This window comes from Scomber scombrus, chromosome 22, assembly GCF_963691925.1.
Source record: "Scomber scombrus chromosome 22, fScoSco1.1, whole genome shotgun sequence".
Classification (NCBI taxonomy): Eukaryota; Metazoa; Chordata; class Actinopteri; order Scombriformes; family Scombridae; genus Scomber; species Scomber scombrus.
Genome location: NC_084991.1, coordinates 8,742,728 through 8,814,816, shown reverse-complemented (window position 1 = coordinate 8,814,816; position 72,089 = coordinate 8,742,728).

The following is a 72,089-nucleotide window of genomic DNA, read 5'->3' as shown; positions in this document are numbered from 1 at the left end:
ATTCAATCGTCTATTTCTGTTTAAGAAACATATTCATTCATATTCAACACAGGTTTGATTGAATACACGTTGACACATCACTATGACAGAGAGATAGCAGCGCATGGCAGTGGATATTTGCGTTTTTGTGAGGGGCCCTGATGTAATCATACCAAGCCAAATTTTTGTTTCTCTCGTTCCCTATCTTTTTGCATGACAGTGCTTCCCCCCGCCTCCGCAACAATGGTAACTAGATTCGACTCTTGTCATGATTTCCGCCCCTTATTCCTCTTCCATTGCTGCTTTCTTTCCTTTTTTTTTCTTAAAAAAAAAAAAAAAAAAAAAAAAAGCCCTGATGCCTGTCTTTTTTATTTATCACAAAATTTCCTCTGGGAATAAGAAACAAAATAACAAAGGTCGGATGAAAAGAAGTGAAAGGAGACATGACGGAGGTGGAGAAGACACTGGCGGAGGGAAAAATAGTTCAAATCAATATCATGAATCTACAGGGATTTGAGATGGTGCCCAGGGGACAGTTTAGGAGCAGCACATCCGCCGCCGATTGCGTGTCTCACCCAAGGGGCAAGGCCAGTCAGGGCTGCTCGACCACAACGCTCAACAAATCAATAGTCTTACATTTTGTGACTGTCTCTCTCTCTCTCTCTCTCTCTCTCTCTCTCTCTCTCTCTCTCTCTCTCTCTCTCTCTCTCTCTCTCTCTCTCTCTCTCTCTCTCTCTCTCTCTCTCTCTCTCTCTCTCTCTCTCTCTCTCTCTCTCTCTCTCTCTCTCTCCCTCTCTCTCTCTCTCTCTCTCTCTCTCTCTCTCTCTCTCTCTCTCTGTGTGTGTACTATCTGCCCACAAGCCCAACATTCATTGACAGAGAGGGCCAGGTGAAGTGTGCAAACAAGGAGGTTGTTATGGGAGTTGGCGGTAAATAAATGCTGCAATAAATGTCTTGAAGCTGATGTGAAGTTTACATTCTTTGCCTGTTATTTTATTCTACTTTATTTTTTCCTTTCTGGAAAAACTGCTTGTTTGGAAATACTGTAGCATTCAGTTAAAAAAAAGTTAAAGGTTTTTGATTAAATCAAAATGCTGGCTGTACTATAAGGTCTGAATGTTTTACTGCAATCGCCATTCAATGTAGTTATATTAAGTAATCATCTAACTATATAGTATTTTTGTGAGTGGCTGAGTTCACCATTACCATGAACAGAACTGCCCTCACACACTAGATGTATACATGAAATCCAGAATTACTGTTTGTAATTTCATCTGATTGATAACAACCTCACTGTTTACTGTTTATTCTCTGAATGCTGGAGCAGATCTGTTTAATATTTCTGATTCTGAGGTAAGCACGAACAATAATTGTCAATCAAAAATGAGTCTACAAAATAAGAAAACTGATTTTTTTTTCTTCTTTTAAGGTCAGCAGCTAAGTTCTAAACACTGCAGGGACTAATGGAACAAGAAAAAAGGGCAACCACCCTCTTCTGTTTGATGAAAAGTGACAGGTGACAGGTCGCTCACATCTAATTCATCGGCAAGGTAACCATATCATTTACTGTGCCAGCCAGTTGAATGTAAAACACTGTGTGCAGCATGAAATCAGATAAGGTTGCTCATGGCATGATGGAAAAAGGCCAATTATTGACTGACTGACTTATTAAAGAACATGAGTTTCTTTGGCTAGGCTGTAAACAGATACACTACTTCTCTGTTGTAGCTGTTCAAGGTGTGTTTGCTGCCCACAGAAGTCTGGGACATGTAGTATAACATATTACTAACATACAGTGGAAATTGCCATGGAATTGCTAATGTTATGAGTACAATCACACAATGTAATGTCAATGAACAGCTAAATAATAAAGATATTTAAATAAAGTTTGGACATAATATATAAAAGTAGTCTCATTCGGGTTGTCCTAGTTGAAATCACAGTATCAGCTCTGATTAGTTTGCTGTTAAAGAGGTGTTGGAGCACAATTTGAGTTGTACTGGACTGGATTATATTGTGCTCATGATATGGGGCAGACTCCAGTGTCCCATTAATATTTAATGTTACATTTTTGTGGTGAGCCACAAGCGTGAGGAGCATGCAGTGTGATAAACCCCACTGTGCTGTAACTGCAGCTGGCAAACCAAATCACAAATGTGTTGTATGTTGTGAAGTGATGTTATCAAAGAAGTTACTAAATGGTGTCACAACACCATTCACAATCTAAAAGCACAGATTTAGACTTTTATTGATGGGTTTTTAACAGTGTTTTACTGTTGTCAATGATATTCATGCACAATTTGCTAACATTAAATAAAATTAAAGTGTTATATAAAAACATCATATTGATATTTAAGATAGGCAAGCTATTTCAACAGTCGATCTAAACAGGTGTAGCAAATAATACACATGATAAACTCAGCACGACTTTAAATGAAATTTAAATGTGCATTTTGTGCACACACCATAATTCACACCATGTATCGAAAGCTGAGGCAATACTGTATGTTCTTATGCATATCTATTCTTTCAGAACTCTCGCAATTAGCATACTGTACTGCAGGCAACAGCTGGTGCTCCATACTTGAGTGCATTATCTGTAAGCTAGGGAACAAACACATGTACTCTGTTGTTGTTTTGCAAGTCAGAATCATTATTATTGCAAAGCTAAAAAGGAATACAAAAAAGAGGCAAGACAGCTGAGGGCGCAACAAGAGAAACCTTCTACTTGGGAAGTTATTTCAATCAAAACGATTCTATTATTCAGTTTTGTGAGCTGGAAACAATTCATTGGCTCCAGACCATGAATAATGTGGCAAAGTTCACTTCATAATTTGGGCAATTATACTGTTATTTATCTTCAAGACACTGTGCATGTGATGGTGTTTCTTTCTGTTTGTGTGTACTGTCTTATGGTTATGTATATATATATATGGTATATTTCTTATATTCTCCCTTATTTCATTAAATAAGACTTCCTTTACATGAAGGAGGTTTAAAGTTAAAGTTTGACTTAGGTTAGAGAGTTGGTCAGGCTTGTTTTCAGACTGTCCACATAAAGTGTGAGCTCATATTTTTTGCAGTTTAAAGTATCTGCACAGTATTCCAATAAATGTGTGATTTTGAATGTACAGCAAAATTAGGATGGTGAACATTTTTGACTCATAACTGGAACTATTTACAAGAAGAGAGCTGTAACAAACTGAGTGAACAGAGGAGTGCAACAAGCTGGATTCATCTCCATTTGTGTCAAAGTCTGACGTCACCTGCTTAAAAAAGGTATTTGGAGTTGTTGTAGCAGGGGTTTTATTTGTATAATTTCTTTTCATTATTTTATTTTCCATATTACAAGTTTAATAATGTTCTTCTCTGTGTCTGCCAATATCTCAGTTTTGTCTTTACATGTCAGTTTTCATAAAAAATGATGGGATATGTGCTTAATGTCTCGAGTAAAAAGAGTATTTCAAAGTCATGATTGAGCAGCTCGTAAACCAAGCTTGAATTAGTCTGATCTGAACACTAATCTTGAGACATGGAGCAACACTAATGGCAGAAAAAAAATGACAGAAGCTAAAAGCTCAGTTACTGTAGTAGAAGAATTGCTTTTTTTAAATATCTCCAGAATTAGCCATGATGAGACAACTCTGCAGGTGACCACATTTGGGGTCTATGCACTTGTTAGCAAAGGGGAGTACAAATAACACTGTGCCGACAAGAAAGAGAAGAAACAGGAGGTTTTGTGGAATGGCAGAGAGGTGAATGTTACTTCACCTCTACTTTGGTTAAGTCTCACCTTTGTGTTTTTCTCATTTATGCTGGCAGTAATTTCAAGGCTACAAAAGGAGAGTTACCTCCTCGTTTACACAACTGGACTGCAGAATCAGTTCGGCTGACGCACTGATTTTTTTATGTGTGCTCACTTGATTTTGGTTGTTTTTTGGATATTCTATTATCTGTTGATTGATCAGACTGAACTGTTACTTATTGGCTCTCTGATGCTATGAACTTTTTGTTACTTTTCCAAACATTTTTTATTATTAACCCTGGCACTCTGTTCTGATATTTCTCTTGTCATTTTTTCATGTAATTTCTCTTACTTCATAGTGTAAGAGCTTAGTCAAATTGTGCTTGCTCATCACTCACTTAGTTTCCCACATGACTGCTTCTTAAAGGACTGCTAGTGTAACCCTGGCACCCCAAGTCAAAAAGTCCCAAAAGAGCCCTCACATTATTGCTAGTCAACTTAGCATAAGACTCAAACCAGAATAAGCTGAGTTAGAAGAGATTCGTCCAGTTTTTAACTGTCTTTCCCCAAAAACCTTCCTCACTGCCTTTATGACCTCTTAAATGGTCAGATATGGGATATCAATTCAGAGTATTATACAAAAACATTTGAATTCAGATGGCCTGTTCCTTTCTGTGAGCGAGTGTTTAGCCTTTGGTGAGTTAACATTGATATTTGTCATTCAGCCTTTGTTGACACTAGGCTTTAAAATAACTTAATGTTGATGAAATATGGTTGTCTTTTTTACATGCCTCATTAAACCTAAAAGATCCATTTCCTTTTACTGTTGGCCAATGAGCAGCGCCATTGTAGTAATGGGGGCTATGTATGTTGCTCATGGGCATCCTAAAGGTTGCAGGAAATCGTATTAGGCCCTGCTATGGAAAAACAGCGACAGCAAAGATCTTCTATTGTGCGTGGTGTAATTGCTGATAATGGTTGCTGATAGACCAATGCCAAGAGCTACGCCTCAGGGAAAGCACTCTGGATTGTGGGTTGAACAGAGACTGTCATTCACTGTTCACCGTCTGTGGCCATATAAGATACCACACACATACAAGTGTTAGTCCCTATATAAACCATTAACCCCAGCCCTTCCATATACCTCTGTATAATTACATTCTGCAGCTAATCTGGGTCTGTAAATACAGGAAATAGCCCTCAACTGCCATCATAATCACTCACTGTGCAATAACAGACAAAAAGGTCACTAAAAATGATAAGGGTCGTGGTGAAGAAATCACACACAGGTTGAGAGCATTGTCACTGCTTTGGGGCAATATGTGACAAGCAATGAGGTCTTGACCTTTTCACTACACACTGATGCTTCAATTATTATACCGTAAGGCCTCAGGGTACACATTTTGAGACAGTGTTTTTAACCCTGATTCATTCCCTTAATTCAGCTTAACATAAGTTCTATATTGATGATCCTGGGTCAATTTAATATTAAGGGTCAAACAGAGGAAACTGTTAGCAAGTAATAATAGAAAAAAATGTGCTAAATCATATATTGTGTATTGTGTGATGGCCTGAAGGCAGTTTTTAAATCTTTTCATGGTGAATAGTACTCCACCCAACTAAACCTATTGTGGATATCCTTCAATATTGGGGGTAATATGAGTCCCAGCATACAAATAAAGACGATGTAAGTATCCATAAGATCTCTTGACTTTTTATTTAGTGTTTTCACCTATCCAGTAATATATCTTCATCTACTAGATATATACAAAAATCAAATAGATATTCATGGTTTCCAAACAATCTATCCTAATGACTCTGGAATCTCCTTTAGCACGACTCACAGATTGAATAATAATCAGCATTGTTTTTGGTTCAGATTGAAGTGTCTCGACAACTACTGGATGAATTACCATCACATTTGACATTTACAATACACCCCCTTCAACTCTGAAGATCTCCTGAGAACTCATTGGATTATCTATGTTATTACAACTTAATCATCAGGACATCATTTTACCTTGACCAATAAAATGCTTGAAAAAACTAATAACATTCTAATCGTTTACTACATCTATATCTGCACATCTACTAGAACCATTACTTCTGTAAATACTTTTTTTTTTTTAAATTCCATTCATTTGACTTATTTTGTTGTATTTATTACTCTTAGCTCTTATCTGTTTTCTGCCTCACTAAACTGTTTTCTGCAATGCTGTACCATGTGAATTTCTCCTCAGAGGATCAATAAAGTCTTATCTCATCAGCCTTAGTTGTATATTATGTTTAGTTCTAATTTGTGCATGTTAGCATGCTAACACATAGTGAGAGGGCAGCCACGGTGAACATTATACCTGCTAAACATCATTATATTAACATATTCATAGTGAAGATGTTAACATGCTGATTTTAACATTTAACATTCTTTAATGCTGATTCTTTGTGATACAATTGAGAGAAATGTGGTCTTGTCGTGTTACTATAAAGCAGACTATTCAATACACCTGCCATATTTATGTCATTTTATTCACTGTGAGAGTAATGATCACTGTGGGTAGAGTGCTGAGTACAGAGAGGAGATGTGTTTGTTTTTTGCACATTATTACACAACCATTTAATGATAATGATTTAAGGCCCAGATAAGGAAAAATTATTCTAAATGATCTCCTAAAGGCATATTATATTGCAATAAGTTGTTTTAATTTCTACTGAATTTGTATAACAGTAATTTAAGCTACTGGCTGACATTCAAAGTAGACATACTGTTATTACACACAAGGTTCTTTCATTTGAGCCCTTTTGTGTTTCCCTTTGAGCTGAATTACCTGCTTTTTGAGGAAACCCTAAACTGGCAAAGAGAGTCATAACCATGGCAAAGGATAACTAGGTACAACTGAGTTCAATAGAGCTTAATCATTTTTGACATAATCTTGATTAAACAATTTCTAACATTGTTATTTTCTTTGTGTTGCTTTGTTGTCCTTTGAAATTCAGACTACTTTCACATTTATTACTGAGTAAGGAAAATGCTTTGACAGCCTTGCATAGATAAACACAGTAGGTGGAAATATCTCAGCAAAAGTTTAAAAATCATAAAAAAGAAAAGAAAAATTTCTGTCTCAAAAATGGCTCTGATTTAGAATAATGTAAATAGGAAACTTATGGGATGAGCATGGTGGCAATATAGTCAGACAACTTGGTGTTTGAAGTGAATACTTATGAAAGAACTGTTTTTTGAACTTCATATGTGGTGTTTACCGAGCAAAAATGAAAAAACAGGACTGCATCTTCTTAAACAGAGCCAAGAATGGCTAGCATTGCGAGCACAAAGCCCAAGGATATGAAGTGACGCTGGTTGGCGTGTGTTTCACTGTGTGTGCGTGAAATAAAGAGGAAGTGTGGGGGTGGGGGCTCTGTTCCGAGATTGAAATCCACTTGGAAAGTTTGACTGTTTGCCTTAGCCTGCCTTACTTGCCAGATGGCCGTGGTTTGTGGTCTGGGACTGCTGTGGCACAGTCCATAAGGCAGCCGTCTCTCAAACCCATGTATGAATCCCCGTGTGTGGAGTTGTTTTTTGTCTTCTGCAAATTCTCATTGTCTGTAACAGGCTCTGTTGTTTCACTGCTTGAATAATAGAGAAGATACACAATGAGGGCAGAATGTTGGTGGTGGGGTTGGGGTAATTGATTCTAGTACAGTTGTTAATATAAACTCTTAGATCTCTACAGGGTCCCTGGCAGGTGGACGAGTGGAACAAGGTCATGTTGAATCGACTGAACCAAAGCCCCGTCTCTTTCCCTTAATGTTCCAATCACAGTTAAACAAGAATTAAGACCATGTTGGATAATCTGCCTGGATTATGTACAATTATAGGGTGACTCAATTGGCTGGGCTTTTAATACAAAGATAAGAAAGCCATTGAAGATACAGTAGTTGAAGATGTAACTGGTGGACCGTAGATCAATATGAAATCAACAAAAAGGTTCAAGTTAATAAGGTATTATCATCTAAACATCTCTTCTTTACATTAAGGAGATAGCACAAGCAATCTATTACAATAGCAATCATTTCAAATTCCATGCCCACTGTCAACTTGCAGTTATCTAAAGTGTGTTTTAGAAAGCCATACAGTGCTTGCTTGACAAGGAACAAGCTAACAATGCATATAATTGTTTAGCCTAATCCACCACGCATCCTAACTTTGGCAAATTCTTGTAGAGAGTAAATACCATTAATTATCAGATTTGATCACATAGTATTCAGTGAACTTCTTAACACAGAAGTATTACATTTTAAAACCTTTTCTTTTCATTGGAAAACTTTTCTTCAGCCTAGCTCACAGACAAAATAAGAACATCAATCAATGTTGATCTTAACTGCTGAGTACATTAACACATAACCTTCATGACAAAATACAATAAAAAAAAAAAGGAATGCTGTTTTAAAAAAATATTCTCCACCAATTGATGCAAACTTGCACAGAAAGTTGTGAAAGGGAGAAAACGTCAGATTCCGTTTCACCTCATGGAGCAGGGAAATAATTGTTATTAGACTTCCAGGTTTGTTGTTTAGCTTGTATTTTACCTCTTTTGCCTGCCTCTTTCCCTCTCCTACCCTTACTTTACCTTTTTATTTTTCATCATTTCCTCTCTGTCTATGCACATTATCTCCTCCCCCCACCTACAATCCATCTCTTCCCTTATCATATTCACCCATCCTTTCTCTATCCATCCAACCCTTACTACCTCCCATGTGGGCAGGACGCTCTGACCTGTATTTGTCTGGCATGGATGAGTCCCAGGTTTTGGTTTAAATGCCCCAATTATTCTTGTGAATTATGATGTCCTGCTCTGGGCTATGTTGCTTCGGCTCTGTGCCTCTCATATGAAAGCTGGCACGGCACAACGGAGCCATTTACAAAGGCTAGATTAAGGGCATGTTCACATGAGCAGTTCTCCCCATGCACCAGGCCATGGAAAGCTGACGGTTGGTATGGAAAACTGGCCACATGAAAACACTATGATCTGCTCTGATATTTCCCTGTATTACCTCCTGTCTCATACGACACCCTTCTTTTGGTTTTTTTTGTGGATATCAAAATCAAAATCAACCCTTTTGTTTTGGCACCAGGTGGGTTACAATGAACCAATGAATGATGTCTCAAAACTGAATAACTATCTAATGCAACATGTTTTTCACTACATTTTAATTTATTTTTATTTGCTGTGTTTGAGGCACTAAACTCCACACAAAAGAGTGGAGATAAGTTCAATCAGTTACTGGGGAAAGGCCATTTAACGAAAAGTACTGCCCAGTTAGTGTAGCCGTTGCAATTTCCTGTCTTTCAGACACTTTTTAAAAATCTGCTTACAAAATAATCTTAAATCTGGACTCAAAGCCAGTGTGTAAAATTTTAATATTTTACTGCAGGTGGTGGTATTACATGCTGTAATCACATTTAAAAAACAATCTCAACATGTCGCCTAAAACTTGGAGAGGAATTAATACACCAAAAGCTCTAATCATTTGTCTTCATTTGATTAATCAAAGTGAAGCCCGTCTGCAAATATTGGGAGAGAGTGAGATGAACAATAAATTGCTTTTATATTAAAATTGCAATTTGAAAAAATAGCCACAACTTGAACTATAATTTACATTACTGACAGTATCTCAACAAGTTGTAATAAGTGAGTTAAAGTCGTTGACTGTTGATTTAATAGGCCATAGTGATAACTGCTATTAAAGAAGAAGAAGCTGCTGTGTCTTATGCTGTTAAAAAAGGGCCAACAGCATGGTTACACCCTTTTACACAATATAGGTGACTGCCTTATATCAATCTCAGACAGATAGCTAGAAGCTACCTCAGCAACACAAGTGTAAATGACAGACAGCTGGGGAAATTGCTTGAATCTCTAAGTCAAAATTTTAATCACATTATGTAATTATTTTTATGCTTATCACTGTTAAGGTTCTTCATAGGGAACTCTGGCATTCAGTGCTGTGTAAAAATCCAGCCTGATCTCACAGAAATACGTGAAATGACCACAACGTCTTGACACCACATTAGGTGGTTTTGGCACATAATGTGTTAATATTTGTGCCAGTACCATGGAAACAATGCCAATGGAAAGTAATTAGGAACCTTTGTCATAGTAGACACACAAATATGACCCTGCCAAGTGACTACTTTAGTAGGAAGTAGTAACTTTAACTTCTTGATCTCACAGAAATCCTTGAAATGACCACAACCTCTTAACACACGTAATTTTATGACATCATATCACACAGTGTGGTGTTAACAGGTCGTGGTCATTTCACTTACTTCTAGGAGATCAGGTTCTGTCAAGCTATCAAGGTAACACTATGTTAGGCATCATCAATCTGATGTCAACATCAGTTTGTAATTTTTAAATGATCACCACATGCAGTCTTTTATGCAGCTGATATCAATAAAATAGTATTCATTAATTTTAAGTATACACCTAATTAGATCTGATTATATATGAGCTCATTTGTGCAATTTTCTTTAGAAAAATGCATTCATGCAACTGCATTATTTTACCAGTTTCAACTGAGATAGAAACAATTAAAGTTTGTGATTATGCTTATCAAACCAGTAGTGATCCAAACAGGAATGCAAATTCATGGTATGTGACTTCGACCCAACTATTATTACCAACAACTGTATTTAGTCCTATCCGTCTGAAAGTGTAGCAAAATCTAACAGCCCTACTTTGTCACTTAATTCAATGACTAAAAGCGTGAAACATTTGGTATTGTGATAAAAAACAGTCCAATACCCAAGATGTGCTTACATGTGGAGCCCTCGTACTGCTCTCCCAGTTGGAAAGTACAGAACACATTCAGGTCACACTTGGATGAGCTCTAACCCTCCCATCTTTTTGAAGCAACTGTGTAATCCAGCCTCCATGGTTATGCTCCTCATTTTTACCACCAGTGTAATCCTACATTACAACTGAACCCACTAAACCTCGGGTGACATACAGTATGTTCCACACTCTGAAAGGTAGTCTAATCATCCAGCTCTTTTTCTTCACCCTATAATTGATCATATCGCATGTGGCCTTGATTAAACACCCACTCACACTTCAGAATTAATCATGCATTGCATGAACTTAGCATTAATCACGGTATAACCCTCGCTCCATCTCCATTCCTCAGTTGGACTGTAATGGGATATTCATCTCTTCAACAATTAATAACATCGGCATGGGGGCTCCTACACACTAGCCCTATTCTCTCTGTTCCCACAGTGTTATTTTAAGCTGGTCATGGGCGATGATTGAGGAGTCGCAACAAGAGCTTAAATGGGATTTATTAACGTAGATGCCAGAGGTGAAGAGAGGAAAGAAGCAGTGAAAAAGCAGTGGGGTGACTGTGTGATTAGAAGAAGTAGAGAGAAGGAAATAAGAGAGTGGGGAGACCAAGACAGAGAGAGGACAGAAAGGTGATAAAGTCATTGGCATGTTTTCACACGTGTGCCTGCTGGAGAGGCATCAATCTTCTTTATCTCTTTTAGATTTTTTATATCTCGGTGTTTTTCTCTCTGTAATAACCCACTGCCACCTACCAGGTGATTCATCTGAAACGCTCCTCTGGGGTTCATAGAATACCTGCCACTACGATCTATAGTACATAACAACACGTACGCACAAAGGAATGAGAGAGCTGGAAAATAGATTATTATGCTCTTCTGAAAGCTTCACTTGACCGGAACAAAATGAGAGTAGCCTATCATACACAGAAGCTGCTGTAGAGCATAAAAAGCAACAAAGAGATGATTGACAAATCATCTTATCATCATATAGCAGTTGCCAGCTAAAGCTTTTCTACAGCGTTGAGGTCACATAGGTCACATGCATCTGATGAGGCAATGATAGCTAGCCCTGTAGCTTTTCAATTTCTCATTTTCACACATTCTGAGCAATAAGAGACAATGAAAAACATATATTTACTTAACCTGCGGTCAAACAGAGTTTCTGGTATATAAAAATAATAGTAGTTCAAAAATAACAAAAACAAGCAATAACAGGTCAGGAATTAACTTAAATTGCAGTCTAGGACGAAGTTAAAAGTGACTTAAGTGTCATTTAGGTCAAAGAAGAATCTGTGAATGTTGAATTCATAACCAATAAAATGCATACATCCTCAGTTTTGACCAATCTGACCAATAGGCTACTTTGTTATTGGGAAACACACTAAATTGAAGAATTGGTTTGTTGTTGTTGGGTTTTTTTTTCACCTTTAACTAAGAAAGTTCACTGATTTAGGAGTCTACTTGTGCTACTGTTTTACCACATTTAAGCACACCCCAGATTAACATTTCAATGGTTTTATCTCAGGAAGAAATAAGAAAACACACTGTACCTCAGTAGAAGGCATCGGTTTGGTCAGGCTCCAGTTGCCCTCAGTCAGGTGTGTTTCCTCTTCTTTCTCCAGTGTTGCAGAGTGTTAACCGTTTCTTCAATGCTACACTGTGGATCAAACACTGGGCCACAAAAATAAAAAAAAGAATTATCTGAAATAAGCACATACAAATAAAAAAAATAAATATAAGGTTTACCTAGTTTATTTCAATCATGCTTTCTGAATCTTTGAAGGGACTGTGTGCATTGAATCTTGGGAAATGTAGGCAAAATTAAATGTACTCACATCCTGGATATATATATATATATATATATATATATATATATATATATATATATATATATATATGTATTTTTTTTAATTGTATTGTTCGTTTAACAGGGATGATGAACAATACATTTTATTGCACTAAATGAAATTAAAAGCTCATTAACATCTCTAATTCACAGGTGAATGCTAACAGCGCAGATTGATGTTATAAAAGATTTTGTAGCATTTCATTGTGGTGAATTACAACATTACACCTTGAAAACAAACATGATAACATGAGTATTGCAATCAGAACAAAACAGATACACAACTACCAGTAATCTAAACATAATTAAACAATTTTCCAAAGAGACACGTGGCATTAAAGCTTGCTAACATAATCAGTATAGCTCAGCTCAGTCACTGCACTGCTGAGTATCCTCCAGTTATTCTTTCACATTTACAGTTGATCTGGTGACAGCAGGGGCAACAAAAAATGTTTTATATGTGTTCCATAAACTAAGTGACACATATTTTAATTGGGCTTCCCATCCATTTACAAATGTGTGGTAAATGTCATTTATCTAAAAACACACATCTTTCATTCTGAGGATCGCCATGCAGTAATGACGTGAGACAAACTTAAAACAATAATTCACTGAAAACCAAATGCAACTAGGTCAGTATAACAAATGTCACATATCCCAGTTTTAAAATAGTTTCAAAGGAGTGTAACGAATGCTATGAAATTTTTAGCACCAAAAGCAAGAAGATTTTCTTTCACCTTCAACATCTTTAGTCAGAAATATGGATATATCTAATAATTTCAGCTAATAAGCACAATGGCATCCCCCTTCTTACTTTTGGGAGCACTTCACACCTGCTCCCAGCTGTGGATGAATACTCTGGCGTGTCCGGTGTAGCACCTGATGCCAAAAACAGGATGTTTCTTGGCGAGTACAGACAATGTGATAGAACATCAAAGGATGCCAGGTTCTTTGAAGCTCCTTGGCAACGGTCAAGCGCTCCAGATGTGCTGCGTAGCGCCCCCAGTGGACATGTAACATGTAGCAAAACCATAGGGACAGATGTTTTGCCTGCTGCTGATGGTTAGAGGAGCAGATCCAGGACAATTGAGTACATGTGGTTTCATTTTACTGAAATATGCAATGACTAGTAACCAACTGAAATAATACAACCCATACTGTAAATGTGTTTCCACCCACAGGTTTTTATGTGCTTTTTAATGTGTGCATGATAACACCTGACTGGAAATGCATCAACTAGAAAACAGTTTTTTATGCTTGGCTGAGGTTGAAAAGTTAGTGTAGTTGGTGTTTAAAGCATGCAACAAAGAACAAACACTCCACTGAAGATACAACGAAAAAATCAGATGTGTACAGATGTGAGATGGACTGATGAGGAAGCTGTAACATTCCTCAAATGAATACATGAAACATCTTGTTTTCCCAAGCTATTTCCATCATTTAAGGTTTGACTGGTGCACTTTTAATTATGTCATCTCGGTGCAGCCTTTTCTTCTGTAGCGGCTGAATAAGCACCATCAACTGCTTATCTTGAGCCCAACTAATATTCACATAACAGTAGAGGACAGAAATCCAAGTTAATTCACATTTTCTTTTGCTGATTTTCTGGAAATATTTCAAATTTGCTCTACTTGGCTCGATGGAAAACTTGGCTTGTGATAATGTGTTTTTTTCTCTTTTATTGATCCCTATAATGTGAGGACAAAAACACTCTTGGGACTTGTGAGGATTCAGCATTTTGTTCAAGGACAGTTCAGTAAGGTGAATAATCTGATTGCTCCCTTGTGTCTCTCCTTCAATCTTTCCAGCAATATCTACAATGGTGAACATGTGAGCTTTGATTGGACCCTTTTCTTTACCAAAAGAAACTGCCACGACACATGTACGCGACAGCATAAAAGGTCCAATCCTGGATTGAACAAGCCTGAGAGTGAATAGAGGCAGAAATATACAGTTATGTAGTTACAGGCTAAGAAAGAGATGAATTAGTGTACACTTGAGAATGACATTGAGGGAAACTGAGCAGTTGTACGCAGTAAATTGAACAAATCTACTCTGTCTTCCCATCAGGCAGGGACAATGAGAGAAACACCTACCTGTTGAAATTATTGAACTTCTTTTTTGTTAAAGTTTGCAACAGTCAATACCACTTCACATCACCACTTCTAAACACAGTAGTGTTCTGCCATTCATCCTTTCACACAATGAAAAACTACTTCCTCAGCCTTAAAAGATGTGTGAGCTCAATAATACCTGACATCAAATATAAACTTGCAACTCAGCTGTATTACAGTTTGTGGATACTTGTGTTTTCTTAGGGTAACACAGTGCTCTCATGTCATTGCATACATTATTTTACACTCTGCTTACTGCCAGAAATTTGAATCTCCCAGTAAGAAACCTAATTTTGACATAGAAAAATAGCTCATAACATGTTAAAATGGAAAGGATGTCTAATTGTCTATAATCTATATGCGGCCAATGTACTCTTCTTTTACCCAAATTTTGAAAAACACGCCCTGTGAAACTATTGTCGCCATCATAAACCAATGCACCCAGGCAATGGGGCCATTACTGTCAACTTATAAGAAACATTATACTGCCGCCTGAGTTTAAATACCTGATAAATATGTTTAGAAAGCTAGATATGAACTCCACTGGCTTTGTTGTGAGAAGCCCTAGCATGTTGTTCATCACAGGGTGTTACCAATTAACCTGGTACACTACTTGCTAGTTAGATCAGAACCCATATTGTAAACTTCCACTTTATCATCCCCACAGGCAAAACAGTGCACAAAGGCTTGAACATAAGATACATAAAAATGTCTTCAATATATACATATCCAATAGCCCACCACACAACCACACAAAATATAATGTATGTCATGTATATTGAGTATAAAACATGAAATATGGAGTACAGCTGTATTGCTGTGTATGTAACAATAAAAGCTCTTTTTCTCTCTACTAGAGAGTAAAAAATACTTTGGTTTTTATTCTTAATCTTCTTTTACACAGAATTTGGATCAGATTTGTGGTTCTGTATAAATGTAACATAATCTCTATTATATTTGGGTTTTTAAATACATATACTGTACATTAATGCAACCACAGATTTCTGTTGGTGCCTCCTCCAAGCAGCTCTACTACCACCATATTTCCCATCAGTTCTGGCTAAAGTGCCATTCCTGGTGTCAGCTCTGTTGTCAGCCAGCTCTCAGTAAGTAAGTCTGATGATGTCTACAGCAGATAACAAGAGAAGCAGTGTTAGAGTAGCAGAGGCCCAAATTCATAAAAAGCTATTTTAGTAGATAATTAAATAAATATATACACAGAATGAGAACTTTTGTGACACTGTCAAAGGGATATTAAAATGGATGTATTTAAAATAAACCCATGAATAACGGTGTGCTCAAACACTGCCATATGACATAAATGAGTTAATGATACACGCAAAGAAATTAAGTGTATAAATAAAAAAAAGTGTGTAAATGAAGTGTAAGGCATAATTAATTTAAGTAATAACAGACAGTAACAAGACGCTGTATGGCTAAGATATTTTTACTATGTGCCAACAAATTAGTTTAACACTTGTGCAGTGCCAGTTCAAAACATGCCTGCTTGGAATCCTTGGCCTCCAGGTGCTACTTCAACACATAGAGAATTTTTTCGGTTGATGTAAGGTGTGAATGACTATATACACCAACAACATGAAAGAAACTAACACCATTATATACAGATGATATAAATACAGATGATATAAATAATAGGCTAAGTACTCTAATAGTAAATAAATGATATTTCCTCATTTCAAGTAAAATAAGGGTTGTATTTTTTTTGTTTAATGTGAATCCTTGGGTATCCCTGCATCCTAGCCTTGTTAGATCTTTCCCATTTAATGTGCCTTCAGTTTGGATTTCAGTGGGCATGTTTGCTGCAAAGATTTGTGCTTTGTCTGTAGTGATGTTTCATAATCAAGTCTCAGAACATATGAGACAAACTGGTTTTGAACTGCTAGGGGAATGTATATCCCCTTTTTTTACAGGCTTAACTACAGTCATTGTGTATTGGGCTCTGAACGATTCCAAAATGCTGCTGCTGTCATTCTCGAGTCACTCAGCAGAGTCCTGAAGCTCCACCCTGCCCCTGCACAGAGTCGAGTATCTTGTTATTAAACATATTGCGTGTTCAAATTACACCAAATTCAACACTGCGCTCCCTTGGATCCCTAGCCACACACCCACCAAGTGTGGAGTTGATCAAATGGATGGTTCAAGAGATATGTGAAAGACATACATACAGACAGAGAGTCCTTCCTTTAGTAGAGAGATAATTAACACCCCAGTGGCTGCTTGTTATAGAACGGGGGAAAACGTCCTTAATTTTGTCGTTCCATTCTTTAGTGTATCATAACGTTCTTATGTAGTTTGTGGGGGATACAGATGCTTTTTCACAACTTTATAACTAACTTTAAAAACTTGGAGAAATGTGTTATGTTACAGTATCCAGACCCTCTTTGCATGGGATGTGCGATGACAAATATTAGTCCCCCCAAAATGTAGTTTCACGCTACTCAGTTCCATCAACTAGTCACTTGCAATAAATTATTAACACTAACATATACTACTAAAAATTCTTAGCTAAACCCAGGTACTGAGTATATTGTTGTGTCATGTAGGTAAAGCAGGAATAACAGGGATTTATGTATTTATTTAGGAAAAAAAACACCCACAAAAAGGGGCACTTTCTCTCTAGAAGGCCAAACATGCGGGTGCTCAAGCCCCCTTTGAGGTCTATCTATGCACAAGCCTAAACAAGGGGTCTCCCTGAGCTTGTGTCTCTCATGTCTTCCCAGTCCATTAGCCAGCCATACTGCCTGTGTGGCTGACAAATGACTGAATTAGATCTGAGTGTCATCCGATGGGGAAGAAAAAAATGTTCCTCTCTCTCTTCCTCACTCTCTCTAGATCCTTGACACATGCTCTCTTCCTCTGTTGTGTCTGAGTTGCACGCCTGTGATGTTCCTCTGTCTGTGAAGTATATTTCTTTTTACATCTCTTGCTATCGCTCATCCAAGTATTTGCTCATTCTGCTTTTCCTCCATGACACCAGACCATTCACTCCACTTTTCTTTTCCTTTTGGGAGTGTATCTCCTATTATTCTTGTCTTGCTTAAGTGCATGCCAGTGTTTTATTTAGTTATTCCATTTTGTAAAACTTGTGTGAGGTTGGGCTCATGGTAAAACTTTACCCCAGCCTATTTTGTAATCGCATTTTTGAAGATGTTTGAATTATTTTTCCCGTGCCTACAGTTTCCTAAAGTGTCCGGGATTTTTACAAGCCTCATCTTAAATATGAACCACTTACCATATGAAAATGTAGTTAGAGACATTGGCTGCTGATGCAGGCTTAATACATGATTATTGTATGAGGTTTTTTAAATTTTTAAGCCACACAAGGTTTTTATCTATTTGCCCGATATGAAGTTTAAATGCACAATCTTTGACTTACTTCCACTTGCTAATTAAAGCTTGTTAAATATACGGACTGTTTTACCAAATTATATTAGATTGAAGATGAAAAAAAATCTGAATCACAGATACTTCACTTCACTCCACATGCACATGATGACTTGATGACTAAGAAAATACATTCATTTAAATTAATGACTTAAGTTGGTCATGACAGCTGCTTTCTATACTTCTTTTGACAGCGATAAGATAGTATAAACCACACGTAATGACAGTTTCTTCCATCTTGCACATATTTCTTGACAGTCAGAGACAGGCACAAATTGAACGGCTGAGTAAATAAGGAGACAACACACTGGGTGATAGGGCGGCTGTGATTACAGTCGTGTTGCTGGGCAACCACCAAAATCCCACGAGAACACAAAGTCTAACTGGACATTCATTAAGAAAGAGTTTGCTTTGCTAATTAATAATATAATCCATGGGGAAAAGAGAAAGAAATGAAGGAGATAATAAAAATGATAAATTCAATGAAAAAATGAATAGAAGGATGAGTGCAGAAAGGACTGTGAACTTTACAGAGAGAACTGGAGCCACCAACTGCTACATACTTGTGTCAATGTTATCATAATCAAGTAACATTTAAACTTACCTAAATATTGCGTGACCACATCCTGTGAGGGTCTTGCTAATTTAACTCCTTGACCAGAAACATAACTGCCTGTCTGGAGAAAAAACACTCTTTATTCTTCAAACAGAGGGTCTGAAAGTCAGAGGAGCCAAGACCATGATGACAAAATTATTGACTTAGTATTTCTCGAGGGAGTTGACCCTTTTTGAATGGGAGTCAATTGGAGCCAGCATAGCAGCCATCAGTAGCACTGCACTTTAAGGTAGCTACTTCCACACTGCTAGTAGCTGCTTGGCTTGCATGCTGTTTTCAGACACTGTTGTTTTTAATACTATTTCTCCTTATCTCACACAATTTTTCAATTCCAGTGATAAATGTCAACTATACTTCACACACATTGAAAATAACCTTCATACAGTTGTTGATGGAGATGGTTCAGGTGTCATCATTTGACATTAAGTATGGAATTTCCATCACAAGAGAGCAGCTGGTTGTGTAAACCTTTGTAAAATGATGTGCTAATAATTTTTTTTGTCACACTGCCACTTCCACAGTCAATAATGACACTGAAAGCTCAATGTAAAATAATCTTATGAAATAATAACAGGTAAAGACCTTCAAGTCAACCTTGTAAATACCAACTGACTCAGTCTGGAGCACACTCATCAATAACTGACGTCACAAAAATAGCATTTTCATAATCGGCTTAACTGTCAGTCCCTGCCTCGTCTTAAAAGTCTTTTACAAACTCCCTTTTTACGTAAGACAAAGCCACCTCTCCTGCCTAAACAATGGTGCCACTCTGTATCCCAACTTTTAATTATATTTGATGAGCTGCCATAAAAATCAAATTTCCCCTAGTGTCTGCAGGCCTTTTTATTATTGCTTTGTTGCAGGAGACCTTACTCTGAATGTAGACTACAAACTCACTGAGAAGCACGGACTCTCTCAACATCCCTCCATCATTGTATCTTTCTTCCTGCTCTTCCCTCAAGTTCTTTTTCCTCTCCCCACATTTCTGTCATGTCCACTTATCTTTTGTATCTTTCTGTACATCTCCCTCTCTCTCTCCACAATCCTTCACTCTGGTCTATCTCTCTTCTGGCCCAGAGGCAAATATGGTTCATTACATTTTTAATGTTGTTTGTAATTGCTTGGCACTCTCAACATGTCAAGAGCAAATCATTTTTCCAGAGAGTTCGTTTATGTTTGGTGTACAGGGATCTCAATCAGTCCTTTGCGAGTATTGTACTGCTGACTCTAAGTATCTCGTATCACTTGAGTTGGGGAACTCTTAATATACGATGTTGAAACTAAAGCTGGAGATTACTCCATTCTGAGGAAAAGAATATATTCTATTCATCGGTCATATCCATTCATATACTTGTATACATATTTAAAGGAAATTTTCAACATTTTTTGAAATACGCTTTCTTCAGAGACTTGAGAAGATCGACACCCCTCTCATTTGGGTACAGTGAATATGAAGATACAGCCAGCAACCAGTTAGCTTAGCTTAGCATGATGGAGGAAACAGCTAGCCGGGTTGGCTTTGTCCAAAAGTAACAAAATATGCCTACTACTAGCACCTCTAAAACTCAGAAATTAACAGAACACAGTTTGGTCGTCCATAAAAAAATCAGTGTTGTATAATCTGAATAATATACAGTAAATGTTATATGTTCAATTGTGAGCTCTAGCAGCACTGACAGATGGATTTAGTTAGTTTATATAGTTAGTTGGACATAGCCAGGCTGGCTGTTTGTCCATGCTACTGTTTATGCTATGCAAAGCTAACTGTTTCCTGGCTCTAGTTTCATATTGAACCAACAGGCATAAAAGTGGTATTAATCTTGCTAGTTAACTTTCAGCAAGAAAGCAAATATGTGTATTTCTCAAAATATCAAACCATTTTTTCAACAAGGCCTCAAGTTTTTCTGATTATAATCCAAAACTAATGTCCTTTCTTTTGCTAACATTCTGGAAGAGAATAGTTACATTTTAAATATTAGCTTTCCAAAAAGACCCCTGCATGCAACTAATGTCAAAACAAAAGAAACTGTTCCCCGTGTCCTTCCTATCTACCAACCTGCCCAGACCGAGCGCCTCAGCAAGGCACAGCTTCTACTACCTGTCAAAAGACAAAGCTGCTCAGTAACCCCACAAGATTTCATACAGGAGGGCTCTCGCTGCTCTGTAGTGGGCAAAAATCTTCTCACTTCAACGAGAGCTTTGAAAATACCCAGCCCCAAAACAAACAGATGGGACCCAAAAAGAGGAGAAAGAACACTGAAGCAAAGTGCAAGAGGGACAGAAAGAAAGACAGGGCAAAAATGTATTTGAAAAATAAATATGAAAATGCAAATGGAAATGAAAGATGCAACAGAAATTGAAAGAGAAAATCCCTGGAAGACTGAGCTTACCTCCAGCATATAACAGCTGGCATGTCACACTCTTCAAACACACACACATTTGTATATTTATATGTCTGAGGATCATCACTCGCATACTGTGATACATTCCCTAATTCTTGACAATAACCATCACAAATAAATTGACCCCTTAATTTTACCTACCCTCAAACCATCCAAAATGTCCCGACTTTCTAAAAACTGTCCTTACACGCAAGATCTGAAACTGTAATTTGTCCTCACAGGGATAGAAATACAACACACACCTTGCCTCAACACTGACTGAATTATGTAACAGCTGACCAATTAAATATTGAAATGAGAAAACGGGGATGAAGATATTCAAGAGGAAAAAAGGAAGGGAAAAAATTAAGATAAAAAAATGGAGAAGGAAGGGAGAAATAGAAAAATAAGGAAAGAATGTGTTGTACATTACTGCAAATGATTTGGAGCTTCTACGTATGATGTAATTACACAAGCAGTTTTTCTTCACACTCCCTCCATGCATATTTAAAGTGCAAACACTCAGAGTCAACACAGAGCTTTTTGCATTGATAATTGTCAAACCTACATTTAACATCACGTCTGCTCAGTGACGGAAATGTCTCTGTCGGTTTAAGTCTTCAAGCCTCACAAAGAGATCACACAGTCTTTGCTTTTGCTCAATTAGGTCTGGAAAGTGTCGATATTATATGATATAATTTTCTTGGGATGGGTGACACTAAGAATGATGTAGAATAGTGATGTGAGACATCGGATTGAAACATAACATCATCCTTTCATACATCTGACTCGATGAATGTGGCACTCACAAAGCTGTCACTGGTGTTTGGTTGCAACCAGAGCTGAAATTATCCACCAAAGTCTCAATAAAAACTGACTGCTAGAGTCAGTTTTCAAGGCACAAATCTTGTGCTGCAAATTTGGAATAGGGATTTGTAGGATTTAGGTTGACTTTGCAAGCGCTTAACTCTTTTTTTATTTTTATGAAGTGGTCACTCAAACCTGGAGCTCCTAGATGTTTACTCTCTATGAATACATCTCACCACAACTCAATCTGAACTGCTCACATGCACACCCCACAGGCACCAGACATGTGGAAGAAGAGCTCAAAGATATTCTTGTCGTGTGGATTTTTCTTATCAATATTAGTGTCATGAAATTAGGTCTCGTGTGGAGCCAAGCAGTTCATCCTGATCTCATGTGCTCCTGGCACTCACTTTGATCAAAGTAAATGTCAAGATTTTTTTTTGTGATATGGAAGAAAAGAAGTCAAGAATGTAGTGATGTTTTTAACATTAAGCAAAATTATGACCAAAACCTGACATTGGCCAGAATAACCATAACTCCAAAGATCAAAGATAAAATGAGTCAAACATTAGTTACAGTATTTTTACACCAATCTGTATGCATACTGGAATAAATGGCTATTCGGGTATATCGAGCTAGGAAATTTGCTGCTGGGAGTACCCGTGCAATTTAAAGCGGTCAGATTCGATAAAAAATAGATTCAGATGTCCCTGGCCCCTTCTGAACTCTTCCTATCTCAAGTATACAACCCCAGGTCATGTCCCTTCCACTGCATTACACATGCACACGTCCTCAACATTACACTGAAACACACGGCCCAAAGGGAGTGTGGACGGAAGTGCAGGGAATAAACTTCAAGTCCAGGAACATGATTCGCACTCATGTTGGTGTAAGTCAATGAGTTTTACATTGCGTTTCTGTCTATTCGCTAGTTGTTGCAATGCTTTCTGCTGGAGATCCACAGATTTTATCACATATCGTGTGTTTTAAAAGCTTTCTTGTTCCGTCGCACTGCAGTAATATTTAGCAATCTTGCGTGTGTCTGTTTCTGTCTGTCACCTTGGCGAGATGACAGCTTTTGACCCACTCTAGCGTTGCAGCTCATGTAACCAGCTTACTAACAGGGAGATAATAACAGTGAAGCACAAAGCCTATCTTCTGCTGTATGTGTTAGTGCGCCTTTATGAGTGAGCGGCTGAGAGACAAAGAAAGAAGAGAGGGATTGGAAGGTAGGGTCACAAGGCCCCGAATATCCACTTAAGTCTCACGAAAATGAAAATTGTTCAAAGCACTCAAAGAGCCCACCTCATGCATCCTTCTTTGCTCTGTTTTTTCGGCGCTCGCAGTGACTCAGACGTGGATTGGCTGTCATTTTTTCTTCCCTCCGCCGAATAGAATTCCAGACTTCAGAGGCAGTCGCTTGATGATCACTGACATTGAGCGAGCCCTGCTCAGTGACCCCTGTGACCCAGAGCCTTAAATCTCCAAATGAGAAAAAGGTGGGAGAAAAAAAAGGAGAGAAGAGGAGGAGCAGTTTATGATATCGCACTTCAGTGAACACCGGAGAAGAGAAAAATAAGTATCAATTTTACGAGGTGCTCTAAATCAGGATGGGTTTGCAGAGACGACTTTATCGTTCAATCTGGCCGCCTGCTCTGGAGGTGTTAGCGAGGTTAGACAGCGATCGACGAGCAGGCTCGCTTCACCATAACAATAATCATCGAGCTAAGCCCGCAGCTCACGACCTGTAAATTGATTAAGGAGAGGATGGTGACAGAAAGATTCTCTGCAAGGTTCTCCGAGGCGTTGTGCAATGAATTTGCAGGCCTTCATTAGATGGACTGTCTGTCCGAGCGTGATGAATCCAGAGTGGAGATGATGAGAGGGTGTGAGGGGGTAATGAGAAAACTCCAAACTCATTGGCAGTGTTTATACGAGCTGTCTACCATGAAAAGAGGGGCCACAGCCTGCTTTGTCCCGAGATGAATAAAAAAATCATCTTCTCTGTCTGTTTCATTACGGGGAATCATTTCTCCCAAATCAGAGCAGATAAATCATTTAGAGAAAAATGAGGGAGGGGTGTGTGTGTAAGATAGAGACTCGCAGCACCCTTTCGTGAATGTGTTACGAGGCCTGTGCGTATGTTTGCCTTTGTGTCGGCTCGTGCGTATTTTGTGTGTAGGTGTGTTACAACACCCATGCTTGTGCATGTGTCTGTTTGTGTGCCTGTCAACTTGAGAGTCAACAGAAGGCATGAAGAAGCGGATGGTTATTTCTGAATCGGCTCTCGCCCGAGGAAACATGATTAAGACGCTGAATCAGACTCCCTGTTTAAACATCACAGCAGAATCATGCAACTTTAACTTCTTCCGACCCGTTGACACAAACAAGTTAGACATGACTCCATCCAACATTAACCAGCCCCCCAGGAATCTCCAGGATGGTGCAACGGAGGACGTTTTTTATGCGAGATAAACAGTTTCCATGCAAATATTGCAAGGTCTTGCAGTCCTGGCCAATATGAGTCATCATTTCAAAAAGGACGAAGGCTGGAAAAAATGTTGTTTAGGTCTACAATATTTAACTCATGGAATCCTCACAATAGAAAGCATCAAATTGTCTTGTAATTTTCATTGCAAACATGAAATTGTACTTGTATAGTATTTATTTTCACCAAACTGTCCTTCCAGGAAAAATGACAGAATCACTTGTTTCACAAAAAGCCTCAAAATGTTTCGCTTCAAGTGACAGTGTCCAGTAGCACCCACAGTAATTATGATGGGCACAAATAAGGAAATTAGGTGAAATTAAATTAAGACTGAGGTGGATGGGAGGACAAACATCAAACATTGACGTAACACACACTGTTCATTTCACATTTCATTCAGCATTGGTTTTCCTTTTTTCAGTTGTTCCTTAACTTTAAACATGTGAATATCAATGTAACCATGACAACGAAGGTCCCCTCACCTTAACAAAGTTACCCTAAGTAGGTTGTTTTTGTGTCTAAGAGAGACTCCACATCAAAAGCGAGACAAAAGCTGCGTCCAAGTGCTATCGTGGTGCTCTATTCGTTCTATATGTCTTGATTCCATCCTGTGTTCAGCTGTTACTGTGTCCACAGGACCAGCTGTCTGTCAGCAGCCACTCCTGAGGGGGCAATGAGGACAATGGCCGGCTAAACTGACCAGGCTGACTGACAGCAGAAATTTACTGGACCAAAATACTTTTCATGTAGGCTCCAGGGGAAGAAGTCAACTATATTTGTATTTGAAATCCCTGTCAACACAAGCAGGTGAGGGGAACCTGCCTAAAGTGAAATCGGCAAGTTCATAGCCACACGGGGAGCTGTGATCCATCAATATAGACACTATTAATAAGTCGGAACATATATTTATACAACAGGAGCCTTGTATGATTTTGACAGGCTGTCTGTCTATGGAGATTATACTTCAATAAACACGCCAGAAAATAGATTATTTAACTCTGATCGTATGGAAGCATACCTCTTCCATGAGATATGTGAGTGGCAGATGTAATAAATGCCCTAAAAACAATTTCTATGTGGATTGGTCGAACCTTGACAATCCTTAACCCAAGCTGTGTCAGATCAGAATGTATTATAGTTTTCGGGACCTGAATGCACTGTTAACCTCCACAAGCCTAGTAAATACTGCATAAGCATCTCAAAATCAATGTATCATGTACAGGCTGTCACAAAAAATCATATCACTCTCCTCCAGTGGGGAAATAAACAGACTGATGTTGAGTCCACCCTATGTCCAAGCTAGAGATGGGGTTGCCTTGGTGACAAATTAGAGATTGGTGAGTTTTCAGTTAAAAACACTATCGTGTCATTTTCCTCTAAAAACCTACTACCGTTATTCATTGGATTTTTCTTTTTTTCCTATCCGTTTGAAGTCTATTATGTTCACTCCATCTCGAGAAACACCTTTTACTGCACACATGGTATAGATAGTCACTAATTAGTAGCTTGATTAGCTGCACTGCCCCCTGCTACTGGCAATGAAGCCAACATTCAGGTCATTACGTAGACACACATCATTTTATTCTTTAAAGCTACGTTTGTGAGCAAAGATGTTGAGATCAGCACTAAGATCATTAAATACTCACATTCCACTGTATTAAGAATTCTCTTTTCCTCTTTCATTAAGAGTTCTCATTGCATAAATATTAACTACTCCCATTCCACTTATATTAATTACTCTCCTTCAATGTGCAGCTTTTCAAAGCCTGTGCTAACTGAGGCCATGGACGAAATTTCAAACAAAAGTCGTCACAGTTTTTTTTTTAAGCCATCTCCAGAGGCTACAGTACCCTCCAGCAGTAAACTGAAAAACCCTAATTTAATCTTTTACCTGCAGACATGTTTCCTTTGGTTCCCTGTCCTCCCTGCACACCAAAAAACACAGATTTTTTTTGTTTGAAAAGAAACAGAAACAACAGGCATGGCTCCGTTTCTACAGGTTTTCTTTTTTTTTAAAAGAATCCCTGGGGAAGTAGCGGTGCGCTGTTACAGTTGATTCCTAGTGACACTGAGCCACAGGAGCAAAAGAAGCAAGAAGGGTGGTTGAACAGGGGCACGATATCACAAATAAATAAAAATAAATACCCTTTCAAAAAAACAGGTAACGTCCAGGACAATTTCTAAGACTGTCATCAAACACAACAACTTAGCCCCAGTAGTCCAATGTAAGGCAGGGGACTCGCAGTCCACATATTTTAATATATTGCCAATGGCTACGTTGAAATAAATGTCAGCATTCTGTAAACAGTTTGTGTGGAATAATCCAAGTGTCTCCACAATGCAGTGGTCTGACTTTTTAGACTTTAAAAACTGGTTTGAAAAGTAAGTGGCTTTTAAAGGTATACTATACAGGATACATCAGTTGGTGTTTTTAAGGACACAGGGTGGCACACTTCTGCACAACCCTACAGGAAGGTGTCACATAGCCAGATTTTGTGTGAATGCAGAGTTGTGGCCTCTCTGCTGTGTGTGTGTGTGTGTGTGTGTGTGTGTGTGTGTGTGTGTGTGTGTGTGTGTGTGTGTGTGTGTGTGTGTGTGTGTGTGTGTGTGTGTGTGTGTGTGTGTGTGTAGCTCAGTCACGCCCTCGATCAAGCAGACACACAGACCTGCTGCTCTTTAAACATCTATGACACAGAGACAGAGAGCAGAGCAGAGCAGAGGAGAGAGATGGAGACAGACAGGCATGTAACCTGGTCCCAACACTTTGAGTTTTGGCAACACACCCTGCATGCTGGTATTGGCTGGGGGGTATACACCCATTGTCCAAAGGTTGATGCCCCAAACACAGCAAAATAAAAGAAATACACCTCAAAAGACATCTATTGGGTCATAAGTCATGATTGAGAGGGTTTCATTTTGTATGAGTCTATACATTGTTTTAATGGAAAATCCTGCAAACTTTAATGCAGTTTAAAAAAAAGGTCCCCGATGACTTAATTATCTTGGAAATGGCTGTGTTGAAACTACAAGCAATAATTCATTTAGTGGTTTACATACTGTATAATCAGTTACAATACTATAATGTAAAATTATTCCATTAAAAGTCATGTATTCATAATTCTATCTAAGTAAAAATACAAGTAGAAGTATGACAAGTACAGGTATTCATTATGCAGAATAGCTCCTGTCAGAGTGGGTTATTACTACAGATGCATTACTATGAAAGCAGCATGTTGCATTCAAAGGCTGGTTGAGGTAGAGCGAATGTTATAAGCGGATAATGTAGTAAGTATTTAAAATCTTGGTTTTCAAAGAAATGGAATATGTTTCCTTGGGACTAAGTACAACATTTGCCTTTGAAAGAACAAGTTCTCCAAATATAATGCACACAGACATATTTCTCTGCTGTCTGTAAGCAGTGTCATTAGGTATGTTTCATCCTGAGCACTGAGAAGAACTGTCAGAAAAGTTTATGTACTGCTGAGGTGAACTGACAGGAATGCAGCATACATCAATTTGTGACCAAAGCATTTGCCCTTTATCAGTGCACTGAACTTCAAGGTCTGAATTTAAGAGGGATTGAAGAGCATGGAGGGTTAAAACTGTTATTATTATGATTGTAAACAACAATACATCCATTTTCTCTTCATCTGCATTACATCCACAGAAACTCTTACGTTAATGTTATTCAATCTCTTTTGCACTTTATTTTTTCTTAACTTCTTACTTGTTGACACCCTATTCTTCCTTAGCGATCTTAGAATGTTTTCCAATTAAGCTGCACTACGATATAGCTTGTCATCTATTTTTGGCATCTTTCTTCCTTTGTTTTTTTTCAGTCTCACCTACTTAATTAGAATTATTTTTCCTCATCCTTTATCATTTTTACATGTGGTAAAAAAACAACAACTCTGCAGCGGAAAGCACAACAAGGCACAGAGTATGTACAAACACACACATGCCCCTCTTTCTACCCTTCACACCACATGGACCAGTGAAAATGGAGAAAACCAAAGTGATCCAGAGCAGCTGGGCACCTCCTCCACTTAAGGACTATATTAACCTTTCCACAGATGTCAATATATAATAGGTGGTACTGTGGGCCGCACACTGGCATTTGTCTTGGATAAGGTGCTGGAGCTCTCCGCTAAATGCCACCAGTAATGAAGCAGCACTCTGTCTGTGCCTGTGCTTCCTCTAATCTGCAGTTAATGTCCCTCTTGAGTATATGTATGAAAACGTGTGCGTGCGCATCTGTGTTAAGACAGTAGAAAGGTGTGTTCATCCTGAGGAAGAGGGGGATGTGTGCCTGTGAAGGGAATGGGATGTATGCACGAAAGTGGGTCATCAAAGTGTGTGTACGTGCTATAAATGTCTTCTGAAATCTTTGAAATATAATATTTAAAACTAGTGTAAGGATTTGTGTAACACTCACAGAGCACTCTTTATTACCTTTTTTGAGACACAGGTAACCTCAATTAAGGTAACCAGTTATTAGCTATTTCTCAAACTTAAAGATCCCCTCCAAATATATTTTAAAACTTATAAGACATATAAATATACTCTGCTTTGAATAATAATTTGTGTCTGACATTGTTTTTCCGCAAAAAAGGTTAATTACCTCGTTAAGAATTCTTGAAATTACACAAACTTGTTCTCCCTCATTAAAAAAATCCTGAATTTATGAATATGCAAATATGTTCCAAAAGTTACATTGTGCGATGCAAAATGTCTTCTACTTCACTGAAAAGTCCATTCTCGGTGTTTGTGCACTGGAGGCTTCAAGTGTCAACATCACACTTGTGTAAGATGTTCAGCAGGTGAATGTGGAAACAATTACAAGCAAAGAAAATTGCATGGGCAACGCACGTTTTTTCGGTTATGATGGAAGCAGCTAATAATTCCTATTCAGAAGGTTTGTTATACTTGTTATATTTTTTATCTGCTTACAGCAAAAATCTAGTCAAAATGACTTTAAACAAAAATCTCCCACAGTGTTTACAGTCAGTCAATTACTCATCTTTTTGTTGAGCTCACAACATCAGTCTAATATCTCCATGCAATCTTCCTCTTCTGGGATAAATGCATGCTCTCAATTCCAAAAGTAATTTCTCTTTCTCCATTATACCAAAATCCAATACTGAATATTTAAAAGTCTGATATTTAAAAACCTAGTTTCTATTTGTACTTCATGTCCTCCACATTCCATCTATTTTAAAAGATTCCCTTAAAGAAAATATATGAAACTTGTATTAATATTTTTATATATATGTATATATGCTATGGTTTTTCATGTTGATTTTTATGATTGTGTTAGGGAGTAACTTGAAAGCACTCTTGCAAACATATGGAAATAACTACTACTGGAGAAAACAAAATAATTGACTATGAATTCGAGAGACTAATTGAGTCTTTGTATACACTTTAATACAGTCACTGGAGCCAGTGTGTAGTGGCCATTAGACTAACTGCATCTTAAGGCAGCCCTGCTTTGCCTTCACTGCTCAGCTGTGGTGGTTACAGCTTTGGATGAACATACACTGAATGCATTTTTTATGATTCCAGCTGTGTCTAGCATGCAGAGCACCCCCGGAGACTGGAAGGTTTGAGAGCAAAATCAAAGGAGTGTGATTCTGGGGTAATACTGTTTACACAAAAAACTGAAAATACAAAACAAAAATCATCATAAGTTAGCCAGATTAACCTCCCTTTCTTTAAACATTTTAAAATGACTAAGGTTTATAGTAAAATGAAGACATTGGTTACACAGTGACTATGTATCTACAGCAGTTAGTGTGTCTTCCAATACATTTATGGGACTGCATCTGTGGACAGATCTTGAAATCTGTGTATTTAGCACATGGACCCACATGTTTGTGACCGGTGCTCTGGGGAACATCAAGAGATCAGTGAGAATATCTGGTGAAGGTCTTTTCATTATCAAACAGCTCTCTTCTCTCGCTGTCCTTCTCCCTGGTTGCTATCTCTATCGACCAGCCAGAGCAGAAGAGAGGACCCTGCGGGCCAGACCAAGCACTGCATAGACACTAAACAGACCAATGTTGCTTCATACAGACCAGATGCTGCCCCAGAAATGCTGAATGAAAAAAAAAGATATAGTTACTTTATTACAGTATGGTGTCTTGAGATTTCAGGTTCAAAAGACAATTCACAAGCTAAAATTATACTTGTGGTATAGTAAAGAACCTTGAATTACAGCATGTCCTAAGAAGCATGTACAGTGACACACAGAACATCTACAAAATTAAGTAAATATATAAAATATATAATATGTGCCCTATATTATACTATACATATTAAATATATAATATATGAGGTAAGAAGCATGTTCAGTGACACACACAGCATAATCAAAATTAAATAAATATATAAAATATGCTCTATATTATACTGTATATATCAAATATTTAATATATGCCCTAAGACACGGTGTTGAGTCACACATAGAACATCATCAAAAATGAATATAAAAAGCATATATAAACACATCAATGAAACTAACCTAATTTGAGGTATTCAGGCATTTCTCTAAAAACAAGCAAAGCAAGCAAATGAGCAAGGATGTGCTTTGCTATATGTTTTAGGCTTTTAACATTTGACTGAAATTAAAAACCACAAGCTGCTGCTTTTGCATGATGATTAGTTTCAAAAAACTATGTTAATACATTTAAATGGATCAGCATTAAAGACTCTGGACATTTACGTTGATTTGTGTTCGGGACTTTGTGCATGAAAGGGGACACATCATGTTAAACACAGTCAAAGTTGCAAAATGTAAGGTGAACACATGTAAAATAGCCCATAGTATAGCAGCCTGAGATGACTAGCTTTATTTGGTGACAGCTCTATTGTTTTACTTTATATATCGCTGTACTGTGTCTATGTATTCTTTGCACTTTTGCAACAAGTTTCCTCTTATGGATAGCAGTCCAATTTAATTTGATTTAGCTGTTACAGGAATGGCAATGCATCCAATGGTTGTCAAGATACAGTATGTCATCAAAAAATAAAAACGTCAGTCCCAAGAATGTCCAGTCCATCCATCACCCACCAGTTGTTGAGATAGTTCAGTTTGGACTGACAAAAGCAGAAATAATACAATTTGAGTGACAACAACTCCTGTATGATTGCCCAACGGGGCATGAAAAAGATAAGAAACGAAGGGAACAGCAGTTAGTGATTGCACTTCCAACATCATCTGATACCAATATACAACAGCTTGAGAAAGCGAGAAAGAAAGAAAGAGAAAGAATAAATGAGACACACCGAGAAGAGGATGAGAGAACATGCTGCTTCAGTCTCTCTAACATACAATTAAAGCCTGGAGAATCATGTTATACTATAGTACATTCACAGGAGCTAAGCACAGAAATACAGCAGATCCAAGAGTTCAGTGCCAGGGCAGCAGAAACTGTCAGTTCAGGAACAAAGGAGGCATGAAGAGGCCATTGTGTAGTTCTACATGCCAAACCAGGCTCTGATGTCCGTATGGACTCGAACCTTTTCCTCCTGGCTTCTTGGAGGTGAAAGCTTCTCAGTTCAGTCGGTCAGAGCAGCATCGTCAATTCTAATCTGCCTTTGTTAAGAGAAAAAAGAAAAAAAATCCAAGTGTAGCATACTTCCCATAATACCCCAAACTGCTCTTTCATATTTTATATTGCTTAGGATTTGCTTTATTTTCTAAACACGTTTCCTTTTCTCAATGCAAGTGTTTGCAATTAAATAAATAAATCCAACCGTCAATGAATAGACCAAAACAAGACAAGATTTACAAATGACTAAAAATATCGGATTTTCAATTAGATTCAATTAAAATATAGAATAAATAATACATTTTAAGGGAATAGATTGACATTTGGGTAAAATTCATTTATTCACTTTCTTGCCGACAGTTAGAAAAGAAGATCAATACCAATCTCATGTCACGGACTGCTGCATTGACATCTTCAATGAAATCATCAATGGATGCCTCAATTTTAGCTTAATGTCATGCCATTGTTAAAAGGAGTAATTCGACATTTTAGAAAAAAAAACCTTTATATTTGTAGTTTTAATTGAGAAATACAACAACAATGGCGCCATAGAGCCAGGAGACAGTTAGCTTATTTTAGCATAAAGATTAGAAGTAGGGGCAAACAGCTAGTCTGCTTTTTGTAAGTAAAGAAATATATAAAATGGTAATTAATAAGCTTTAGAAGGGGGATTTTTAGGCATGTGAACAGTATGGCTTCGGGGAGGCAATGTCGGTATGAAATATCTACTATTAGATGGCTTTCCATGAAATTTTCTCTGAGGCCTCTCGAGGATGAATTATATCGACTTTAGTGGTCCCCTCACTTCTCCTTTAGTGCCATCATGAGCCTGACATATGCAGTTTTCAGTGAAATGCCCCAAAATCTATTGGATAGATTGGTGCATACATTCATGTTACCCTGAGGATTAATTTCAAATAATTTTGGTGGTCCAAAGCTACCGCCATCAACAAGATGAAATATTTTTGTAACATGAATTTGCTCAGTGTTTTGTTTTATGACCAAATACTCCCAAAACAAATACATGACACATTTTATACCTCTTATTCTATTCTTCTGCACTAGAAAAAACAGCCTTGGTGATCAGAGCACAAGCTGTTGCTGAGAGGCATCTGACTCTCCAGATAGCGAATGATCTCTCTGATCATTATGTAGCCCATCAAACACCAAAGTTGCCCTTTAGTATGGTACATGTTATGGGGATGAGAACATCCCAATGTTATGGGAGGAAAAGACTCACCAGCTTGAATGCAGTGAAGTCTTGGCAGGGAAAGACATGAATAGCATTCTCCCTCCAGTCTCTCAGCAGCTTCTGTCAAGGTGAGAAAGGCAACAAACTCCCTCAGCAGCATCAGTGGAGCAGCACTCTGGCCAGCAGCACAAGACTGCGGTCACACGGGGCAACTCACAGCTGTGAATGTGTGTAACACCATTTAGCACGGTGTTGCTGAAGAAGAGAAATTGTGCTCAAGCAAAGCAATATTAGAGGAAAAAAGCACACGAAAAAGTAGCTGATTTTTACCCCAACTGCTAGTCTGTCCATTATTCCTGTCCTGTGGCAATGAAGGGGAAGCCAGCTGGCTAGAGACCTCAACAATAAACAAACACAACATTGTCTGGCTTGAGCAAACAACCTGCAGTTTCCCCAGAGCCAACCTTTCCTCCCCAGCGATGATGAATATTCTATGTCTCCTGCAGTCATATTTTTCTGTTGGCTGTGGTGAGTTTTTTGGCCGCGGGGCCGGATATTGATAAAGCTGGAACTGGATTTTCTACACTGTATAATGTGGCTATCGCTCAGTGGTGTGTGAGGAATGCTCTACGCTGCTGTGGATATAGATATCCAACCTCAGGCTTTGACACATAGGGTGACTGAGGTTTATGTGTAAACAGTGAAGCGGGGAGCAGTGCGCGTGTGTGTGCATGTGCGTGTGTGTGTGTGTGACATTAATCACTAACCTGATGCTGTCTCTGACCTCTGAGCTGCCCTGTAAAGACACACGTGGTGTATGGGTACAACCACAAACACCACACACGCAGAACAATGAAAAATACCAGCTCACACTGTTTCATTTGAACTATTTACCCATTTAATCCCAGTATGTATATGCTGTGCTCTGTTTCAACTGGCAGTAATGAGCTGTGGCAGGACCCTGCTGTGTGTGTGCGCGCCTAAATGCATCCCGCTGCGAGGTCTATAGTGTAAACCATGTTGCGTCACCCAGCTCAGCCCAGCATAGTGGCACCTCACTGTGGTATAAAGTAAGAGGCCCACTTTGCAGCACTCCTCCTGTGCCTCATTGACTCCATTAAAAGCATCTAAAAACACACATTCACAAATATACACATACACTGCATGCACACAATGTTCTGTCTTTATTATTTCAGGAGCACCACGTTACCTTTAATGCAAAAAGAACATTGCTTCTACTGCTGGAGGTTATGTAGCAGTAAATAAATATAATTACCATATCAGGCTACATATTCACCCAAAACACAAGCACAAGCACTGTAGGGCTAATGTACTGTATTATTGCTTCTTTGTTAAGTCACCAAATATAAATGCTGCAGTCAACAGGTTGAAAACTGAAAAGTGAAGCAAAATGAGACCCAAACTTTAAGTTTTATGCCAAACGTATTATCCCAAATCACAACTGTAACGAAATGTACTGGAGAAATGGTGCTGAGCTTTGGAAGAACGCCCTTTATAGATTTGAATAGAGATGTATAATAGGTGCAGCTTATCCAAGGAAGGTTGAATCGAGGGAAACTGGACTTGGTTAGGCAGCTTAAACAGCTCAGAAAATCATGCAGAGGGCCAGCCTTGAAGACAAAGGAGCACATCCAGTACTTTGACCCTCTCATTATCTACTTCTGACAACACTGTATTCAGACATGTGTTGTAGCGCTGCTGTAGTAAAGGGTGCAATGCAGAAAACCTTATAAATGAAGTGCTCTGAAATGTAAGAATAGGCTGCCAACTTCTAGAAAGAGTCTTTAGGGAGGAAATGTTTGGACTTCATCAGGTAATATTAATCCTTTGTCAGGAGACAATGAGTCTGGTTTCATAAATTCTCAGTGTGGCCGTTCTAAAGGCAGAAAAATAGAGCTGTGAAATTGGCTCCACAAAGTACCTCTGTTAAGGACAGATCATTGTGAATCCCAGGAGCTCTTTCCTGAGCCAAAGCAGGATGAAAGCAGGTTCACTTTTAGTCTAAATGCTAGCAAGCCAAGATGTGAGCCAACACACACCTATCCAGCCCAAACACCTCACCACAAGTATAATCCCAATTACAATCACAAAGGCTTTGCTTAATATTCAGCCTACTAACTTTTCCAGTCTTGCGTAAACACATGGATACAGTATACTGACCAATCAAGATCAATGTTACTGCCACAGCTGCCTTGTTGGGTGGCAGGGTTGCTATGAGTGGTTCATTCCAATAGATAGAAGTGGAGGTTATAGAAATAAGATTGAAACAGATGTCTCTATGAGGCTGTACTCTTGTGCATGCTAACAAGTTGAATGAGAATTTCATTAGTTTTTACAGGTATTTGGTCAAATTCATTTTTGGTCTGATCATTGTGCTACAGGAAATGTCAGGGTATCACCTGACAGCAAAGTCAGTAAAGTTCATTCTCCAGGAAATGTGAATGTCCATGCCAAATTTAATGGCAATATATCTGATAGACTTTGAGATATTTAGGTCTTGACCGAAGTGTTGGACCCAATTGACTGACTGACAATGCCATCCTTAAGCCATGGCTTAAAAACGACAGTATGACATATAACACCAAGAAACAAGCATGTCTCAGATCAGCACCTTTTACACAGGATTTCCAGTAATGAATACTAACAAAAACTGTAATATAAGGAACCCCACTAGCCATCTCTAGCAACACTAATGTCCGTGATTGTGAGTGAAGCAGCAGGTGTTTGAGTTAGGCTGCCCTGTCTAACCTCAACTCTTTCTTGCCCTCATGTGCTTCACATTCTGCATTCATAATGCAGCTGATGTCCTCTAATGATGAACATGTAGATCTAATGTAGCACAGCAGTGGCCTTGGACCAAATAAATATTTAATAACATATTACACTTAATGGCTGACTGGCTGCTCACTGATGAGCTACTGGAACGCGTGGCGTAACGAGCTGTTAGCCCAGATCTCCCAGCTCACTTCTCCTCTGCTCTGATCACCCAGACTAAAATCATTACATTATGCATGAAAGGGTGCAATGAGAAGCAGCAAATTGCTCCAAAACAGACATGTTTCTTTACTAATGGTTGGATTTATGACACTTAATGGTGCCCGTGCTATCAGCGGTCACTCTTTGAATGGGTAAAGTGTAAAAATAGAATAGTAGAAGTAATGCAAAGATGTATAGTTACATAAAACCATCTTTATTTTAATTGTGTGTAAAGTATGAGTATCATAAAAATACTGCTCAAACTGAAGACATTAAATAAATGATTGATTAGGTGAAAGCATGACCAATCACTGTTTTGTTTTCCTTAATTATATTTACAACTAGATCATTCATTATATTTACAACACTTATTTAAAAAAATAAAATGAAGATTAGGTTTCATCCTATAAATGGTTACAATAAACTGATGGATGATAGTTGGCTGGTGAGGAAAACACAGAAATTACAGACAATGGGAGATGTTGGGACATCTCCTCTGTCTTATCTTGGCTCTTGCGCATGTCCCTTAAGGGGCACATTGTTGCAAACAGAATATGTGAATAGCACTGAATTCAAAATGTAACTTTATAGTTTAATATTTGAATTTTGATCCAACTTTAGAAATGTGATGGCTACCTTTCTATGCGTTAACTTTAACAATCCACAAGGAAACTGTCATGGTTTCTCTTTGTTAACTAAAAATGAATTGTGGCATGAACATGTTTGGAGACACTAAGATAATAGCTTCACCCAGATATCCTATTTCATTTATGAGACTCTAATCACAAGTTGAATATTCTTCATGCACTATAATTAAAACCAAAGAAAGAAAGAAAGAAAGAAAGAAAGAAAGAAAGAAAGAAAGAAAGAAAGAAAGAAAGAAATCCACAGTTTGAAGAGATGACATTAAAATAAATTTCTCAAAAGTCAATTAGTATAATATATCTACAGTTATTGAGTCACCAAACCTGAAGCTGTGTTGTAGTTTCCACTGTAATATGCTGAAGGTGCTCTCAGAGTGGAGGTGGTTTTACCATTTGGAGAACAGAGAATGGATCAGATGTGTCATGCAGGTCACATGCTCTCCAGTACTCTTAATTATACAATAGGGAGAAGTGGTAAACTGTGGTCCTAGACCCTGGGCCTTCAAAAGGACCATGTGACAGTAAAAAATCAAACATAGCAATGAAAATAATAGCCACAGCCCTGTCACATGGAAGGTGAGAAAATAAATAAAACAAGCAAATCGTATATTTGTTTAGCTGGGAAAGAAATAATATGTAGAATAATCATTAGCTACTGTTTAACAACTAAAGATGGATCCAATGCTAATCCAATGTTTTTGTGTTTGTTTGAGTTTAGACATATTTTAATTGCAATGTAGATTCTATGTCTCTGCAAGAAGTAAAGGCAGCAATGCCATTAAAACATGTTGCATGTAGATATCAAATATCTCATACTGACCAGCCAACACTTCCTGAGGTGAAAAGGGAAAAGGCCTTGTGCCTCTGTGCAGGCTATGCTCAGCCATTTTTCGAGAGGGGCCAGGATCTCCCTAGTGGCACTGGCAGGTAGTGGCACCACAGTGGCAGCCTGTTTAATATTAAAATATTAGATTAAAAAAAAATAAGGCACGCTCCAGTAGCCTATAATAAAAGGCATACATTCATGTTTCTCATTCAGCAAAGAAATGGAGCTGGAAGTTACTGAGTTACCATTCGTTGTCTTCCTGTCATTTCTTTTTTAACTCACTCAATCGCTGACTACTTTCGTGGGTTGCCTATCCAGTGGGTATATTTGCATATGCACGGAAGATGATGGGATATTGTCCTGCATACAACTCAACAAAATATGATTGGCTAAGACAATTATCAAAATCAAATTCACGCCCACATTTACTTGAATTGCACAAGCATTCATTTCAGCTACTAAAGGTCTTGGCAGGGAGGAGTACCTGATTTACCCGGATGCCTTCAAAACAAAAATTGTGATAGTCCATTTCCATTATAGTACACAACTGCTTGCCAAGACATGATAGTCCCAGTTTATAACAAACTAGATTATTAATTATTTCAGCAAATAAAATAAAATTAAAAAAATTGTATTAGGAGTACAAAAACATTAACCCTAACCCTAACCCTTTCAATATTTTTTCTCGGGCCATCACTGAAAACCTTGAAGGCTCAGACGGTTCCCCTCTGGTAGGGAGATAGGATAGCTATGTTGTTTCTGTTAGTTATACTGTACCAAACCTTTCAGCTTTCTAGCTCGTGCTGAATGGGCTAGAGTGCAGAAGCTTCTTTCTGGGGCACTTAATCCCGGTAGTGCTTCTTATTGCACAAATTTCTCATTCAGCAAAAGATTACATCCACTTGGAATGAAGAAGTTGACCAAATAACATGAAAAACCTAAATCAAACTATCTAATGGTGGAAAGTGCAAGGATTCATTCATCAAGAAACTAAAAGGCTTGAAATGGACCCTCCATGAGCCACTGAGGTGAAATTTAAAAAGCAATCTTTCAATGCTACAGCAACTGTGGAAAAGTTACTTTGAATTTTATGCTATAAACTGGGATAAAATGGGTATCAAAAACAAAAAAATAAACAAAAATTCTGATCATTTCCTGATTGTGTCATCACACTACAGCATTTTGCTGTGTCATCTGATAGTCATTTCAAACAAAAACAAAAAATGTAATATCACGGTCTCATCTGAATTATGTTCATAAGGAAGAAGTGTAACATTTATGTAGTAATGCAAAAAGTAAAGGTGTGGTGGATGAGATGGTGTGCTTTTAAAATAAATGCCTGCCTTCATCACTGATGGCACTGGGATTGTGCCCCATCTCATACTATTAGACATCATTGAATTTTTTATCATGTGACCATGACAATAATTCCAATCAGCCCTACTGCAACTTCGCATATTTTAGATTATTTCAGGTAAACACTTGAGATGAGGCTAAATAATGAACGGTAGTTTACAGGTATGTGCCTGATATGTTTGACCCATCAGTGGTTCTCTCTCTCTCTTTGTGACTGTAACGATGTGACTGAAAAAACTGATGGTTACACTTTCAAAAACTAGTGAGAATCCCATAGTATCATACCGAAGGTCTGTATTACACTTCAAAACGTCACAAATCTTTGATGTCTCTGATAGCTACCAGATATCGTTAAGCATAAATGAACCAAGCAGTATTACAGATGGATTGAAATCCACCTCAGGAGGTGGTCTGAGAGACATTCTAGCTCTCTTTACCCCTTCAAAGTACAATTACAATAGTAAGCACACTGCCAAAGGAAGTAGCCTCTACAGGCACTGTCCTCTGTGATTATGGCAGCAGAAGTCACACTGTCATTACTGAAAATAGCCTGGGTAAAAAATTGCTTCCTGTCACTTTAATGTGTCAGGAAGAAAGATACATAATCAAGTAATCACAACACTTGCGGTTATTCCATAGATATATTACTTTGTGTAGGATATGACGCTGCCAGTCAATCTTTCTGCCAATTTTCCCCAGTGGCCAACAGCTGTACTGTAACAAAAATCCCCTGTGGCCCAAAAAGAAGAGACCGAAGACACATCTGTAAAGCTGTTAACAAGATACCGCCTACTGCAAACAAGGTTCATTATTATTCTCTGTATTATCATTTTCAAACCACAACAATTTGGTATTCATAAAAGTTTGTGATGTGAGTTCGTATTTTTGTCAGTTACCAAACAGCTTCAGTGTAATACTGCCTCCCTTTGGACTGGAGAGGGGATTACTTGATTTGAATATAGGCCAGTCAAGCAAGACAGATGCAATCAGATTTGTGATCTGGCTAATGAAGACTCATATATAGCTAAGTGTAAATGAAAGTGCATTTAATCTTGATTTGATCCGGAAATGAGACACTTGAAAGGGAAAGATGGGGCCTATTATTCTCCTACTGCTATTAAGAAGTATAATAAAGTGAACAATTACATAATGGGAGTGCAGCCCCTCATTTCTTTCTTCTTGTATTACCTTACCCTATTCTTGATCAAGTCATTTTGGTTGCCATGCATTCCATACAGCATCTCTTCTATAGGAAATATGTCCAGTAGAAAGAACATTTATCAAACACCACTGATCCATGTTAAAGGAATACTAGAGAGATTGTAAAATAATGTCTCTGCTGGCAGGGAACAAACATCAATGTCTGCAAATGGCTTTAATCAATCCCTGAAGTATGCACATGATTGTGTGGTTGATGAAGTTGGTTGCATGTCTGAGAATGTGTGTCTTGTCTGGCTTGCACACACATTTACACTGTCATTGGCGCAAAGGTATATACTTCCAGCCAGGAGGAGATTATAACCTGCTCACCTGTAAAGAAACTGAGCAACAACACAGCAAGCATCAAAGTTTTACCCACCAACTGACACTGTGCCCGGTCATAGAGATAGAGAGATGGAGTCTCCATGGTTACTACAGCTGCTGTCATCTTCAATCCTGTGACCTTTTTACACACTGCAGATCAATAATAGCGAGGTATATTTTCCAAGGTAAATAAGGGAAAAGGAAGACGGCTGACAGGAGTAATTGCTGACATTTCTCAGGCAGATTTCTTAGGCAGTCAGTAAAGCTCTTAGCTTCAGAATACAGTAGAGACTTGCATAAGAAACGTAGAGCACATCTTTTTCTCTCTGTCTACTCAAAAATCTCACCACACTAGACCAGTCAGCAAACTTTCTTTTGCTCATTTGACGGAGGTGTGATAAAGTCACAAACCTTTAATCTGCTGTCAATTCGGGCACACCATTTTTTCGACTTAGCACAGAATTAACAATATTTTTCGAGGAACGAAGTGCACAGTGTCTCAGCAGGCAACAAATCCATAGTCAAATGAAAGGGAGATTATAAATGCTATCCTTCTTTATTACACCAAAGGACTTCAGATGGAGCTTGTGCTTATTAAAACTCTTCTCACGGGCTGTCTTGGAGCAAGCGAGGCAAAACCTTGGCAGAAGAGTAGGGGTTGCCTTGGTGAGGCTCTGTTTGAAGTTTTGAACTCCTAATTTGTTTTCCGTCCTAGCCTGCCAAGCCAAGCCTTTTCAAGATGCCTTTTCAAGCTCTTCATGGATGAAGTTGCTTTGGTGCAGATGCTAGGCAGAGAAGAGGGCAGAGCGGTGAGAGATGGAAGGTGAGAAGGATGGAATGAGTAAAGGGAAGGGGTGATGGTCAGAGAGACAGACAGATGGAAACAGAAATTGTGAAATGAGATGTAGTTGGCGGAGAGATGGTTGATGGGATTGAGAGAGGAGGAGTAGTGGAATACCTGAATCCAAAGAAGCTTTTTCTTCTCTTTTTTTTCAGCATCTCTTTCTTGCCACTCACTGTTAAAGAAAGCTCCGTTGACATCACTGAAGGGTATTTCATTTCCTAAAGGTACACAGATTAAAAAAAGAAAGTTAAGCCATGGCTTGTGCTCTCTAAAGCTGTTGTGCATTACTATTAGATGTCCTAGAGCATACACTGTATATTTGACGATGACAATTCAAACATATAACGAATGCATTGCAATATACCAGCAGCACCCCAATAAATGAAAGTTGCCTTTTCAAAGAGACACCTTTCGGGTTCTATATTGATTTTTTCTTGTCTATTTCTTCGCCCTTTCTTAGAATAATATTGTTTTTTTCTCATTTTCACGCTTTTTATTCCTTACTTCTCCTTACAGTACTCATTATCCCTTTTTTCTTGTTGGAGGAATTGCATTTGCGCTGAAGTGTGTTTTATTCACCCCCTCAGGATAGCTCCCTTTCTGGGTTTTTTGTGAAATAATTGTGTCTCTGTGCACCTGATGTCTTGACTTCTTTGTTTACTATCAAAAATAATTCATGCCTCAATGACGATATTGATTTCGCTCCATTTATATGCTCATTTTTGTGTTGTCTAGATATTTGTATTTCATTCAAAAGCAGTACACTTAAGCCCTTTTCACACATATACTGGTACCCTGAAGTTATCTGGACATTACCCGAAGGAACCGGAGAATGCAAATTTCCGAATCAGTAGGAGAGGACATCAAACTGACTCTTTAGAACAACGTCTGTGTAATGTCCAATTGAGGCTATTTGTGAATACAATTTCCAGAGAATTCACAACAAGTGAGTGGATGTGTTGATGATGCTTCTATCATCACTGGCCTGTGCGTTGGGTGAGTCATTTCTATTCAAAAGAAGGTCTTCACAATGTGCAGTTCTAAAAATATATGCATGAGTCCTACAGAAGGTCGAGGTTCATCATCAGTGCAGTTACTGAATAATCTGTGTGGACTGGCACGAAACTGGAAGAATACAAATATCCAAGGGTGAAGAAAAAGGTTGTTTATGACCTAATTACGAACCACCTTGGTGACCACACCTTTTTTTCATCACGTCTTTCCTCCTGCACCCTCTACACAGATGCCACCCCTCAACTAAACCAAATGGAGTATTTCCAGTAGGTGAGAACACATGTGACACTAACAGTCTTCTGTTGTGTGCTACAGGTGTGAAAGGGCAAATATGCAAATGTCCCTACCTAATTCTCTGGAAAATGTCCTGAGTTCATATAAGAAAAGGGCTTTAGTTTCATTGATTCCATAGTTGTATTTTGTTGGCACATTACATGAATAAGTAGCTGTATTTGAATCACAAAAGGTTCCACAAGGATGAAATATCAAAACAGACATAGCAGGCAGAAATACACAGCCACCTGGTAGATTCATGCACCCTTCAAACACTCTTGCTACACACAGAAACAAGGGGAGAGCGCTAGTATTTTTAGACAGAACCTGTGTCCAGTAGACAGCAACCCTGTGACAGAAACAAGGCTTCAGCAAACACCAGGCTAATACTTCTACATGACACCTTTTCTCCGTTCTGACATTTCCACTTCTAACACTATATTACTGCAACTCAAAATAATAATGGACTCAAAAATTAAGTGCTAGACTCTATTGCCATGGCAACTGGTATTACATCTCAGAGATGCCTTCACTTCTTCAATTATCTTTTTCCTTCTCTAAGCTTTTTCCATACATTGCTTTGGAAGTTTCTGGTATACAGTGAATTATACAAACAGGCACGCATTAGTATATGCAAGCAAGTGGTGCAGCATGAGTCTGACCAGTTAGTAACATAAATGCAGCAGAAAGAAAAGAGAAAAAGAGCATGAAAGGTGGGCTTATTTTAGAAAGCGAGGTTTGAGGTCGGAATAGAGTTTAATACCTATTTTCAATTTCAGCTGTGAGACGGGGAGTCGGCAGGGAGCCGGAAACCTGGCAGATAAAAAAGGAGCCACAAGAGAAGCCGAGCGCTGCGCTGTGGAAAGAGGGTCAAGCTGCTGTTATGTTCGACTCCTAAGCTCTTCTCAGCAAGGGGGAAGAATGGCTGCAGTCGCTGTGAAGCTGGGCCAAAGAAACACACACAATTAGTGCTGGAGTTTGGAGAAAGGTCAAGTGACTAAAGGGATGCTTTGATGAAAGTAACTTGAGCAATAGTAAATGTCATACTTCTTAACCAAGTATTCTGCAGTGGGAAAATAAATGGAAATACCTTGTAGGTTTCAGATTCATAGGGCTCCAATCACTGTACATTTAAATATTTCCTAAAAGGGAGATTCTGTCTGTAAATTGTTCTTCTCATTGTATTGAAGCGCTAGTTTTTCTTAGAAAGTATGCCTTCGCTGTATTAACTTTATACTTAACTTGTATTGAATGAATTAAAAGTTAAACTTGGAATATGATTTCCAATATTGATATTTAGCCTTTTATGTACTTTTAGTCCTTTTTGTGTACACTTTTACTAAGCATAAAGCATTTTCTTATAAATGTACTCACATTACATTGCAAAACATACAGTACAATACTGTAGGTACCATAAAAAATGGACTATTTTGGTTTAAAAAGAACCAAAAAAAACACGATTTAACACATAAATATCACTGTTTTTCTTAAATAAATAAAAAACATACCTGTTAATATAGAACAACTGGTAACCTAAAACATTAAATATACTTTTTTTAACATTCTAAACATTTTTAAATGCACTTCATAATATAATGTAGATGTAAACCTGGAAAATGATATATGGAAGATTATTTTAAAAATCATTTGGGATGTGACTTTTAATTATTCTTCAGTATTTCAAAAAATGAATGTCAGGACTCCTTAAGAGGTTGTAAGATATAAATGTAAAATTAAAATTATATTTATTTTTTTCACATGGATTACTAGATTTTTATCTCTAAAATACTCATCTGTAATTTCTATCTGACAGACAACTTCCATTTAAATAAAACCATCACAATTGTTGTCTCCTTAGGTAAAAATATTGCGTAATGCTTCTTTAAACATTCTTTAACATTCTTTTATGATCAGTCAAACAGATAGTTGCCCTTCTCATACATGCGCTTCATTACACCGCACAAAAGTGTGAAGTCAAGTACTGTATGCCTGGCTCATGTTTTTTGTGGCTGAGCTCCATATAAACATTTCTCCAACACACACTTATTGGACCACTGGACCAAAAAATGATCCTGCACTCACCCGCACCTGCACCTGCACTCAGTTAGTGTAAGACCGTGATGAAAAAAAGGTCATGATTGAAAACAGAGAAATGATTGCTTAATTTGAAGGAGTAGTGAGTGAGTGAAAGGAATGTGAAGCGGTGGATGAAGCCACAATTTTAAGTACTGTATGTTGAAATGGATTGCCCGAACCCTTGTGTAACCTAGCATGGTGCCTGAACAAATCGGCCTCTGAAGTGTGGAAATCTACAGTACAAATGAATAGTGTTAATCTGGTGGGTTGAGTGCTGCACACTTGCGGAGAGAACGCACTGTGAAATCTTGTTTGTTACCCTATGCTCCCTCTGACTCTCCAACCGCCTCTCTCTAACACCCCTCCCTCCCCGTGTCCTCACTCAACGTTATCTTCTTTTTCAGTCTTTCCTCCTCCGCCCTCCGTCTTTACTTCTCCCGCTCCCTCAGTCTTGCTTCTTCTGTCCTGTCTCTCTCTCTCTCTCTCTCTTTCCCACTCCGGCTCAAGTGTTTAGAGCCTGAAACGAAACAGGCAGCGGCTCGGCAGGAGGCTGCCGGTAGTGTTGAAATCTGCCCAGCTTCCTCCCACTATCTCCTCCCTACCTCCAACCTTCTCCTCCCTACAGTCATCCACAATTTACACAGCCCACTGAAATGTTAATTCACAGATGCGATTCCGCATGCAACATTCATGGGACCCCCTACCAAGAACAGAGGAGGTGTCGCACACTTCCACATGACTTCAGTGTATATACGATGAACTCTTTTGTTGGATGTTGCATGTAGTCTTTGTGGAGCAGTGTAGCTTCCTCTAATCTCAATGCGTGTCTTTGTCTTCATCCATATGTCATCATTTGTAGCCATTTATATTACATAAAGTCTGCTAGTTTTTAACATAACTCGCTAACTTCATGAATATCTCACAATTTAACAACTCCCAATGATTTTTTCCCCTGAATTTCCTATTCTATTCCATGAGAAATAACTCAGGGTGTGAAAAACTGGTGTCGACACATGGTGGGATGATAGATTACCCGGTGTCAAACAAGCTCTGGGTTCGATCAAACGCTGCGTGCTAGTGGTGGAGTTACTCTCCATTAACAGCAGGTTACATTCCTGCAAGGAGTGTTGGAGTCACACTTAAGGCAAAATCCTGTCATGTTCTCAGAGGAAGTGGCAAACAAAAAGGTTTTTGAGAAGACACTGGGAGACTTGATGTAGCAGTTTAAAGCTATGCAAAGGAATATGTGTTGCACACCTATTTCCAATGTGTTGGGGAGAGTATTTTGGAAGACGAACCCCCTTACAAATATCAAAATAAAGATGAGGTTTGTTACAGCAGTTTTAAGAAACACTCCCTCCTCACCCAAACAAAAGGCCTAAGAGAAAGCTGATTCTCTTTTGTATATTTAAAACTCCACAATAGGAAACAGTAAGCATTATTTGTCATACAACACCAAAGAGTAGATTGGGTGTAAATAGCCTCAGTTTGTGTCTCTCATGTATTACATACTGTATGAGACAAAGAGGTAAACATAAATGCTATGATGTTTGAAAAACCCAGGAGGAGGTATAAGTGAGAAAGAGATGCGACTTGGGAAGAAGGTTGCTTTTTGTGTGTGCAGTAGACCGAATATAAATATATATACCTTCAAAACAGCAAAAAGTGTAGTTATGTGACACTCTGGCTTTTTCAAATATGGCAGATTATCTGTAAGGCGCAGCTTGTGGCACCTGTAACCACACCCAACAATAATGTCACAGCGTATCAATACACTCTAGAGTACACTTCTACATCACATCAGCAAGGTCTGATGTAAAACTAAACCTCAGTTATATTACAAAAACATAGCATGCCCTTACAATTGGAGAAAGCAAATATTTCAAATGGGGTGCAACATGTTCTGGATTTGTCCTGTAATATTAACATTACACTGCACACTAAATAAAGAGTAACTTTGTGTCCCTACCTCAACTCCAACTCTAACTTTGGGTGTAATCTTTTATTCAAGCAAGACTAGGGGTATATTGCACTGACAAAGCAGATTAAAAGAAAAAAAAAGAAGCTTACTTAAATTTCAGACACAATGACTTCATTCCCTCTGCTGTTTGTCTATTCATTACTCACAATAGGCCTTTCTAACAGCAGGCATTTTCACTTGTCTAAGGTGTCACTCATAACATTTACTAGAATCAGTTTTAATAGCCAAGTATGCAGCATACAAAGAATGTGTCCTGGAATTTGGTCCCACAAACACAACATAGAAGAATAAAAATAGAACAAAAGTAAGGGAATAACAGATAATGAAATATTAAAATTAAATTTAAAATCTATTCACAGAAAGTGAAAGTGACAAGTGCAAGGATTAAATGAGATGTGAAATGTAAAATCACCGTTCCATTTTATTCAAGTGTCCCAGTAAGTCATGATGGTGTGACAGTGAGCCAAGCCTTTACAATACCAGGACCCTGAAACTGAAGCATCTTAATGGAATTTAACCATCATTAACGTATACATTTACACCTGTGCTTTTCCTGCCAAAACATGAACTGTCAAAACACCCCTTATGAATTATGCATCCAATCAAAAACCAGGAATTCCACAAATATGCTCCAAACAGTAACAGAGAGGCATTTTACAATATTTGAATTAAGCTGGTGATGTCACTACAAACAACAATATCATGTAAACAGGTTTGTTGTGAGTGTTGACATTAATGCTTATAGCCTGTCCTCTTGAACTGCCACTGAAACTATTCATGAGAGAATTATAGTTACCTGGAGAAAATGCAGTTTAGCTGTCTAATAGATTTCACTCCTGCTTCAGTACTACAGGAAAACTACCTGAAAAATATGGCCTCAGACATTTCTTGTGAGATGATTCCTCAACAGACAAATCTGCATGTGCATCTCTTCAAGTGTCGACTCAGTCACAGTGTATCCTCTTATGTATTTGCGTATTCAAGTCCTATTATTATTTCCCCCCCGTTCTGTGCCCTGATGTGAAGGACCCCTTGTGCGGATTACCCAGCAGGTCTCATCAAAGCCAGACAGCAAACCAGACTGCTGACTGTCAGACATCTATTAGGTAAAGGGGGACAAAAGCCTCATGCAGGGTTTCATCAGTGCATTAGTTATATTAAAAGATGAGCTGAGAAAATTAATTGCAGTTAAGGTAGAGACCAAATAGGCCTTTGTGCAGGAATCAGAATCTAGTGTGTGTATAGTAATTGTCTCTGCACAGCATTGACCTGTGTTGTACTATAAATAACAAAAATGTTAAAGACTGTTTTTAAGGATAAACATTTGAATGCTTAAAAGGAATAAGGAAGCGTCACTCTTGAGGTCATGCAAATCCTTTTCACATGCATAAACTTGTATTTATAAAAAAGAAACGCGGTGAGAAGGTGTGAGCACCTCACAGCTATTTGTGATCAAGGGCACCTATATATAGCTGTAAAGGTGGGTAAATCTGCTGCCCCCGTAGTGCCAAAAATTGCGTACTAAGCTAAAATGAGAAAGTAAGCTATGAAGCTAGCAATCATTTTTAGTTTTGGCATTCATTTCTTTCAGCGACTGAGAAATGTTTAGCATGGGTAAGATGGTGCCACAGATGGCAGCCATGGTATTGTGCTCCCATGTTTTTGTTCTCTTTTTGCTTTTTTTCTAGTGTATATTGCATTCCCAGTAGGATCACTTTTGAGATGAACTCATAAACATTGCTCTTTCTATTTCTTCACATGTCAAAACTGATTTTTCTTTTTCCCTGGACTATTTGAACAGTGTTGTCACTGGCAGAGCCGCAATCCTGGGCACAAGACGCACAAGAACCTGGGAAAGGCGCTCCGGAGTGCTTGTGCGCTTTTGGCAATAGGGATTACGCGTGTCTCTCTGAGGCATATTGCTTGTAAATCTGCGTTCTCTCAACAAAAAAGTTGACAAACTAAGACTTCTCTGCAAATCCAGAAATAACTTTTCCTTCTCTTCTGATTTCTGTTTCACTGAGACCTGGCTGTGTGAGTCTGTCTTGGACAACATGCTGCAGCTGGATGGATTCCGACTCAGAGGCAACCAGGAAGTCCAAAGGAGGAATACATTTTTGCATCAACAAAGGATGATGCACGATGTCCCAGTTCTGTTAAAATACTGCTCTCCTGACTTACAATAATTTTTCATAAACTGTAAACTGTTTCACTCCCTGAGGGAATTTAGTTCATTCATTCTTGTGGGAATGTATATCCCAACACAGGTGTGCCCAGCACAACAATTTGTCGAACAAATACTTACACTAGAAAAAATCCCAGAAACTTTCCAAACTCCATCGTTGTTTTAGGAGACTTTACCAAGGCCAACCTCAGCCGTTAGCATGTTTCCTGCCCCACCAGATAAAAGAGTACATTCAACCACTGCTGCACAACTTATAAGAACTCATATCGTTCTGTTCCCTGCGCAGCCTCTGGTCTTTCTGATCACTGTTTAATACACCTAATCCTGACCCACAGGCATAAGCTTAAAGCCACATTAACAAAAGAAAACGATCTCCATCCACACAAGCATTTTAGAAGAGTTTCAGAATTAATCTCCGTCCAAACTAACACGCCTGAAACGTTGGTTGCTTAGTTGCAGAAAATACTAAAGAGGAAGGTCAACAATGGCGAAAAGTAAGACCAGAGATTTCTTTGCCAGGTAAGGAGGAGATACAGAAGTGTCCCTCTCTTCTCTCTCCCCTTCTCCATCTCTGTGTGACATGGTGTGTGTCACTGTATCTGTGTGTGGTTGTCTTTGTCATCATATTCAAAAGTCTCTATTTACGTCTTCCCGCACTAAGACACAATCCCAAAGATTTCAAATTAAAATAGGATCAACAGGATTTTCAAAATTCTCAATTTTATAGATTTGAAAACAAAAAAAGTAAAAAAAAGTGTTGATGCAGCCTAAATGTGCCAAGACTGAGGTGAGGAACGTTAAAAGGTTGACAAGGGAGAGCATTGAAAATCTACAGTCCTGCCTGGACTGCAGTGACTATGACATTTTCAGAGAGACATCAACAGATGTGGATGAGCATGCAGACATTGTCTTGACATCTCGTTTTTTGTGAGGAATACTGCATATCCACCAGGACCCAGGTCAAATACAGCAATGACAAGCCATGGTTTTCTGTAGAACTAAGTCAGCTCTGTCAAGCCAAGGATGAAGCCTACAGGAGTGAAGATGAGGACCTTTATAGGCATGAAAAGTGAAACTGAAGAAAGGAACCATGGAGAGGCACGCCGAGAATCAGAAAGACAGGTTCTCAGCCATCGACTCATCTTCAGTTCGGAAAGGCCTGCCAGAAATCACCTACTACAAATGTAACTCCCCCCACTCCTTTGACAACCATCAGCTGGCAGACAACCCGAACAACGAGTTCTACTGCAGGTTCGATGGATAAAGGTTTAGCCCCCTGGCCAAGTTGCTTTTGGCTGAGTGGCTGCCTGTGGGAGCTTGATGCTGGAGGATTTGGCGTCACCTTTGACCTTTTTAAGATTTAGTTAAAAAGGGCAGATCAGCTGCACTCCTCCAGGGCCAGGCATTGTGCAAGCAAAATCATCTCCATCCCGTCCCACCTTGGACACAGACTCTTTGAAGTTCTTCCCTCCAAAAAAAAGACTCAGATCCATAAAAACCTCCACCAGCAGACATAGGAACCGATTCTTTCCAGAAAGTGTTGCCCTACTAAACAGCTGAACTGAGCTGTAGTCAGACAGGCCTTAACATTTCACATCCTTCTTTCAATCCCTGCACTGTCACTTTCATATATTCCATCAAACTGTTATGAACATTGTACAATGCATTCAACCTCAATTGTTATATAGTTTAATTATTTATTTCACATGTCATATTAAATCTCTGCACTTGTTATTATTTCATGCTTTGTAGAAGAGTCTATATTTCCCTTGAACAGTCAGTATTTCATTTCAAGTTTTATATCCCATTTCTTAACTATTATTGTTCTGTTCTAAAAAAAAATCAATTATTATTACCTTCTCTTGTTATATTTTTTTGTTCTATATTGTATTTGTGGGAGCAAATGCCAATACACCTTCTTTAATAAACAGATTCTGATTGCTATTAATGGGCATGCTAGCAGAATAATTGTAAAGGGGGTTAGCACTGTTGTTGTTTACATTTGTTTTTTGTAATGGAGCAACAACCAATCAAAATGTCAACCGTGAACAGTGTGAAATGTACATAATATAACGGCCAGAAAACTCTTACTGATAAGTGTAAGCGAGTGAAGTTTTAAATTTAAATGTGTTGATTTATTTCTATTCCAGCAAAAAAAGACATTTCTTCTCATAAACAAAATAATCCTAAACTGCTCCTGTCATACTTTAGAAACTACTTTTAAAGCCTGTATCATTACAATTCAGCACCACATAAATTAGAGCCTACTACTGACATCAGACAGATAATTAGATAAGCATAGAGTTATACTTGCTATCCATCTCCCACACAACTAAGAGTTCAATTTGTTATCACAGTGAAAATGAATGTATTCTGGCCTTTGAAGAGGAATACAACATAATAAAGATGTCTTTTCTGCCTTTAAATTAGTTGGAGTAAAGTGTTCAGAAACTGCTGTTTTTTTTTTACAAGCGTTTTTCTTGGTTTCTTGGTTCAATGTGGGTTTGTTATTTTTAATATTGACATAATTACTTTCCTTAGTTTTAATTATTTTTAAATATAATATATAATAATACAATCGGAAATGTTAAGCCTTTATTTAGCTTCAGTTATATTAAATATTCACATTTTGTTTGTTTTTTTCATTCAAATTGCAGATGATTGAAATGGGTATCTAAACATTCTCTTATTTATTCTCAAGGCAGTTCTTGTACTGAGGATTTATGCTTCAGTCTTAAGAAATCCAATCAAAGTGATCTTTGTTGAAGTCTAGACAGCACCACTTTTCTCAATAAAAGAGAGAAGAATTGACCAGAATGTGGTGCTTAGGAATGAAAGGTTTTCTGTGTGCACATAAGAGTGCATTACTAATGATTTATGACTAGGTTTTAAGATTCAAAATATTTTAACCATCACTTAATGTTTGCAGTGGTTTGGACAGCACCACTCATAACCAAAAAAAAAGGGTAACAGAACAGAAAGTGGTGCTGAAAACCAAAGAAAGTCTATGTTTCTGTGAATATAGTAAGAACCTGAGCCCACCATCCCAGGATCAAACAAGTTGTTACAGAAGGTCACAGAGGGCAAAGCCTAGACAGGGAGGAGACCAACATAGGCAGGTTCTCAAATTGAAACACACACACACACACACACACACACACACACACACACACACACACACACACACACACACACACACACACACACACACACACACACACTTTGAAGTCCCCCTCTACTCAAAAATGTGTTTTTATTCTTCCTTACTGTTGGATGTTTGAGACATCACAAGTAGTTTGGATCCAATCTTGGTCCAAATTTCAACTTGCACAAGTGTGAAGTGGAAGCCTCAAGAGCACAGACACTGAGAATGGGCTTTACAGTGAAGTAGGAGATATCTTGTATCCAGCAGTTAAACTCATGAGATAAAATATAAGCCCCTTTCTAACATGCGCTTTATCCCTGAAATGTTCAGGAGCATTCCTGCATGGGATCATGTGTGAGCGGGAACATGGATGGATATTCGGAGAAATCTATACTGCCTATTTCGAAACTCAAGATCTAGTAACATTTCTGGGAAAATGCCAGTACAGCTGTGTTGTAAGATTGTAGAGACAGGCACATAAAGGGTTATGTCCATCTGACTAAAGACACTTTCATGTGGAACAAGCAAACCAATCACCAAAGACTTGACATGTAGGTGATGTATTGCGAGTTGGGCGGTGCTTGGTTTTGGCTCCTATGTCTTCAACATGGCAGCATCACAAACTTTCTCATATTACAGCCAAACGGTATACTGTGAAGTATGCTCGTGAAAACATTTGAGGTGAGAAATGGGCAATGCAGTAAAAGAATCTTGCCTAAATTTTGTCCTTTTCTCCCGTTAAATTTTACAGCGGTTGGCATCTGTAAATGTTGCATTACCGCCATCTGCTGGATTGTCTCTTGCTCCCTGTATTCTGGCATTGCCATGTTATGTGTGAAAAGATGCAAGACAGATATGTATCCCAATGTAGCTGCATGTGTGAATAGCGAAATTCAATAGCGGTGCTGGAAAGGTTATCCCAATAAATTACCAGGAACTGTGTGAAAGAGACTGAATTTGCATATCTGGAAGGGAGAAGGAGTAGATACCATTTTAAGGATTTTAATATGGTAATTTGAACTTTTTTGTGGGAAAATAATCATATCAGATACACATTATTGTTCTAAACAGATTATTATTGTATGCCTTAATTCATGGCTGGAGGGGATCTTTAGATTAAATCAGCTCTCCGTAAATACGTCTTAATTGTGAGAGTTTCAATTTAGGCCTTACGTCTTGACTTGTGTAATATGGATGGATGTGCTTTATACATTTTTTTAATACCTACATTTTACTGGCAAGTTTCAAGAGATTCATGCAGAAATCAAGAACCATAAAACCTTCCTTTAACGTTCCCACAGAACCACAAAGCCCTTATTTGAATACAGAACCGCTGCCCAGCCATGTGTTCAGGGACATATTACGTATTAGCTATAGTGGTTTAAGTGGCCACCACAACAATCTTTCTTTTTACCTCTCATGGCCATTTTCATGCTTAGATATTCTATAATTAGTAGGGGTTATTTATTTTACACACAGATTAACCTAATATGAATTACGTTAGGTGGTGATATCTTTAAACATAAACTTACCTCTTTAGCCTGGCTTTTGATGAAGAAATTGGCTTGTCAGGCATTTGTGAAGCACTTTGAAGAACTGCACTAACCTGTGTGAAAGGTTATATACAGATAAATGGGATGGACTGATTGAAAACAGTGCAAAGGTCAGAAACAAAACATGCATTGTGTGTGGTCGGATTACAACAGTGGCCTATTTTTAAAAATTAAAAGATGTACTATGCTGTTAAAAGGGTTGTGATATGAGTGGCCTCCATGGCAACAGGTGAGAAAAAATGTAGTGTGTGTACTTACCAGAAAGGTTCATATAGAGAGGTTTGTACAGCACTGTACTGCCCTACAAAGCCAAACCACAGTAACTACAGTTCTGGCCAAAACTGAGTTATGACTGAAACTGAACTCTTAAATGTCGGTTTTATCTTGTGATAAATTGTCTAAGCTCTGTCTGGCTCTGTCTTAGAGAAAACACAGTGTAAAAATAGCAGTAAGTACAAAATACAACCAATAACCAAGGCAAACTACAGTGTCTGTGGTTACTGCCTTGCAATACAGAGATCTTATTTCATATTCTCCCCAATATTGCGAATATATCCAGAAAATGGTAAGGAAGACATCAAACAAAATATGAGACACTAGTGTTATAATTACATTATATAACTAGTCATGCTTGCCTACCTGCTCCCTGAAGGCTTCAGTGCTTGTACACCGTAGATTCTATCACCTCATGATAATCCAAATGTCAAGAAAAGATCTTAATTTTCATTTTGATTGTCCTCACTGAGAATCCCTCTATAGTTATTCAATCCAATCATGGTGAAAATACATTAAAAAAAACAAATCTGCCATAGGAACATGGCTAGCTAATCCCTGGGAGCATATATCTCATTGTAAAAATAGGTTCACATAAATTTTACAATTAAAATAAAAATTTTGTTGCAGTAGCCTGTACTCCTGCAAAGAAATACCCTGTTTTTTTTTTTGTTTTTTTAAAGATTTTCTCTGGCATAGACGCCTTTATTTGAAAGTAGAGAGACAGGAAATTACAGGAGAGAGAGGGGGGTGTGACATGCAGAAAGGTCCGCCGGCCGGGAATCGAACCGGGGTCCGCTGCGTACATGGCATGCGCTCTAAACCACTCGACCACCTGCGCGCCAGAAATACCCTGTTTTACCATCTCAGATGACCCTGGATTAGTTATTTGCATCAATGCAGGCAGAATTTGAGAATGATGATGATGATGATCAGATTAACAAATCTGATGATGTGGACAAGGACAAGGTGCCTGATTATAGGGTAAATAATGACACTGAAGATGAAGCCGACACAAAACGCCACACTTCAGCTGTTCCCAGCAGATGAAAAAAAACCCTTGTGTACCATTACAGTGAGGACCTTGGCCAAGCACAAGATGATTGAAAAACTCTCTTTTTGACCACCAGACAGACTGATCAGTACTGTGATAAGAAAGACCACCTCATCAGGTCTGACACCAAACCAAGAAAGGGGAGGAAAACATGCACAACAAACTCAATCTGGCCCCAACACATGAACACATTGAATCTTTCAACCCTACTGTCAGCCATTACCGAAAAGAGCATGCACCAAATCATAGGTACCTGCCTAGTGACATCACTGTTCAAAAGATGTACAGGTATTGGAAAGAGGAAAAGGACTTTCACGAATGCTCCTTTGAGACACATCTAGAAGCAGTCAAAAAGCTGGATGAGGAGCATTGTGATCAATGTCTGCAGCACAACATACATTTGAAGGTATATCAGATCACAAGAAAAGAAGACAAGACCACTCAAAACCATGCTGTGTGCAAAAAGTGGGAGGATCAAAAGAGTAGAAGAGATAGGGTAAGGTATCACTACAGGGATGATGCAGACAGAGAGGAAACAGCCGACCTCAGCATCAGCAGTCCACCTTCGCAAGGTCTTAATGCTGCCTTGCTGCTGCCAGAGTTCACAAAACCCATTGATGCCTCTTACAAAACCTTCTCCACTGTTAGTAAAAAGTCAGCAACCTAAAAAAGAAGAGAGTCTTTGTCATCTTGCAGGAGGGTGTCACAGGGAGAAAGTCAGAGGAGGTGGCATCGGCTTATGCCACCTCTCTTCAGAGAGAAAGGGATGTGACACAAGTCATTTAAAGGCTAAAGAACTACACTGACCAGAGTAAGGACTGGTGCCAGATGACAACTCTGGTCAGTGTAGTAAATGACCTGACTGTAGCTCTGACGGAGCTGACCCTCAAATCCAGTGAGTCAGGGAACACATTCATGTAAGTTTCTATCATGGTGTGGAATTATAGATGAAGATGTGAGGGCATGGCAGAGATCCAGTTTAACAGGTTCCAGAAATAGAAATGCTTGAGGTTTTGTTTTTACTGTTGTATAAATTGAGACTCTTTAAAATGCTTTCATTCAAAATCAATGTTTTTAATATGCTATGTTCAAGTATGTTCTCTAATGTCTAATGTCTTTCTGAAAAGATGATCATATCTGTAAATAAATACTTCCATAAATTAAGATTTTAAAAAAAAATCTAGTGCACCTGCTCATTAATTCATTGTGAGAATGATGATCAAAGCAACACCTGTGATGAAAACATGATGATGACGCTGACAACAAAGACATGAAGCCATCTTAATAGGTTAAGCCTCACAAAATAATACTTCTACACGCAACCAATAAGACAATTAAATACAGATATAATTTAGTAAGAAATTACATAAATGTAATGTAAAATGCAAAAGAATACAAAGGCAGAATGTATTTTTTGGGGTCAGAGGTAAATAAAATTGGTCATAATTTTTAGCCATGAAGCACATTACAATTTGGCTGGACAGTAAAAAAACTAACGTTTCATTGCCAGTATAATTACTGCAGTTTGTCTTTGAAGGGCAGTCGAGTGTGTAGGAGTTATATGTTACGTAATATGCGTGCTATTATGACACATACCACTTGTGGGAGTACATAGAGTACTATGAAGACAGAGTGGTACATGTGCAGTCATCATGTGTTTGTGCATGTGTCTGCTTTGATTTCCTCCTGTCTCTACTATCAGATGTGCTCTTACAGGTTCATCTTACGTAACTGCTAGCTGCTGCCCACCATCTCCATCGGCAGCCAGGTGGGAGAAAGATATCACCGATCAAAACTCCATTTAGGTTTCATTTAGAAGTGGTGCTCTGAGCAGAGAAGCTTCAGAAGAAAAAACATGAAAACACATTAGCCCTCTTTAATTAGCCAGGCATGATGGTATTCAAACACAAGGCTTTTACGCTTGAGAAACAAATCAATTTGGCTGATAAAATTCTTACCCCATTTCATTTACAAAACGGCATACATCATTATTGAAACATAAAAGCTCTCATTTGAATTAGTGCTTCTTTATAACCACTAACTAAGCTCTTTATTTCAAAACAATATGTGCACAGTTAACTTAAGCAGCTGCTTGTTAATTGTTTAGTGCGAGCTTTACCTGAAAAAACTTAATGCATGTAGAAGAGTGAGGGTCTTTCTGGTCCACCAGGTCTAGTTCTGATGGATGTCTGATGTGTATTAAAGGTTAAAGGTTTCCTATTATTTATATTTTGTTTTGATGTCGCATATTTATGTGAAACATGGTCAAAATGACAAAACTCTCCAAAAGTCAAAAGCCCAGGCTTTATCCTGGCTGTTCATTTTGTTGCCTTTGTTGTGAAGGCTGTTATAAAGATTTACTGCAAAACATCTTTTAGATAACACTAAGCAACACTTTCTGTACTCCATTACAACAAACTCCTACTGACGTTCCTTTCTCCAACTCTGTCATGGCTGAATATTTAGCTGATTTGAACTACAACTCGACTCTGGACGTACATTGAAGGGTTGCAATTGTTCCCATTTAGCGGCTACCTGTTTAAGTGCTCTTGCTCAGGACTGGACCAATGTTGTCCCCATAAGTCACTTCAAATAAGGAGTTTTTTTTAACTTCAAAGCATTCAAAGATATTCCAATAGAGCCCCAGATTAAAAACATAGACCAGTAAATGTATATAATATGTTCCCTTTAAGGCAAAGGACAGAAGAAATAGTAAGAAAGGTATAAGTAAGTAATATGACCTAGAAATGTAAACTAATAGAATGCCCCAGCACAACTCATAGGAAGATTAGCATTGGAAAGTGTATGCAAGCTGTTGAGAAATCAAGTGTCAAGGTAGATGCATAACTTCATTAGCTGAACAAAAAGATTGCTATACACTGCAGCCAAGTAACTGCCTCACTCTCACCACGGATCTTGAGGTTTGATGCCAGATTTTTCTGAGTGAAGCTCTTTCCATTGTAATTAAGTGCTAGAGACGTACTGTACCAACAAGGTATCACAAGGGATTTATTTTGACATTGCAGCCTTCATCTCAATCCAAATTAGTGTGTGGTTGTACTTTGAAATGAAGGCTCCCGCTTTCAGTCCTAGTTTATATTTATAGGGATACATCTGTCAACACGCTGAAGGTCAGATTTCCTTTTGCTTCAATCCAAATTTGAGGGTTAAAATAATTGCACATTTCTTCTCTGATATTCAGTAATGTTCCTTTCTGAGTCAAACAGTAATATATTTTTGAAATGAGAACTATAATTTTACAGGTTCAATTCAAGTGAGCCAGCGCTGCAGAACATTCATATGTACTAAAGAAATAACTGAGGTGGAACAAATTCAACAATCAAACAGAACTCGGGCAACAGCAAATATGGCTGGAGTGGCGTGGGCGCTGAAGGCAATTACAGACTGACTTCTCTGACATTTCCACCGAGCTTGGTTCCAGACCTCTGTGTTGCCAACTTTGACCAATTGTGTCAGTTTGGACTGTTGCTGCAATGTCAGCAGAATGGGAAATACAGGAAAAACTCCACTGAGCCCTTAAAGTGTGTCAAAAACCAAGATTAAATTCCTTCTCTATAGACAGCCACCATCTAGAATTAAACTGAAAGGAGGGTTATCAATACTACAGCAGGTGCAACAAGCATTAAACTACAGAGTAGTAGTAGTTAAATAGCCTGCCACTTTTTAAGGAGGATGAACAGAATAAAGCATCTTCAAACCAGACAACTGAGAGATGTACTAACTATATAAAATATAATGCACAAACACACACCAACCATCAGAGAGCTTGTTGTGCTCAACTGTCTGAACAGCTTTCTTTGCGCCTGCAACACAATGTCCTTAACAACTTGCCGTACAGCTACAACATTTTGAGCTAAACCAGCACTTGACAGTTACAATTTTGGCTGGGATTGTCAAAAACAGCAGAGAGGTGCTGCACGCCTTACTGAAGGTAGATGTTCCTCAATGAACATAGAAGTCACTGGTGGAGGAACCACCATGTGCAAGACCCAGCATGCACCTGTTATTGGTAATTAATTAAAGTATAAAGTCATTCTTAATTCTATTAATTAACATTGTTGTGGATTTTTTTCCACTGTTCACAAACTGCTAGGCCTCGGTGTGACTGACTAATAATGTTTGCCATGAGGTAGCGTGTGCCCACAGTATACTGGGACTGAAAGGGAGAAGTTTCGCCACTGTCAAAGAAATCATAGGAGGCTTTGGACACACTGGCTAAAGAGGACTACAGGAAATGTTTTGAGGTATGGGAGAAGCGTGGGAACAAATTTTGGGTCCCCTCCCGTATCTTTTACACATTGTGAGCTGAGTGTATCTGACTGGGAATGGAGCCCTGCCTTCTTGTAGCTGCAGCCACACCAGCAGCCTCGTCTGTGTTGCAGATTTGGCACTTTTCTTTTCTCACTCTGTTCTTTTGGGACTTTTTCTTGTGACTTTTATTTTAATTAATGTGACTTGCAATATAGAAAATAACACTTGAAATAATTCAACTTAAAAATACTGTTACAAAAAGCAACCTCATATCAGAGAAGCAGGGACTAAAGACCTTTGAATGAAGTGTCTGAATCTGAAGTGAAGAAGTATACAGTCTAAAGCAGGACCTGCTGTTTTAGAAGTCTTCAGGGAAGAGAATCAGAAACATCAAACATTTTACTCTCTATTTTTTTTCTTTTTGGAGTGAATAAAACACTTTGTTGTCAGTGCCTTTTCAAGGTGAGCCTTCTTTATGTTTTTTTTTTCTTCAAAGGAGACGGACAAAAGGAAAATGGTCAGTGACCTTGCGCTCTAAACAGGGTTCAGTGTTGTCAACTAGACAGAAGAGGAGGCAGGAACTTAAAATAGCTGACTCCAGCACAAGGACAAAAACTGCATGAACCTGGGCCACTAGGCTAATCTGTGTTAGGCCACACAGACCACATGTCTGGGCACTTTTACTCATTCTACTGTATTTTACCTGATTTTTTATTGTGTGATGTGGCTGTACAGCTTAACCAAATGTAACATCATTTAGTAAAGTCATTTATGTAATTAACACTTTTATAAGCTAACCCTAACCCTAACATTTTGATGAGCAATTTATTACAATCTACTGTGAAATACTGTCTACAACTAACTAGCATGTAAGTATGTATAGTTTAAGTTAGTTAGTGGTACTACTTCTCCCCTTTACTCCATACATCGCCCATGTCAGGCTGACCAATCCCTGGAACCACCACCTCCATGTGGTTTAACCCTCCTCTGAAATTCAAATGGAGATTAATCACAACTGCTGATGTTGTAATGAGATGTTGTTGCGCTATGTTATGAATAGGGTATTGTACATTCTGTTTGTTAGCATGGGGCATTTAGTGACTTGACTTATGATGTTATACAGGCACTGAGAGCATTTATGCAAGAGAAACCCTTTGACTGTTTTCTTTCTTCACAGTTACAGTTGCTGTTGCTTGGAAAAATGAATTGGTTGCACTTTATTTTACAGTACACTAATACGACGTAATAAGTACTTTTTTAAATCAAATTAGACAAAAACTAGAAATAATGTGTTTTGTATTAGATAGTAAATGAACACAGTTATACCCTAATTAGACACCTTACACCTGAATTATGCTGTAATTAGAAATTGCATATAATGCTGTAATAAACCCAAAGTATATGATACTTAGACACTAATGTACCAAATTATACACTGATTAGAAACCAAATAGGAGACACTAATACACTTAGACACCATTCTACATAATCAAAGAACAATGCCATATCAGATCCAATCTATGCTATAGTAAGATTCTATTCTGCCCTTACTACCACATTATGCTGTAATTAGACGCCACATTTAATGCTACCAACATGGGTCTATGATAGCTTAATTAGACAACACAGGCTGAAATAAGACACATTTAATGCCATATTACATCAGGTATAGCCCCCAATAGTCTGAAAAAACACACTGAGAGGCCAGAGGACAATAAGTTATTTGGCTTTGATTTAAACATAGTTTTACTTTCTTTGTTTTATTTATTTTTTGTTGCTCATTAGAGGGAAACTGTACCGTAAAATAAAGTCAAACCACATCAGGTCACATCTGGTCGCTACTTCACACATCCCTTGTGTCCTGGATGTTCTACGGAGGTCAGTGGAGTTTGTAGGAAGAAACACAGCTTTATGCACTACTGTCAGCCAATTTAACACTGTGGTAACAGATTATGGAAGCTGCCAAGACATTGTATCTTTATTTCCCACCGGTAGACCCTTTCTTACAGGATCATTTGCAACATATTACAACAGAAATGTATCATGAACTAAAGTGAAATCACATATCTGCTGGGTGACATTTTCTCTCCACACAGTCTCATATGTATTTTTTGTGATAATATGGGAGAGACATTCTTCTTATGTTTTACAGTTGTCTGTTATATTGGTTGCACATCACTGGTACTGTGTGTTTCACAGCCTTGAAATGTGTATATGGCAGATTTTCCTGTAGTTGAGTGTGTGACTATCACATTTATCCTGATCCTTAGCTGGATAGTTTTTCATAACTGGTTGAGCTGATTGAGTTTGCAGAAAGGGGATTATATAGGTCTACCTGTAGACACTGTATGTGCTCTACGCTTCAGTGACGTGAGTAATGTGAGTCATGTTCATCATATTGCACCAAACAGTGGGGGTAAATGCAGTAGTGGGATGTTGCATTATATGAAGAACAGGGCATTGTACCCTTTGGCTTTCTATATGGATTGAAGCTAAAACTTTTATTTCGAAGTATGTGGTTTAGCATTTCTGCTGTCATGTTTCCTATGTTTCTTGAGTGTTGTTGGTATGCCGTCAGTATGTTCTTACAAAATTGTGTAAATAAGAATTTGGGGTTTTATTTTTTCCATAAAGGTAAATGTTGGGGGGTTATCGGTGGAAGTTTTTGTTGTAAATGTTAAGTTACTTAAAACACATGTAAAGTCAGTGTATTGACATTTTTATGTCTTAGAGTTGCAATTATATTTCTTTTCATGCATATATGTGCTAATTAGGAAAGAAGTGTGTCATGGCCTGTGTGTGTCGCAGGGCTGGTGTGTAGCTTGTCACGCTACTGTTAAGACTGTGTTTACTAGCATGGAGCATTAAGTGACTTTACTCATGATGTTACACAGGCACTGAAAGCATTTAAGCAAGAAGAACGTTGCAAATTGCTGGTTGGAAAATAAATTGCCCTGAGACAGTCCCGGGTAGTGTATCCTTGCCTTCTATGCAACACGACACAGAGTCAGACCCACTACACTAACAAGGCAGCAAGCCCTCTGAAGACTGTGTTTCACTGCTCATAGAAGAGAGAGAGAGAGGAGGAAGAAAAGACGGGTGGAACGCAGCCAAGGTGAGAAAAGAGCAGAGATAGATGCAGAGGAGATACTGAGGCTCATAAGTGTCATTGCAAGTCTAAGGTCAGGTCACTGTGTGTGCGTATTATGTATCTCCAGTACAATGGGACAATTGTTGAGTGTGTAATTGCGGCCCAGCAACGTCACTGCAGGTCTAACAGGTCGAGGCTTTTTGTGTCGTTATTAGTCGAGGAGGATATTTGAGTGTCTATTTGATATACAGCTGGGTTTTTTTCTGGCCTCTGATTGTTCATGAAGACGTCCCTGAACCTGTTTATTCAACTAAAGCACTGGTTTTTATATAATGTGTGCTCAGATGTCAATAGTTTATCTACTCTGACTAAAAGAGCATCTTTTCCCCCCGCTCTTCCTAATCAGAGTCTTGCAGCAGACGTCAAATTTTTAATTTGAATGAATTAAAAAAATACACAAGACAAATTTAAATAATGTCTGGTTTGCAGTTGTTGTGGCAATTTTGCAATTCCACTCTGACAAAGAAGAATGTGACAAGAATCTCCCGCAGCATCGTCACACTTCATTAATGTTCAGAGCACACAGTACACAATAAAGTTAGTCTGTAGTATGCACACAGATGGAAAACTGTCCACACCTTTTATACCATGTAAATCTTCCCTATTATATTCTTCTAGTTAACATTCTTCTCTGGTTTTGTTCCTGGCTAAAGTACTGTGTCAATCTGCCTCCCCCCAATGCACCATTTTAGCCTTTTTAAACACTTAACAGCAAATTCTCTGCTCACATTCCCAAAGACCAAGATACATATTCAGTGAACCCTTCCGCTACATTGATTTCTCTTTGTATGTAATCAGGCTAAAACTCTCTCAGTTAAAAGTTACATGGTAAGATTCAGAAATATCAAATATAGAGGCAATTAAACATAATTACAGTGTAGTAACGTGCAGTAACTGTATTTAAACGTGCGATAAAGATATTTTAAACTTGACTTAACCCTCACTTTCCATCTTTACAGTACCTGTGTCATTTTAATCCAATCTTAAAGTCACAGAGTACAGCTGCTTACATCTCAGGATTTTCAGATTAACTTCAATAAAATAAAAAAAAATAAAAAGTCAGCTACTACACGAAACAATTTCACAGTTTTGGAATTTGGAAAACAGCTCAGTAGCATGTCTATGAGCACAGAACATCAATAACCATTAAATTCAGATTTAAATAATATGGTACTTACCTACACTGTATGAGTTGTGTGTTAATTCGGGACATTCTTGGTGTGTGCCTCTCTCTGACCAGAAATTATAGAACATAATCCATCAAAACCACTGCTGCGCGCATCGCTGTCATATTTTAGAAAAGCTTATTTGCCATTGTCTGCCTCTTCAGTAGGCCTGGTATCATTAGAGTTTTCTGTGCTGAGTACGCCAGCAGCCAGCTCTGAACTTATTTAACTGTGGTCCCGGGTCAAGTTGGATATGAAAATACCTTCCAGATAATTGAGAGAAGTGAATCGATTCCAGCACTGAGCTTTAAGGGGGAAAGTGGGTTTGCAAAATGAGACCGGTGTAAGACACCAGATTTGAGGGGACAAGTTTAAATGATGCTCCTGGCTTTAAGGTTTGTATTCTGTCTAGCATAGTTGAAGAAACATCTGAGTGGTATTGCCTTTTCCAACACTCGCTTGCTGTTTTCTTTCTTGCGCATATTACGGAAAGATGGTGTTGAGCAGGTGCACACTCAGACTGCCTGTAGTGCTGTGTGGTGATTCATGGTCAGTGTATTCAAGCCAAAGTCCTCCCACTGTATCAAACCATCTGATTTTTTCTTGCAGAGGCTGCCATAGACACTTTAGAGTGCTAAAGTGGGAGTGCAGAAGGTGAAGGGTCAAGGTGGCGGTAGACTGTTTATTTGTTAACCACAAAGTATTCCTCCCCTCTTATGGCTCTACTAGCCTGGTAGACAAGTAAACTGGCTGTTAAAACATGGCAGTGAGACACAAACACAGAGTCAAACATTACTTTGTTCATATTTTCTCAACAGGATGTGTATTTCTGATTGCACGTTTGTGTCCGTGCACACATTCCTGGACTGAACCTCTGCGGGAGAACTGAACCAGCCAAACATCTAACGCAGCAGATCAAATAAACACGTGTACAGGTCCACTAACATGCTGGCTCTTCTGGTCTTTGCTCGCCTGTCTAATTCGTTGGCAGAGTGAAAACAGATTGCGATCTGAACAACCGAGGGGAAAGAATATTTCACCACCATGGTGAACATTTGAATTCTTAAGCAGAAGAAAGCCATTTGCAAAGAGGATGATGCCAACGTAACATTTTACCAGAGCTTTACTGGAAATATCATTATCAAGAAGCCTAATTTACCACTGATTGCACAAGAGTGTAGTTTTAGTCTTTGCTGCATTATTGTGCATGCATATGAAAAGTGATGAAAATAAAATGTATTTATCTTGGGAGCTATTTATAATTACTCATGCTTTTGAAATGGTGTCCAATTTATCTGCACATCTTTCTCAGTTTTTAGTCATTAGGAGGGCAGAGGAAAAAAGATGCTTTCCTAGTTAGAGTAAATAATTTGTTGACATCTGAGCACACATAATATAAAACCCAGTGCTTTACTGAATAAACAAGCTCAGAGATGTCTTCAAGTCAAATGAGTTTTTGACTTTAGCAGTAAGGACATATCTGACCCTCACTCTTTACTGGTTACATTGATCATTAAAAGTTAGAATTACCTTAAGGTTAATGTTATTAATAATCCACATAGCAGTACAGTGTAGCAATACAAATGTGTGTGTTGGCACTGAGTATTTAGGTATGTGTGGTGTGTTCTTGTTTGTACTGTACCTGTGTTCTCTTGTACTTCTGAAACATCAGTCACAGCCTAAACACCACATTCATTTCACATTAATAGGCAGCAACTGCAGGGAATTTGAGCTAGGCTTATATTTTTCTTTCTACAACTGTTATTGTGTCACACTTTTTTTAAAATATTTATTTCAGGCAAACTAAACTGTTTAGATTTTGAGTATGTGGTTGTTTTATGCCTGTTTGAAAATGTACTCAGGCTTTTTCAGAGATGGGAGCTTTCAAATAGCTCTCAACAACTAGCAGGCCAACTCAAACAGTCTTATATGGTTTTAGAAGTTTACTTTTGGGAGGTAAAAACAATAGAATGTATGTAAATGAAATCAAACACAGGTAGTGGAGTAAATTAAATTTAAATTCTCTGTTGTTTGTTTCAATATAAAGTTAAGTAACCAGTATCTGTTGACTGCATCATCTCACAGTCACTGTGGTTGAAAGCTAGAAAACAATATAAAAATATATAGAACTTCATGCCTGTTTCTTTTACAGGAGTCCAAACTTGGTGTGCTCTGAATTACTCTCTCCAAGTAGTGTCTCTAGAAAGTTTGTATGCGGAATTTAAAAAGGCAAGCTGAAACTAGGTGATTTAAGCTGTTTTTAAAATCTGACATGGCAAAGTCACGAATTGCAATGATGCAACAAACATGCAAGAGGACCGTGCTCAACTTCAGAAACACGCTTGTGAAGGTGCCCGCACATGATCAGTGGTAAACCGCCCTGCGCTGCCTGTGCCATTGTTTTCTTGTGGGGAGAGTGGTGACACCAAACTAGCAGGGAGCGCTACCCTTGATGTGACACACAGCTCAAAATTGCTTCGCGCTGTGCTCAAAGTTCAAATTATTTCAACTTTGACTTTGGTTGCCGGCCGCTGACCTTTCAAATGTGGTGTCTAATATACTGTGGACATCAGTCTTACATATGTATTTTAAAAAATGTAACCTAATGTTGAACAGAATGACAGAATACACAAATTCTTGGCAAATGAAAAGACAGTACAATATGCCTTGAGCTTAAACCTTCACAGTCTCTTCTTCTTTTTTATGTAACAGGCACACACACAGTGGCAACGTGCCAGGTGGCACACTGTCACAGCATGTGGTTTTAAAGGCGATGCAGCATGGCACTCTGTAAACTGTCATTTGGCAGCAGAAATAAGACTGGATCAAACTTTCTCTCTCTCACATAGACACATACAGGCACAGATGCATATAGTCAAACAGTTAAACACATAGAGACACCAACAGAGATAAATGTAAAGATGCATGTACAGTACACTGGTGTGCGTGCGCACACACACACACACACACACGTGTTACATCTACTGTATTATCTTGAGTGCAGAGCCACAGTGTTAGGTTAAAATAATACGTTCTAATACATCTATTTAACCTACAGCTAATTCAGAAAGGGCTGTAGAGAGTATTTGCCATTGGTGTGTGTGAAAGAACCTACTGTCCAGTTGGCAGGGTTGAATTGGTTAAGCTGCCAAATGAAAGGCGAGAGTAACAGTAGTGCACACACACACATTCACGTACACACCAGTTAATTACATATCCTGTGTGTGTCATTGCTAACCATTCTGTCTTTATCACTACAGAGTCACTTAGGCTTAGGCCAGCGGGGTCGGCTGCTATTTTAGCTAACGCAGCAGCTTGGTGGCCTAACTCAGATAGAGGATGTGCACACATTCACCAAAACGCACACATGAAACACACATATATACACTCACACCCCAATGTATGAGGGTTAAGACATTTGTATTGCAGTTTATATATTGATGTGGGTCTAAATTGCTGCGTTTTTCCACTTAAAGCCGCTATTAGCCAATCATCTAGAAAAAACAGCCACGGCAGCATTGAGGGGATGAGAGCAACTTTGACTGTAGGTGCTGCAAATGTACTGTACAGTAGGTAGCTTATCTGTTTCAAGGGCTTCATTTCAAAAAGCTGTACTTCTGTACTGCTGTGCTCTTTTGGGGAGTATTGCAATGCTGTACTTTTAAAAATGTTTTGAAACCCTGTAGAGCAGTTAATTACAAACCATTCAGACAGTGTTCAGACCCCTTCACTTTCACCTTTTGTCATGTTCAGACCTGCAGACTGAGTGCCGAAAAACATGACAAAATGTAAAACTAAAATCAGCTATGGGAGTCCAGAAGCATTCATCCTCGGAAGCAAATTTTAGTGATTTTAATATGCAAATGTAGTATTTTGGAGTGCTTTGATATTAAAATACAACGTGAAAACAACATCTTATTTTGATCAACACTAAAGTTTTATTGAATTTACGACGTGCCTTTTTTTTTGCGAGTTGTTCCTGCTTGGCCATGCCTTGTCTTGCTTCAGCAGCACTTGTCCATGGCTGGCACTTAAACTCACTCCTGCACTCTTTCTCCGTCACAGCTGCTTGCTGTCTCAGAGCGTTGTCCTTGGTGCTTGCTGATGTCACATTGTGGCACATCTTCCTGTTCAATGGTCTGTACTTAATGTCTCTTTTGAACATTTCCACTTTTGTGTGCTTCCGGGTCAGCAAGGTGTGTTTCAGAGTTTAGTTTGCGCTCAGTGTAGAAGTGTTCATGCCGGTGCATCTCTGGTTGATGATGTCTGACATGAGAATGAAAGAGGATTCCACCAGCGGCCCATGGAGCACTAAAAGGGCAGTCTTCTCTTCCAGTCTCAAAGACAGTAGCCCACCATCTTACAGCATTGTCTTCTTCTTTAAAAGTGGGCAGGACCCTGTCCATGGCATACAGCAGGACCTCTCAGTGAGCATCCACATCACCAGGTAAAAACTGGCTAAATATATCAGTTTTTTCAGCTGACATCCGATCAGTGAGTTATTATGGATCCCACTGCTTTTCTCGGCAAGACCCACCCTACTCTGCTTGTGAGAGTCACACTCTGCCTCGGATTGACTTACCCTGGTATTCTTTAGCCTAACCCTAACCAATCTCACTCCTCATGCCCAAACCTAACCAACCCAATCAACAAAGGCATCAATTACTATCCAATAAGAAGCACAGTAGGGCAGATCTTGTGGTGTACGCCTGGAATACTAGGTCTATGAAGGGCTTCAGCAACCTAAATAAAAGAGAACATACAGGTGTATTTGTGCTTCATAACTATTCGTAGTAGTAAAAATTGCTTTGTTTCAAAAGTTCCTATGTCCCCTTCTGAATTTTGATGTTCTCTGGTAAAGTGCCTTTATAACTACCATTGTATGTGTTAAGTTCTCTCTGAAAAGCTTTTGGAACATCTAAGTTGTTTATTGTGCCCATTTTAATTAGTTTTGATAATGAAGCAACATTTGTAAAAATCTATAGTCCTGCACTACATTAGTCTTTATATTTTTCAACATGTCACAGGGTGGAGGGGCATGTCTGACTCAGTCTGCCTCTCGGCTCATGTACACCTCTCTTGCAGGCAGCAGTTTGTCTGTGTTGAGTTCCACAGCTGCTGTGGTTTTAGGGACTGGGGGTAGGTGTTCTGGCCTCACAGAGAAGTAGTTGGTAAAAACTTAAAGCTGCTCATTATGGAACTTGTGGACAAGCGTGTCCTGACCCAAGGAGGACGTAACATTGTCTGAGAGATAGATGTCAATCTATCTTACCAAAAACATAGCTATTCATTATTGCTATACACAAGATTGGCATAATTACTTAAAAGAGTAATTTTAAACACTTTTCTAAGCCTGCAAATCAGATGTATTTCTAATTATCCAAGCTTTATGAGAATCAGCTTAAGTGGAAGTTTATCTTAGTTATCAGTAGGGTATTTATTTGATCAAAAAATACCTGGAAAATCATGACGTGTTCTTCCAGAATAGCCGGCGTAAACACTGAGATGCAGCTCTGGTGACGTGTTGACCACTCTGTTTTTTTCTGTCCTTGGCCTGCTGTGTTGTTCCTGGAAGAGAACATTGAGAACAACAAAGCTTTACAATATTAGTATGCACTCACTGACCACATTATTAGGAACACCTGTAAATAAGATTGTTAATGTACAATATTAGATAGAGGACACTTAGGTCAAATTCATACCAGTTAATGTATAATGACAATGGATTGAGTTACCTTTCTCGCTGAGGTCACTGTGAAAAGACGTCTCTGGGCATTTTCATTCACACTAGGATCAGCAAATAGATGTTCCAAAGGTTCCTTGTAGAGGTCCTTGTCTTCTTCATCCATGAACACAGAGTACAGGACAGTGAGAGTGCTGATGCCAACATCATAGGCTGGCAGCCAACGATGCTGGGCAAATCTCTTGGGAGTTGATCCAGGAGTGTTCAGATATTCACATAACTCTTGGAGGTAAGCCTGCTGACAAAAACAGAAAGAGAACATACAGACGGGTGACAAATTAAAAGAAAAAACAACATAAAGCGTTTTAGTAAGGTGTTGGGCCACCACATTCTGCCAGGATAGCTTAGATGTGCCTTGGCATTGATTCTGCAGTATCTAAACTGTACTGGAGGGGTGAACACCATTCTTCCAAAAGAATGTAATGTCATTTGATGGTGGTGGAGAGTGCCGGCTAACACATCGGTCAAAAATCTTCTATAGGTGTTACATTGGATTGAGATCTGGTGACTGTGAAGGCCATAGCATCATTTTCCCATCATCACATACATTTCATACTCGTTGAACTATTCAGTGACCCCATTGATGGGGGCATTGTCACTCTAGGAGAGACCACTCCCATCAGGATGTGATCACTCTGAACAACTTTGTATTCATTTGAAGTGACCCTTCCCTTTAAGGGAACATGTGGACCTAAACCATGCTGGCAAAATGCCCCGCACACCAGAACAGAGCAAGCGGATTCCCTCACTGTGGAGATCATTTATACCTCTACTGATTCTGGTGGATTTCACTGTATTTGTAAGAAACATTTATAAATGAAATCATGACAAGCTGTCAGCTCAGTAGATCTGACAATGAGTTGTATGTATTTACCTGGTCAGAAGCCCACTGGTGATCAGTGTGAAGATCACAGAAGAACTGATTTAAATGGTTGTTGAAGGAAGCTGAAAAACCTCTTTGAATCACCATCAATAACCAGAATATTTGGGCAATTTTGGTCTTTCAGTTCTGCCTTTTCAGAACGCCTGCAGTGACCTTCAAGATTTCAAAAGACCCAAGGTGCTCCACATCAATGGTCTTTTTCTGGGTTGAAGTAGCTAACCAGGATGGACAGCACCTTTTTATCACTATTGGAGGTACTTTGATCAAGGATACAGTGCTTCTTTGTGAAGATCATCATTGTCAGCAACAAACGTCTGTGTGAGCACTACAACCAGAGTTGGAATGTTGAAGGAGTGAATGTTTTGAAGAGAAGCAAGAACCATTGCCTAAAACAAAAAAAAAACAAAAAAAGATTCATATTAATTCTGTAAACCTTCCCCCTTTCATTACTATGATGCAACAACATATATTATTTGTTTCTCTTCATATTATATGGCTGATATACAATGAATATAATGTCTTCTTCAAGTTATAATTTCAATTCAACCATCAATAATTCATTACATTTTTGGAAAACAATGTATGTTACTGTAGCTTAAATCAAGCCTCGCCTTTTTAGCTATGTACACAAACCTCAGAACATGCTGAGATGTATGAACAGGCAATTCAGTCTCTTATGGTTTCTGGTCCCTTGGGAACTGTATTCTCTGGAGAAACACGGTTGTCATGATAGTGCACGGTTTCTGCTGGTGTTGTGTTTGGCAGTGTGACAAATGGGCAGGCACACACTTGTTGGCATAATTTATCTGTTTTGAACAGTGGATATATATTGCATGTACCTGTTTAGTCTACTTTTTAAAATACTGAGACAGGGGCAACGTGTGCTGGACTCCCTTCACCCCAATCTTTACTACCACTTTAAGCCATGCCCAGTCCCATTTAAATCTCACTGCTGAATCTAGCTGTGCTATATGTATAGCATCTTCCTCCTTAAGTTTCTCATTCTGAAAAAGAAATTACATGATACATTGTAACAGACATTGAGAGAATAAGTAGTCAGATCTTTTACTTCGGTAATAGTAGTAATACTCCACTGTAATAATACTTTCATTGAAAAAAAAAGTCTTTCATTGAAAATGTTACTTAAGTGCTAGCATTACAAAATATTTAAAATAACAAAAGTAAAAGTACCCATTGTGCATAATGGCCAATTTAAGAATAATATATATGTTATTATTATTACTATTGGATTATAATTGATGCATTAATGCGTTCATCACTTTAAATATTCCAGCTGGTTGACGTGGGGCTAATTTTAATTTATTTACTTTATATACATCCTGGGTAACTTTATGAATTTCCCTCTAGGGACCAATAAACATGTGTTGATACATTATATTTATTTACTGAATATATTTGTATTGTTAAAATGAATCTATAAAGTAACTAAACTGTCAGACAAATGTAGTCGGGTAAAAAGTACAATATCTGCCTCTGAAATGTAGTGGAGTAGTATATAATATAAATTAGCAGAAAATAGAAATCCTCAAGTAAAGTACACATATCTCAAATTTGTGCTTAGGTACAGTACTTAGAAACTTTCCACCACCAGAAACTGAGTTAAACGCCATAAAGGTAGCTCATGCTAGCTAGTTTAACCAACATTACGTCTCAGGAAGGTAGCTTTAAACACTCATTATTTACATTGCATTGTTCTAGAAGGCAGTGGCTATTGTGCTGTCACTGGCACTTTATTTGCTGACTCATGGCAGACTCTCGCTGACACGGAAAATCAGACTCATGTAATTCACTTTAGCCTGAGCATATAAAGTACCGCACTGTAGCCTCCAAAAATATTAAGTCCAAACATGACAAGAATAACAATGCACATTAACATTGTTTCTACACCTTGACTGGAGCCCACCTGTGGCAAATTCAATTGATTGGACATGATTTGGTAAGGCACACACCTGTCCATATGTGATCTCACAGCTGGCAATGCATATCAGAGCAAAACCCAAGCCATGAGGTTGAAGGAACTGCATGTAAAGCTCAGTGATAGGATTGTGCTGAGGCACAGATCTGGGGAAGGCTACAAAAAATCTGCTGCATTGAAGGTTCCAAAGAGCACAGTGGTCTCTGTATTTCTTAAATGAAAAAAAGTT